This window comes from Saccopteryx bilineata, chromosome 2 (genome assembly GCF_036850765.1).
Source record: "Saccopteryx bilineata isolate mSacBil1 chromosome 2, mSacBil1_pri_phased_curated, whole genome shotgun sequence".
Taxonomy (NCBI): domain Eukaryota; kingdom Metazoa; phylum Chordata; class Mammalia; order Chiroptera; family Emballonuridae; genus Saccopteryx; species Saccopteryx bilineata.
Genome location: NC_089491.1, coordinates 82,821,348 through 82,893,436, shown reverse-complemented (window position 1 = coordinate 82,893,436; position 72,089 = coordinate 82,821,348). Strand labels below are relative to the sequence as shown.

The following is a 72,089-nucleotide window of genomic DNA, read 5'->3' as shown; positions in this document are numbered from 1 at the left end:
TCCAGGCTGCAGAGGAGTGCTCTGTGAGCAGGAGGTTGAAGGTCTGCTGGAGCATCTCATGGAGGACAGAGAGAGCCTGGGCCTTGTGGGCCTGGCTGCCTTCCACTGTCACCCGGGGGAATCTGAAGTCTTTTCTGTCCTTCAGACAGAAGAAAGGAGAGATTCTCCTCATTCGGCCCAGAAGCACGAGGTTCTCCCTGCTGAGCAGGATGTGGTTCTGAGGCAGGTCACAGCCCAGAGATCCACCAGGGCCACAGCTGAACACCACCAGGGCTGAGAGTAGAGAGAGCAGGAGAGCCATGGGCAAACGGGGGCACTGCTGGCCCTGCTGAGCTGGGAGTCTGGTAACAACCTTAGACCCTACTAGGTTCTCCGATGACCTCCTTTCTAGGCATGGCCATTAAATAGGGAACACAATAATTTTCATTTTCTACCATTTCTTTGCACTCTTACTTTCTTTTTTTGTTTTCCTTTATGAGTTTCCATGTGGTCTAAGTTGATGTCATCAATTTAAACTATTCATTTTTCTATTTAGTTTTCCCAGGGAGAGGGGCTCCCTCAGCCCATGTGGGTTTGTGTAATTTGTTAGGTAAGTTCTTTAGAACCAATGACTGAGTTTTGTTAATTGGTTACTGATTTTTTCTCAGAAGAGTATGAGATTTTCAGCAAATGAGTCTCTGGACTTTTGTGTTCCTTCTAGAACCCATTCATGCAGATCCATGTGGTTGTGCACTGGGACCACCACTAGGTCAGGATGTACATAAACATCACCATTCTCTCCAACATTTTGTTACTGCTGGTTAGTGCTCCTCAAGCTGAACCAATACCCCCAGCATGAATCCTGGTTCTTTTCTGGTGCATGTAAGTGTGGAGGCTCTAATATCAAAATGATTTTATTTCTCCAGCACCACTTCATTCACAAGGAACATATCAGCTCTAGTATGTATTCTCAACCCAAACTCTCCTGGACTCACTCACTGAGAGCAAGCTGACCACATCCTGAGGTCTTTAGAATTCCCCTACTCTGGAGGGGCTTGTGTCTGTATTGGCAAAATACTCTCTCAGGATCCTTGCCCTATCCTCTGGAGTGTCTGTGTGAAGACCACTGGTTCTCAGTGGTGAACTCCTCCTCTCCTGACAAATGACTCAGGTATCAGTAGCATCCCCAACCCTCAATGCTAATAGTGAAAGTTTATTTTGTCTAATTAGGTGAAGGGATTAGTTATCCAGCTGCAGTCATTTTACCTTTATTATGTTAATAATTTTTATTTTGCCACTACAGCTTTTATGGTTTCATAGTTTACTTAAGTTATTGAACATTTCTTATGCTCAAATTTTATGAATTGGGCACAAGATATTCAATGCTGATGTCTCTCAGTAGAAACTTATAGTACAAAAATGAGTGGACTTCTGTCGTTCATTCAGTCTGTGTATTTTTATTGGGTTTCATTGTTTACTCATCTTTGGTCTCATGTCAGAGTGCAGGGCAGTGAGATTCAGGCTGTTATTTCAGAGAGAAACAGCCTTCTTTCCTTTACTTATCTATAATATTTTATTTTAAGTTTAAATAGCAACAATAACTTTTTTTTTTTACATAGTGATTTACTGGGTGAAGTCTGTCTTGCTCTTCTGTCATTACTTTCTACTTCCTCCTGAGATTCATACAAATGAAGGAGAGTGAAAGAAAGTCAAGGGGCTTCACCATTTTTCTCTATAATTTTCAAGACTCTAGTTTTTTTTTTAATCTCATTTCAATTTTCCCAGAAAGCAAAATTGACGGTTGTTTGTGGGCAAAAGTAAAACAAATATAAATCTGAATGTCATAAAAGTGAAAGAAGGGAAGTGACTTCTCTGCTGACAAAATGACAAAGTGTAAATTGGCAAAATTCAATGTCGCCAAGTTGAGTCCTAGTGCTATGGAAGAGGGTGAGGAGGAAAACCAGTATTGAATTAGACACAATCAGGAATGGCTGCATCTGCCAGAAGTTCAAAGAAGAGGACATTCAGGGTCAATGACCTGCCTTTGGCTTTGCAAGACCAACCTCTTCATTTTCTTTTCATTTAATGCACATGTGATCAGCTCTGAGGAGAGAGGGGAAAAACAACAGCAACCAACTCTCAAGAGAATGGCAAGCTCAACACCCATTGTTAGAACAGGAACCCTCTCTGGCAGAATGGTGGATTAAGCTTTGTCTGAGTGCTCTATCTAGTTAATAAGTCCATTTGGGCAAAGAAACATTGCCTAGTGAAATCTTCAATTAAGAGAAATAAATTAGGTATTAAAATTTCTCCTCTTAATCTAGATATTAAAAATAATGATAATATTTTAAGTGATAACATTGAAATATGTCGCATACTAAATAAGCAGCAACCACTGTTTTAAGATCTTTGCAATAATGAACTCAGCCCTCTCAATAACTTTATCTGGATTACACTCGTTTACATCACTATTTGGAGAGCAGTATGAATCCAGAGATGTGCATTATTCTGAAGGTACCAAAGATCCAAACTCAAAACCTTAAGGAGCTTCAAGATAATGACTTGTCTGGAAGAAACAGTTAGGTGAAGGATAGAAATGGACATGGAATTTATGATCCAAGGAGAGGCCATAGAATGAAATCACAGAGCAGGGAAGGTGAGGTGATAAAGGATTTCAAGTTCCACTTCAAATGCCAAAGGATTGCTGTCTATTGTTCAATATAGCAACAGGGGTGTGGCATGAGTCTATTGAACTGATATTAAATTCTAAGGAAAAGTAGCCAACATTCCTTTTAAATAGTTTTAAGGGAGTAGATTATTCTAACAATGGAAACAAGTTTGGAGCTGGCACTGGAGTCAGCCTCATGTTTCCAATACTCAGCAGGCTGCTGAGGTATCCATGTCCCTGTGCTGGGGACATAGCTATTGGCCGTGCATATGTAGGAGAAGTCTGTGCTTTCAGCATCCACTTCAATCTCCTTACTTGTGAATCAAAATGATCTGAAGAACAGTAGACTCAGTGCTGGTCATTCCTGTGGTTCTCATCCTGAGAACCTGCCTGGTCCAGTCCCACTTGAAATGTCTCTGTTCTCTTAAAGTCTCAAGCTGCTGCTGACTTTTAACTCCTTCATGTTTCTAGATGTTCTGTGAGTTTTTTGAGCTAATTTGAGTCCTGCACTGGTGCAGCCTCCTCATATAATCAGACATGGAGCTGCCTAAAAGGAGGCACAGATGAGCTGGATTCCTTTCCCCTGTGGGTATAGATGTATGGGATATACTCCCTGTCTTTACTTCGTTTCTGTGAAAGACTGGGTTTCATGGGACCTTCACAGCTGCAGCCTTGGAATCAGCTGGCAGGGAGGGTGGCTGCGTTACATTCATATCTGGCACTTGACACTGGAAAGCTCTGCTGCTTCCAGCTGGTGCTGCACTGTGATACCACACAGCCCATCCGTGGGCACACTGGGTCATTTCTCACTCCTTGAGTGTCGAGTCCAGCCCCACTGCGGACCTGTGCAGGGCCCACGGGCTGCTCAGCACTCACTCCCCCTCCCCCTACCCTCCAGCCCAGCTGCTGGTCCTTTTACAATTTCATATATTTCATAAGTCTGAGATATTAAACAGCATATGACTATAGAGAGTTTCAAGGAAAGATGATAGTCAAAATCAAATCCTATATTTTTGCACCAAGGAAATATAATGAAAAACAACAAAAAAAGTAACTTTACCGTGAGAAAAGAAAGCAAAACACCAAAGTGTAGAAGAAATCATAATAGTGGAAAGCTGTTAGGCAATCACAGAGAAAGAACCAGGTGAATAAAACAAAAATGTCCTTGTACTCCTGCTCTTACATGGTTTCCCACAACAGTGGAGAAAGAAAGAAATGCAAGGGACAAAAATCTTTTAACATGCCAGTTAGAGCCCTTTAAGGCATCAGTTGGAAAGAACAATGTAAGGTTCAGTCAGTAACCTGGGGCAGAGATTTGAGAGATCCCTGCTAACTAAGCAGTTCACACAACGTACACTTCCTGGTGAACTTCTTCAACCTTAATACCTTTCAATTCTACACAATGGATACTCCTTGGGCTGTCAGTTGGCAACAATTGTATTCTCTGAAATTCCTTTAAGTTGTTCTCTCTCTCCTTACTCAGTCAAGGTGGAGGGAAGCAAATGTCATTCAAAGTGACAATGAGGATTTTCTCCCAATTATAAAGTCAAGCAATGTGATTCAATAATGGGAATGAATTTGACAAACTGCCAACTTACTTTGGAAAAAGAGTTAATGCCCCTTCAAACAGGAGATACTTCCGATTTCCCTTGCTTCTCCACACCCAGAAACGCAGGCTCTAAGCCTGCAAGTGGCCCCAGAGTAGTAAAGGGAATATTAATTCTGGAGGCTCTGGCAATCTGAGCAGCCCGGGGGACAGAAAAACACAATCTGATGGTTTCTCTTCTTGTACAGTTGCCCATTGCCCAGAGTGCAAGCCCTACCTGAAACTGGGTGTATTTGCCTCCTCTGAGACACAAAAGCTGAGGAACTGGACTTGGTCAAGTATTGGCTTCAGTTCTTTCCAGGACAAGACCCCTTAGTACTCTGAAGAAGTAAGAGGAATGTAGCGGATATTTTTTTAAAGAACAGAAAGAAGCCTGCTGTCTGCAGACTTGGAAGATGTCTTTTTCTGTTTTGGTCAATAGGTGGCTCTCTTCTTCCATAAATGTTTTAATAGTCTTCAGAGTAAAATGTATAGAACTTCCCAATTCCTTATAGCTACAGCTATTGTTACCTCATTGTAACAGGGACATTCCTAGTTGCAAAAATATTCATCAGAAGAAAAAAATATACATTACAAGTTTCTCAAAAACCTAGAACTTTCACTCAACTTTGCTTTTAATTGGTGGTTATTACTTTTAAAGGGAATTGGTGGCTGGAAACCACACACACACAAAATAACGGGAGGTAGCTATATACATAGAGGCCCAGGTGAAGGAGAAGTGAAGGAGGAGAGCACCTTGGGAATTTCTACATTGTGGGGTGAGGAAACCACTGTGAAATGGGAATAGAAGAATGTGACTCAGAAAAGCCAGAAGGGAAGGCTGAAGTGTGCCCAGTATTATTAATAAGTACAATATATATATTTCTCTTCAGTTTAAGAGACTACCTTCTCTTCAGATATTTATGCAAGCTGTTATTTCTTAACTGAATATGCAAATCAGACTCATCTTTAATGTGAATCATGACTATACTTTGGTCTTATTCACAACACTAGAATTTCATTTCTTAGTTTGTCATATTTTGGTATTGAGAGGTGGGAGATGCTACTATTCTGATATATATGTATAAAAAAATAAGAGAATAGGTACCAAATTTAAGTTTTAATGATGGAATATTTCTTAACTGTTTTAAAATGTTTTAGTTTATTCAATACAATAACTCTAATAAAATATCCACCTTATTTTACATTTAAAAAATCTGAGGCTCAGAGAAGTTAAGTGAATTTCCAAGTCACACATAATTGCTGGCAGAATCAAGATTCAACTCAGAATCCTGTAGTGCATATAATAAGCAATTGAAAAGTCTCATATTTCAAAATTCTATTAAGTTTTAACATATAGTTTGATCCAAAAATTAAAATCCCTTGTCTTCCTTTTATTTGTGTATGCTATTGTTTTTGTTTTGCTGATTTTCACCTATTCTTTACCTTAGACATTTGGAAGGTGAATTCCTTTAACCAATTTCACTCTTCAGTCTTATAAAGAAATTGTCCCAGAATATTATACTTACTGCAATTTGGTTTTCTGTGCTCCCTGAAGCCTGTGACTTCTATGAAATCGATGCTGTCTACATTGTAGAAGAAATATAAATTTAATCAGGAAGAATGCAAATAATGTTAAAAGAACAGAAAAAAATTCAGCTTATCTATCTTGTCTAGAAAAGGAAATCAGGTTATAGTAGTGATACTAAAAACAGTGTGACTAAGAGAAAAATTAAGTAAACAAATTATTGAAGTACATAATCTCTGAAATTGTGTTATCTTTTTTTAAAAGATTTCATTTATTGATTTCAGAGAGAGGATAGAGGGAGATAAAAGTGGGGGAGAAGCAGGAAGCATCGACTCATAGTAGTTCCTTCTTGCATGTTCCTTGACCAGGCAAGCCTAGGGTTTTGAACAGGCGATCTCAGCATTCCAGATTGATGCTCCATCTACTGTGCCACCACAGATCAGATCAGGCTGATATGATACTATCTGTATTAGTTAGATTTAAGATAAAAGATATATCTGGTATTAATATGATACCAAGAAGTTTTATTATTTATTTATTTAACTTTTGGTGAGAGGAGGGGAGATAGTAAGGCAGACTTGCACGTGCACCCTGACTGGAATCCCCTGGGCAACCCCATCAGGGGCCGATGCTCAAGTACCAAGCTATTTTTAGCACCTGAGGCTGATGCTCTGGGACAAACCCAGCTATCCTCAGCACCCAGGGCCACACTTGAACCAACTGAGCTACTGGCTGCAGGACAGGAAGAGATGGAGAAGGGGCAGAGGGGCCCTGGCCAGTTGTCTCAGTGGTACAGCATTGCCCAGCATGTTAAAGTTCCAGGTTTGATTCCAGTCAAGGCACACAAGAGAAGCAACCATCTGCTTCTCCATGCCTCTCTTTCTTTCTTCTCTCTCTCTCCTTCTTTGTCTTTCCCTCCCACAGCCATGGGTTGGTTTGAACAAGTTCACTCTGGGCACTTAGAATGGCTCTGTGGCCTCTCCTCAGGCACTAAAAAAAATAGCTTGTTGCCAAGCAACAGAACAGTGGCCCCAGATGGGCAGAGCATCCCCTGGTAAGGCTTGCAGGGTGGATCTCAGTTGGGGCACATGTGGGAGTCTGTCTCACTGCATCCCAGCCTCTCATTTAAAAAAAAAAAAAAAAAAAAAAAACTAATTAATTAACTAAAAAAGAGAAGGGGAGTAAAGCAGATGGTTGCTTCTCTAGTGTGTCTTGACTGGGACTTGAACCCAGGATGTCCATACACCAGGCCAATACTCTGTTCACTGAGCCACCAGCCAGGTCCACAAAGAAGTTCTCAATAAACAGTTCTGGATGATTACTTAGCAATCTAAGAAGTAATCAATGTATAGTCTGATCTCAGACCACAGGCCATAATACAATCTTGATAAAATTGGGAATTGACAGTAAGATTATATTTTTAAAAAACAAGAGGAGGCCCAGGTAACACTGTAAGCTCGTAAAAGCTAATCTACAAAATAAATATTGGTTATTTTAAAAATATACAAATTTCTAACTTCTTCATATAAAACAGGACATAGCTACCCAGACTTATCTGGCAAGGTGACTTACAGGAACCTGATTTCAATTTTTCCTTACCAGAAACCAACAAAATAAGAAAAATTAAGTAAATATATAAAATACATAAGCAGCCCTCAAAGACTAAAAAGAGAAGAATATCTGAAAAGTGTTAGGACAACAATTAGGAAGAAGTGTTATAATTTTACATGTCAACTGAGCTAGGCCACAGTACCCAGATATTTGAACAAACATTATTCTAGATGCTTCTGGGAATGTATGTTTAACATGAGCTTATAGACATTTAACATTTAAATTAGTAGACTTTGAGAAATATGGATGGCCTCACCCTGTCAGCTGAAGAGCTTAATAGAAAAAAATGACCTCCCTGAATATAAGGAATTCTGCCAACATGCTGACTGTGGACTTAAAATGCAACCCTTCCTAGTGTTTCCAAGCTGTTCGTTCTGTTTCTGGAAATCCCTGGCTAGTACAGTCTGGGAAAACATGTGTTTACAAGCAGTGTCCAACCCCTAAATTTTTTATTCTCCCATGTGCCAAATCATAGGACAAGACAGTAAAGGACAAAAAACTGTTGAAATTCAACTAAGGGCCTGAGCGACCCCAAGTTAGAGAACAGCAAATCCAAATGTTGCGTGTGCTACATAAGGAAGGGATGCAAGACCCCTCCACAGTTGCAGGCCGTTCCTGCTTCCTTAGCAACTCACACATACTTCTGGTGAAACACTGCAATGAAAATATAACGCTGATTATAGAAATTCCTTTCCAATTAGACTAAAATTGGTACATCTGAATAAATAAAATGTCACTAGGTCACAGGTAATAATCATACTCTTCATTCACCTTCTTCAGCTACATTAAATTTCTCTCTTCTGCTACCTAGACCAAGTTTTTGTTACTGAGTGAAAGAAATGTTAAATTGTTATTCAACAATAGTCCCTGAGTATATTGTTCTATTTAATAATAGTTGATGTCTTATATTAGGAAAAAATCTTTGAAACTAAAATGTATAATTAAATTGTTTAATTAATGTTTAAAGAGATTTTCCTGATTAACACTGAGTTCCATTCCTGGATTGGTAGCTCTATCTGCCCCTTCCATAGTGTGTGGAAGAGGTAATTCACAGGGGGTCTGGGTCTGGTCTACACAGTAGGTGTACAAAGAACACATCTTTCTCCTTCCCTTTAACTGCTTAATACTGGCGACCCTTTCTCTTTGTAACAGACAAATGGTAAGGAAACAGGCTCCTGACAACACTAGAATCTATTGCTGCCAAGAAGTAGCCTTTTGTAATATGAAGGGACATCCCCAGGAAGTGGTAGTATTTCTATCTAGAGCAGAAGTCTGCCCTCCTCTTGGTTGCTGCCCTTGTCGAGCTTGGCCACCAGGGGGCTCTCTTCCCTGAGAAGAGTTCCTTTTGCCCACCCACAAACTGGATCTTGCTTTCTGTTTCCTTTTAGCTACAGGTACTATTACATCATATTCAACGGACTCTAGGGAAACCCTCTCTTGCAGATGTTTCTGCAAAACCTACCAATGTTGTTTCTTTTGCTTTCTACTTATGATGTTCTGCTCTTTAGGGAAACCTTGAAGCTGGAACCACAACTGAACAGAAAGCAGTTGTGTGAGTGGGTGGAGAGGTAAAGAGAGTGAATGACAGGGTTCTGTGGGGATTTCTACAGGAGAGGAAGGAAGCTAGTGTGATAGAGGAATGTATTCTGGAATGCTGAGAGGAAAGGAGCTAATGTGCCAGGTGCCTGAATCATTAAATATCTTTCTCTTCTGCCCTTTATTGAGGTATATATTCCCTATCTCCACATTAAATCAAGCCACCATTCCAGCACCAAAATAATATAATACTTCTTTGAAATAAGGAACAATAATTTTTCAGCCTTCTCTAAAATTCATAATGGAATTCTGTTTTGTTTTGTTTTTTAGCTGCCTTCTTTGGATGTCAGTTACTGAACTGACACAGGCCATAAGGCTTTTATAGAAAGAGGCAAATAATATTCTCACATAAAGCTGTCTGAAGAAAAACAGGAAAATACCTACCTATTTTAAACTTGTATTCTATGGAAGATATGAGGTTAAGTGCCCAAAAATTATAAATGTTTTGAATTAATTTGATTTATAAAAAATTTAGACTTAGAAAAATTAAGTAGATTGCTCAATACCACACATATCTTCAGTCAAAATGGAATTTCAACAAAAAATTCTTCATTGTGAGTTATGGGTGATTATTTTTTGTGAGTTTTGTATTGTGTATTTCTGGTATAATTGCTAATTCTCTTTATCCTCCTGAATTACAGACAATTTTCTCTTGCTCTGTAAATTTCCATTGTTTCTTTTATGTTCTCAGCTGATTTTGACCATTATTTTACCTTAAATATGGACAAAGCAGTTACGTAACACAGTTTCCTGCATTCAGTTTTTTTATACTTTTATTTAGACAATTAATTTTACCGGGGTGACATTGGTCAACTAGAGCACATAGATTTAGAGAAAACATCTCCAGATCATTTTGACATTCTATTATGTTGTATACTCATCACCCAAAGCCAAATTGTTCTCCATCACCTTTCATTTGGTTTTCATTATGCCCCTCCCATCCCACCATTTTTCCCTCTCCTCCCTTCCCCTCCCACTAGTAAACTAGCACTCTTATTTATGTCCATGAGTCTCAATTTTGTGTCCCACCTATGTATGGAGTCATACAGTTCTTAGTTTTTTCTGATTTATTTATTTCACTCATTATAATGTTAAGGTCCATCCATGTTGTTGTAAATAATCCTATTCATCATTTCTTATGGCTGAGTAGTATTCCATAGTACATATGTACCAGACGTTCTTTTTTAAAAAATTTTATTTAGACAATTAATTTTAATGGGTGACATTGATCAATTAGAGTACATAAATTCAGAGAAAACATCTCCGGATCATTTTGACATTTGATTATGTTGTACCCATCACCCAAAGTCAAATTGTCTTCCATCAGAACCACATCTTCTTTATCCAATCTTCTATTGAAGGGCTTTTTGGTTGTTTCCATGTCTTGGCCACCGTGAACTATGCTGTGATGAACATGCATGTGTCTTTACATACCAATGATTTTGAGTTTTGGGGGTATATACCCAGTAGAGGGATTGCTGGGTCATATGGTAGTTCTATTCTTAATTTTTGAGGAATCACCATACCTTCTTCCATAATGGTTGTATTACTTTACATTCCCACTAACAGTGAATAAGGATTCCTTTTTCTACAGAGCCTCTCCAACACTTATTACCTGTCTTGTTGATAATAGCTAATCTAATAGACAAGAGGTGGTATCTCATTGTAGGTTTGATTTGCATTTTTCTAATAGCTAGTGAAGATGAGCATCTCTTCATATATCTGTTGGCCATCTGTATTTCTTCTTGGGAGAAGTGTCTATTCATGTGCTCTTCCTATTTTTTTATTGGATTGTTTGCTTGTTTGTTGTTAAGTTTTGTGGGTTCTTTGTATATTTTGGATACTAGGCCCTTATCTGAGTTGTTTGAAAACATCATCTCCCATTTAGTTGGCTGTCTGTTTGTTTTTGTGTCAGTTTCTTTTGCTGTGCAAAAGCTTCTTAGTTTGATGTAATCCCATTCATTTATCTTTGCCTTTACTTCCCTTGCATTTGGAGTCAAATTCATAAAATGCTCCTGTGTCCATGAGTTTAGTACCTATGTTTTCTTCTATGTATTTTATTTTTTCAGATTTTATATTTAGGTCTTTGATCCATTTTGAATTAATTTTTGTAGAAGGAGACAAACCATAGTCGAGTTTCATTCTTTTGCACATGGCTTTACAGTTTTCTCAGCATCATTTATTGAAGAGGCTTTCTTTTCTCCATTGTGTGTTTTTGGCTCCTTTATCAAAAATGATTTGACCATATATATGTGGTTTTATTTCTGGGCTCTCTATTCTGTTCCATTGGCCTGATTTTTCTGCCAATACCATGCTGTTTTGATTGTCATGGCCCTGTAGTATAATTTGAATTCAGGTATTGTAATGCCCCCAGCTTCATTTATTTTCCTTAGGATTACTTTGGCTATTCGGGATTTTATATAGTTCCATAAAAACCTGATGGGTTTTTGTTCCATTTCTTTAAAAAATGACATTGGAATTTTGATTGGAATTGCATTAAATTTGTAAATTGCTTTGAATAATATGGTCATTTTAACTATATTTATTCTTTTTATCCAAGAACAAGGAATATTTTTTCATTTCACTCTCTTTTTTGATTTCCTTTAACAATGCTTTGTAGTTTCCATTATATAGGACCTTTATATTCTTTGTTTTATTTATTCCTAGGTATTTTATATTTTTTGTTGCAACCGTAAAAGGTATTTTTTTAAGTTCATTTTCTGAAGTTTCATTGTTGGCATATAAGAAAGCAATAGATTTCTGTATGTTAATTTTGTATCCTGTGACCTTACTGTATTGGTTTATTGTTTATAATAGTCTTTCTGTGGAGTCTTTGGGGTTTTCTATATATACAATCATATTGTCGGCAAAAAGTGAAACCCTTACTTCTTCTTTCCCAATATGAATGCCTTTTATTTCTCTTGTCTGATTGCTCTGGCTGGAACTTCAAGAACTATTTGAATAGGAATGGAGAGACTGGGCATCCTTGTCTTATTCCTGATTTTAGAAGAAAATTTTTCAGTTTTTTGCCATTTAATATGATGTTAGCTGATGGTTTGTCATAAATGGCCTTTATTATGTTGAGATATTTTTCTACTATACCCATTTTGTTGAGTGTTTTAAACATAAAATGATGTATTTTATCAAATACCTTTTCTGCATCTATTGATAGGATCATATGGTTTTTGTTCTTTGTTTTGTTGATATGCTGTATTACATTAATTGTTTTATGCATGTTGAACCATTCTTGTGATTCTGGGATGAATCCCACTTGATCATGGTGAATTATTTTTTTAATGTGTTGTATTCGGTTTTCTAGTATTTTGTTTAGGATTTTAGCATCTATATTCATTAGAGATATTGGTCTGTAGTTTTCTTTTTTGTATTGCCCTTGCCAGGTATGAGGGTTATGTTTGCCTCATAAAATGTGTGTGAAAGTATTGCTTCTTCTTCAATTTTTTGGAAGACTTTGAGTATAAATAGGAAACAAATTTTCTTTGAATGTTTGTTAGAATTTACTGGTATAGCCATCTGGCCCTGAACTTTTATTTTTGGGACATTTTTAATAGTTGTTTCTATTTTCTCCCTGCTATGGGTCTGTTTAGGCTTTCTACTTCTTTGTGACTCAGTCTAGGAAGATTGTATTGTTCTAGGAATTTATTCATTTCTTCTAGATTTTTAAATTTGGTGGCATATATTTTTCCATAGTATTGTATATTTTAAAATAATTCTTTGAATATCTATGATATCTGTGGTGATTTCTCTTCTTTCATTTTGGATTTTGTTTATATGATTCCTTTCTCTTTTTTCCTTGGTGAGTCTTGACAAGGATTTGTCAATTTTGTTAATCTTTTCAAAGAACCAGCTCCTTGTTTTATTAATTCTTTTTATAGTTTTTCTGTTTTCTATTTCATTTATTTCTGCTCTCATTTTTATTACTTCCTTTCTTCTGCTGGTTTTTGGTTGCCTTTGTTCTTCTTTTTCTAGTTCCTTAAGATGTGATGTTAAGTTGTTTACTTGGACTCTCTCTTGTTTTTTCACATAAACTTGTAATGAGGCCTGACCTGCGGTGGCGCAGTGGATAAAGCGTCGACCTGGAAATGCTGAGGTCGCCGGTTCAAAACCCTGGGCTTGCCTGGTCAAGGCACATATAGGAGTTGATGCTTCCTGCTCCTCCCCCTTCTCTCTCTCTGTCTCTCCTCTCTCTCTGTCTCTCCCTCTCCTCTCTAAAATGAATAAATTAAAAAAAATTAAACCTGTAATTATATGAACTTTCCTCTTATTACTGCTTTTGCTGCATTACAAAGATTCTGATACGTTGTGTTGTCATTTTTGTTTGTCTTTATGTGTCTTTTGATCTCTGCTTTTATTTCTTCTTTAACCCAGTCCTTTTTTAGAAGTATTTTGTTTAATTTCCACATTTTTGTGGGTTTGCTTACTTCTTTTTTGAAGTTGAATTTTAGTTTCAAATCTTTATGGTCAGAGAATATGCTTGGTATAATTTTAATCTTCCTGAATTTGTTGATGTTATTTTTGTGTCCCAACATATGGTCAGTTCTTGAGAATGTACCATGTACACTGGAGAAAAATGTATACTCTGATGTTTTGGGATAAAATGTCCTGTAGATGTCTATCATATTTAATTGTTCTAGTGTTTCATTTAAGGCCAATATTTCTTTATTAATTTTCTGTTTGGATGAATGATCTAGAGCCATCAGTGGTGTATTGAGGTCTCCAAGTATGATTGTATTTTTGTTGACTTTTATTTTTAGATCAGTTAGTAGATTTCTTATATACTTTGGTGCTCCTTGGTTTGGTGCATATATATTAAGAAGTGTTATGTCTTCTTGATTTAATGTCCCCTTTATCATTATGAAATGACCATCTTTGTCTCTGATTACCTTTGTTGTCTTGTAGTCAGCATTGTTAGATATGAGTATGGCTACACCTGCTTTTCTTTGGTTATTACTTGCTTGGAAAATTGTTTTCCAGCCTTTCACTTTGAGTCTGTTTTTATCCTTGTAGCTTAGATGTGTTTCTTGAAGGCAGCATACCATTGGATTTTCTTTTTTGATCCACTCTGCTACTCTGTGTCTTTTTATTGGTGAGTTCAAGCCATTTACATTTAATGTAATTATTGACACTTGAAGGTTTCCTATTGCCATTTTATATAATACTTTCTAATAGCTGTGTTTCTTGTTTGATTCTTCTCTTTTGTTTTTCTGTCATTTGTTTTTGTTTGATTGTATTCCATACTTCTTTCTTCTGTTTCTACTTTTTTTAAGCCATGTGTTTCTATAGTAGTTTTTTCAGGGGGGGTTACCATTAGGTAATAAAAAGGATATATATCATATTCTTTGTAGTATATTATCTCATGCATGCTTCTGCACTCCATCCTCCTTTGTTACTGCTGATTTCTGTCTTCTCCCCTTTTTTGTTTTTGTTGTCACAGATTATTCTTGTTTTTATTGTGATCTTATTGGAGCTTTTACTTGTGATTTTGTTTTGTTTTGTTCTTTGTAGCTGGTTCAGTAATCCCCTTTAGTATTTCCTGAAGTGGGGGTTTTCTGCTCATAAATTCCCTAATCTTCTTTATATCTGAGAATGTTTTTATCTCCTCTTCATATTTGAAGGAAAGCTTTGATGGATATAGTATTCATGGCTAGAAGTTTTTCTTTTTCAGTACTTTAAATATTGGGGTCCACTCTCTTCTGGCTTTCAGAGTTTCTGCTGAGAAATCTGATAATATCCTAACAAGCCTTTCTTTATATGTTGTAGTCTTCTTTTCCCTGACTGCCTTGAGGATTTTTTCTTTGTCATTGATTACTGATAATTTCATTATGATGTGCCTTGGAGTAGGTCTGTTTGGGTTAAGGTAACTCAATGTTCTGTTTGCTTCTTGGATTTGAGACTCTAATTCTTTCCACAGGCTTGGAAAATTCTCTTTGATTATTTGTTTAATATGTTCTCCATTCCTCTTTCTCTCTCTTCTCCTTCTGATTTACCCATTATTCTTATATTGCTCTTTCTGATGGAGTCAGACAATTCATATAGGGCTTTCTCATTTTTTTTTAAATTTGTGAGTCTCTCTCTTCTTCTTTCTGTAGTATCTCTAGTTGCCTGTTTTCTATGTCACTAATTCTATCTTCTATCTGGCCTGTTCTATTAGCTAAGCTTGTCACTTCATTTTTCAGTTCATGTATTGAGTTTTTCATCTCTGTTTGGTTCCTTTTTATAGTTTCAATTTCCTTGATGAAGTATTCTTTTTGTTCATTAAATTGTTTTTTTAGCTCATTAAATAGCCTTTTAGAGCTTTTCTGTATTTTATTGAGTATTTTTAGGACTTCAATTTTGAATTCTCTGTCATTTAACTCCAAGGTTTCCAAGTAATTGAAATTTTTTTCTAGAGATTTTCATCATCTCTCTGAGCTACGTCTCTGTCTTTTGTATCCATGATATTTGATTTATTTTTTTCTTAATGGCATTTGAGAGTAGTATTTTTAATAACATTAATAAAAGATAATTAAAAAAATAAAATAAAAGTTGAAATAATACAGTGATAAAATGAAAATTCTATAATGATAAGTGGAACAAAAACTACAGAGAACAAGGATCAGGAACTGAGGAGAGATGACAAAAGAGAGAAAAAATGAAGTAAAAAAGAGGCAAAATGCCACAAAGAAAAATATGAGTCCCAAATATCATAAAAATTATATAATAATTTGATGATAAATGATGATTGGATAAGAGCAAAAATAAAGAAGAAAAGATAAAGGAGAAGAAACAAGAAAGGAGAATAAAGAGAAAGAAAAGACAAAAAAACAAAATAAAGAAAAAAGAGAAAGAAAAAGAAAAAAGAAAAAAACCCAGAAGTAATGGTTTCTGAATTGAAACCCTCAAAAAAACCAAGAATGAAAAATGTAACAATTATGGATAACATAGTTCAAAAGGAAAGTAATAAAAAAAGAAAAAGGAAGAAAGTAAAAATGACAAAAAGTGTTTAAAAAATTTTTTTTTCTGGTTTTGAGAGGTAGCTTCTTCCTTTTTTTGGCAGGTGGCACTGTATTATGAGTTTTGCCCCGTGAGGCTCTTGGGCAGAGGTGTGTTGCTGTGGCAATGACGTAGGCTGGGCCTTGGTCCCATTGGCAGGTGGAGCTTGTTAAGACTGTGCAATTATATGACTCTGGCAATGGCAGTCTCAGTTTTCCAGATGCCTCTCCATATGTCCTTCTCATAGTAGCTAGCAGCCTGAATATTTAACTGTGGGGTCTGCCTCAGCTACTGTTCTTGCAGCAAGAGAATCTATGTACAGCCAGGTTCCCCCTACAGTGCCGCTCAAAGCACAGTTCTGGGCAAGTCAGTGGCAACCAGATCCACCAGTGAGAGCAGGCAGGGCAGGGCACAAACCAAGGACCAAATGCCTTTCTGTTATACACAGGCAAATTTCTATGAGCCAGTGGTCATATCTAGCATGCCCAGCATGCCACGGTTTTAATCTTTACAGGCTTTTCCCACTTGTGCTGCTTGGTAGCCTGCAACAGGCCATGTGTGTGTCCAGCTCCCATGACTCCAGCAATGCACACAGAGGTTCGTAGCGCTGTTCAGGCACCCAGCACAGGCAGTCTCAGGCCAAGGATGTTGGCTTGTGCGTGGGCCTGGCGCTGAAGATCCTGGAGCCGGAAATGCCCAAAGATGCTGGTGCCCACATAGGTGCCTAGCATTGATAATCTCGGGCTAAGCACACGGCCCCGTGATGCTAGGGGAGCTGCTAGTGCAATGGCAGTGATTGTGGAGCTGGAAATGCACAAAGATGCTGACACCAGCCCATGCAAGCACCTTGTGCTGATAATTTTAGGTGGATCCCCCTACCCAAATGTGTGCCCAGCATCTGTGATCTCAGGCAGAGCCAGTGTGTTCTTTCTTTTGTTTGGGCACCTACCCACCTCAGCTCCTTCCCCACTATCTTATTCTCTCTTCTTTGCCTGGCTCCAAACAAAAATGCCCCTACTTCAGATCAGTGAGAATAGCAAAATGCCCCGTCCTTCGTCTTGTATATTCAGCTACTTTTTTGACCAATCATACCTTTATCTGGTTTGTGTAAATTTTGGGTGCTCCTAAGATATTTTTTTTTTGTGTTTAGGTGTTGAATTTGTTGAAATTTCAATGGGAGAGATAGGGATTATTCCTCATGCCACCATTTCTCTGACATCACTCCACTTTTATTTTTGAAGGAAGCTAGCAGTCTTTATGTCCATGGTAATTTGGTTACCTTTGGATATATACTCGTATTCATAAAATCAAAGAAAACAACTGAAACATCATATTAAGATATCTAATCATGTCTAGGTCTATCAGAAAGTTAAATGTGTTATATAAAGCTGATGTAAGAAACCAGTGTTCAATGATGTCAGTTAAGTAATTAATAAAACCAGTAATTCTAAGAATCATTATATTGTGGGTAGTCATTAGGTGTGATGAAGGAGTGAATTAGTTATCTATTACTGCCTAACAAATTTATAAATCTGAGTAACTACTTATATACAAAGTACTATTACTATGACATGGTAAATTATCTCTGTAGATAATTAAATAAAGTAAGTCACAGTTTAAAATAAATATGGTCTAAAAAGGATTATTATGATTTACTAGAACATCAGTTACATGAAATCTATCAGAAAAAAATATATACTATATAAAAGGAAAAACTGTTCACAAAAAAACTAACCCACATTCTTTTCCAGATCGCACACTATCTTATTCTCTACTTAAGAAATCACTAACTTCTCTTACTTATGCTTCTATCAATTTTAATATGATTCTGCTTATAAGCTCCACTGAAACATGCAGGTCTCCAACGCCATTTATTTTCCTGATGCATTGGGGAATTTCAATTCACTTCTAGTATGAATTCACTGATGTTCTTTAAAAGCACATTTATTTTTTTAAATAAAAACTCTTCTCACTTTCCTCTCTTGTTCTTCCAATGTATGGCCAGTCTACCTCTGTTTCTTTGGTAGCTCTTTTCTCCTTTCCCATGAAAGATTGTAGGGCCTGAAAATCAAGGGTAAACCTTTTTCTCACTGTACACTGTCTTCCCACATGATCACATTTGTTTCTGGCTTTCGCTTGTCACGCATGGACCTGCATCCATGGTATTCCTTGTAAATTACAAACTCACACATCCCAGTGACAATAGACATGGGCCTTTAGATGTCCATTCAATCATCTGTAGAGGATTTCAACTGCATCAAATTGTATTTCCTGGCATCTTCCTGTGAGAGAATTTATATGTCTGGCTCTCTTCTCAATATAGCATTTAATATAACTGATATTAATTTTGGTTATTATTTTTAAGTTTCTTTCTCCATAGAAAGAAAAGATACTAGAGAACAGGAACTGTACTCATTATGTTCACCTCTATTTCATGAGAGCAACACACAACATGGCTTAGAGAAAGTTAATGGTTACTTAAAATTTGATAAATGAATTGTGCCATACATTGTTTAATCAAGTTGCACAATCAGCCTGGTGTACTTTTTTAGAATTAGATGTTTATTATGACAAAAATTTAATCATACAAGATATCATAAACTGACTAATTACAAAGAACATATTTTATTATAACAACACAATATAAAGGTACATGAACAAAAACAATTTAAATCATATAAATAAATAAATATATGAATATTTAAATAAATAGGTAAATAAATAAATAAGCATGGGGTCTATTGGTGTTCTGTGACATAATAATCCTGAAACATATAACATATTGATTTCATCTGTATCATGATTACAGCAGAAACAAGAGGGAGCTTAGACATGACAGAATGATGAAGTGTGAGTTTATTAGTCAGTGAGACTCATTTCCACGTGGAACCAGGTGTCATTCCTTACTCCATAATCTTGCTTCCAAGTTTGCTGATAAAGACAAGGATCTCATGATGTCTGCTCTGACAATCTCCCAGGCACAAGGGCTATGATTCTTCTCTTGCAGGTAGAGAGTGATTCTCTGGAAGTAGTTCCTCACAGCCAGGAAGGAGTCCTCACTCATCAGTGGAGTCTTTTTTGTCTCCACCTCTCGTGTCAGAGAGGTTTTCGAGCGACTCAGCTGCTGATAGAGTGTGGTGCACAGCTGGTCCAGAAGGGCCTTATCCCAAGCAGCAAACGACTCTTCTGTTCTGAAGAGGTGGAAGGTCTGCAGCATCATCTCCTGGACAGCAGAGATGGCTTCAGCCTTCTGGACCTGGCTATCACCAAACACCTCCTTGGGGAAGCCAAAGTCGGTTCTGTCCTTCAGGCAGGAGAAAAGGGAGATTCTCCTCATTTGTCTCAGGAGCATCAAGGTCCTCTTGATAACCAGGCTGTGAGTCTGAGGCAGGTCACTGCCCAGACAGCAGATGGGGTTGCAGCTGAGCACCACCAGGGCCACCAGGAAGGACAAAGATAGGGCCATTGGGGATCTTGCAGGTGCTGCTGGCCTGGCTGAGCTGGGTGACTCTCTGAACCTTGGTCTCTAGGCTGTCTAAGACCTTCCCTTGTGCATGTGTCTTATATAGAGAACACAGGAGTTTTCCATTTCTGAACGGTTCTCCTCCTTTCTACTTCTGCTTTTGCTTTCCTTTATGCACTTTCCACTTGCGTTTTGAGCAGTGTTTTTCAGACCATTATTTTTCCTATTGCCCCTTGCCCACACAGTCATTCAGATATTTTCTGAATTGAATCTCCCAAGCAAACTAATAACACAGATCTATAGGATGTATACATATATATGTACTTTATTTTTATCTATGCTTTACACATAGAAGAAGAAAGTGTAAAGTTGACTCATTTTCTGCACTGAAAGATTTAGACTTACTAAATAAAAATTTCAAGCTACAATTACATGAAAAAGCTATTGTCATTTAACTAAATAATATTAAAATGTCAGTTTAATTGATGTTTGATTTCATTAAATTCAAGTTTCTTTAATTTAACTTTATAACTAAGTTTTCAATGCAATTTTAATGTAATATATTTATTCATATAAATATTAATGTATCCAATTATATATTAAAATAAAATTTTACATAACACTTCAGAACAATCCCAATGTATAAATATAAATTAAAATCATTCCAAACTGCTAAGCAGCATCAAAAAATTAAATTATTTTCATAACATTTACTTTAGATCAGGGGTCCCCAAACTTTTTACACAGGGGGCCAGTTCACTGTCCCTCAGACCATTGATGGCTGGACTATAAAAAAAACTGTGAACAAATCCCTATGCACACTGCACATATCTTATTTTAAAGTAAAAAAATAAAATGGGAACAAATACAATACTTAAAATGAAGAACAAATAAAATAAAATAAAATGAAGAACAAGTAAATTTAAATCAACTAACTGACCAGTATTTCAATGGGAACTATGCTCCTCTCACTGACCACCAATGAAAGAGATGCCCCTTCCGGAAGTGCGGCGGGGGCCGGATAAATGGCCTCAGGGGGCCGCATGCGGCCCGCGGGCCGTAGTTTGGGGACCCCTGCTTTAGATACTTAACTTTTAATTTTGCTTAATACCAGAAAATAATTTTAACTTCACCAGCTGCTAGATTTTCATCTAGAGATTGTCCAAATTTTCTCTGTTTAGCGTTTGGCATAATTACTGATGTTGAATAACTTTAGTAGCACAAAATATCACAACTAGTTCCGTTTAATTCTCAAAGCCCACATCACACTGAGGCTCAAACCTAAGCAACATGCACCAGACAGTCAGTGGCAGCTCTTAAGTAAGCAAAGGACTCCTCTCACACTGGGACTCTGAGATCAAGCAAACAATGGAGGGAAGTCCTCCAATGAGCAATCAAGTCACCAGAGGATTGTAGCACTGATCGTGCATACATTTCCTGTATCTTCCCTGAACTCAGTGTCAATATTTCCAATGTGATACGCAGGAGAACCCAGAGAAAAATGAATGCTAAGGAATAAAATTTAATTAAACAGGGTTGAGTTTTGGATCACCACAAATGCTTATATTATCTAAGATTTGTTCACATTTATAAAAACTAAATTTTGCACAACCTTGGGAGCAATCTTATTCACAATGAGAATATTAGAAAACATCAATTTAAATCTTTCTTTGTATTTTTGCATGAAATTTCAAATTTCTCAAAGGTCTATCTATCAGAGTTTTCAATCTAGCCTATTTTTCTCAAACAAAAGGACACCGTTGTGGTAAATAAAGGAAATGGGGATTAATACTGACTATTACTATGTAAAGAGTTAACTTTCAATTTGATCCTAAACTCTTTTTAGTTTGTTTAAGAAGTTAGGTTGCATCAACCCTCCAGATTTTTTTAAAGTTTTCAAAATATTACACTGTTTTGATATTAAATATGATTATAAAGCTTAAAATTTAAAAATATTTTTAATACTAAAGCATCATTTCAGTTTTGGTACTTAGTTCACCATAGATGTTTTGTCATTAATTTTTATTTTTTAATATTGCAAGAAAGTATTACTTATCTTGATTCTTAGATTTGATGCCTTTAAAAATCTGTGCCACTAACTGAAGAAATAGCTTTTGAACTAGTGTTATAATCTTTAGCGGCTGAAAATGTAGGTGTGTCTCATTTCTTATCTCACTCATGACCTTTTTAAAATTTTTATTTAAATTTTATTTTTTATAGTTTTATCACCAGAGGCACATTCTGTGGATAAAGAAGGGATTACTTAGTTCATTTATACCATTTGCAGAACAGCAATGGTATACTTTGTCAGGCAACTTTCCTCCACCCTGGTTCTCTGGAAAGTAAGCTGTAAGATTCTCTCATTAGTGGTTCAGGCACAGATCTAAGGGTGGAAATGGGGCTCTGTTCCTTCTCAGTCCTACAAACAATTCCCCTCGTCTAGAGTTTCCATTTGCTGGGGGACCTCAATGAGTATTTAAGCAGTTGCCATCAAAGCTTGTGTTGGGCCTGACCAGGCAGTGGCGCAGTGGATAGAGCATCAAACTGGCATGCGGAGGACCCAGGTTCGAGACCCCGAGGTCGCCAGCTTGAGCGCGGGCTCATCTGGTTTGAGCAAAGCTCACCAGCTTGGACCCAAGGTCGCTGGCTCAAGCAAGGGGTTACTCGGTCTGCTGAAGGCCCACGGTCAAGGCACATATGAGAAAGCAATCAATGAACAACTAAGGTGTTGCAACAAAAAACTGATGATTGATGCTTCTCATCTCTCTCCATTCCTGTCTGTCCCTGTAAAAAAAAAAAAAAAAATAGCTTGTGTTGAACTGACTAGGCTTGGCTGAATATGGACTTTATAGATTATTGTATGTTACATTAATACTAAAGGCAACTATCATCCACCATGTTCAGATTCTCAGCCTGTAATTTGCAAATTTTAATTTATTTAATTTTTACAATTTCCTGTGTGTTCACTATTAAAGCTGTGTCAGTTTTTCAGAAGAGGAAATGAGCATCTGATGTCATTTAAATTCTCCCTGTCTGGGTTCTGAGTGGATAGAGCATCATCCCCAGTATGATGGCTCAGCTATGATCACAGGCCAGGGCATGTACTAGAAGCAACCAGTGAGTGTACAACTAAGTGGAACAATGAATTGATATTTCTCTCTCTAATCAATGTAAAAATTTTAAATAAATAAATAAATTTGGGAACCACAGATATTTGTCAGAAAGTAAACTTTCTTCTGCCTTTCAGTTCGTCCCCTTCATCAGTCCTATGTATTTGCTCTTAGCTGTACTGAAGATTGATTTTTTATTAATGCGAATCATGCCTCAGTGTCTGTTCTCCCTGCTCCCTGGAGTGTGGTCACCATCTATGACTTACTTCCCCTGAATCTACATTTCCAAACATGTTGTATGTCACATCTATGTAGCCATTACATTTTGGGGACAGGATGAAGAAAACTATATGAATTAACCCTTGATCAGTTTTATGCAGCTATTATCTGCAGACTGTGTCAGAAAACATGAGCTATGCTGCTATGACTCCAATAAAGAAATGTGATGGCACTGGCAGGGTAGCTTGTTAGGTTAGGGTGCCATTCTGATAGGCTGTCATTTCGGGTTCTATATCGTGTCAGGGTCGAGATTTGTTATTTTCCATTGTAATAATGGTGCAAGAGAACTGTTGAAGTTATGACCATAAATAGAAGAGAAATTGGAAATAAGTGGAAACAAAATTGGAGTAAGTACAGAAAATGATAATCCTGGCTTATTTAAGAATCTGATTCGCAAGAAGTTGCTCAGTACAGCTGCGTAAAGGACCCCTAAGCCAGACAGTTGCATCACCAAGCTCACTGGGGGCCTGCTGACCTCTTCACTAGTGACACTGAGAATAATGTCTCCAGCTCTGCCTGTACCCTTAGCTGTGACCTGGTCCTACAACCATGGTGTGCCAAAGCAGGAGACCTTCACAGCTTTGCACCAGGAGGGAATTATTTCCCCAATTTTTCTGCATCAAGGACAAGGATGTTTTCAGGTTCCCCCAGAGGTAGCTGATGGCAACCAATGCCAAAAATCTCAGGCCACCTCCGTCTCCATGTGATGTCAGAGGATCTTCTACCTCCTCAGCACAAACAGCTGAAACTCCTCACTGGTCCTGGTCAGTAGCTTGGAGACCTGGAGAGCAACTGGGTGCTGGAGATGGGGGAAGAGAAGGCCCTCCTGGGCAATGAGGACTCTAGCCCAGCTGTGAAGAGGTATTTCCAAAGAACTGGCCTCTATCTGAGAAAGAGAGTCTCCAGCTGCTGTGCCTGTCACATTATCAACCTGGAAGTCAAGAAATGAAAATCAGTAAGTGCTGTCTCTGTATCATCAAGCTCACAGCAAAGCAGGAAGCTGGAAAGGAGACTTAGGGCCAATCAGAATTCATTCTTTATCTACTGATGAATCTAATCTATTTATAAGCCTCAAGCTTATACGTATATAAAGACTTCTTTGTTTCTACTCCAGCTGTATAAAGCATTGAGTTATTTTGGGCCAATTTTAAGATTTTATTTATTTATTTGAGTGAAAAAGAGTGAAAAGTAGGTTGGAGGGACTAGAGTGGGGGGTGGGTAGTGGGAGGGGGGCAGGAAGCTTCTCCTGTGTGCCTTGACCTGGTAAGCCCAAGGTTTCAAACTGGAGACCTCAGCATTCCAGACTGACACTCTGTCTACTGCGCCACCACGGGTCAGGCAGCAGATTGTTTTTCAATGAAATGAGGAAACTACTTTGAATCAGGAGAAAATAACTTAATTCATGGTCATTAGAATTTATCTGTTTATGATGTTTGTTGTATTTACATAATTTATTCTTCATATTACATTATGGTCAGCTTTGTGTTCTGTTTTTCTTTGCTTTGGGGCTATAAATCCATATTTTAAGAGTTTGTTTTTAGCCTTGGCCAGATAGCTTGGTTGGTTAGAGCTTCATCCTGAAGTTTAGAGGTTGCTGGTTTGATCCATGATAAGGGCACATACAGGAACAACTCTATGTTCCTCTCTCTCTCTCTCTCTTTCTCCCTTTCTCCTGCTAAAATGAATAAATAAAATGTTTTTTTAAAAAGTATTAGTTTTTACTCGACTCTCAAAGAGATACAAAGTGCCCTTAAACATTTATTCTGCGTTAAAATTCAAAGAAAATAAATGGTTTTTATTCATTTCACTGATTAATAAAATAGTTTGAAGTGTCTTTGCTCTCAGTAATTGACTTGTATATGTGAATATATTGGTAAATAAAACAATGATACTAATTTCTATAATGGGGCTCTCTGGCAGAGAACACAGGGTTAATGGGTGCATAATCAAGTAGACCCTTCCTGAGCTGTAAAGACATGCATGAGAGACTGACACATTATAGCTATTCAGTTTCACTCCTGCATTCTTGGAGAAATTTTGATTCAATTTCTGCAGTAGCATGGATAAGAAACTAAAATGGGAATATAGGTTCATGGAATTAAAATTTCAACAAGTAATGAATGTATCTTCCATTTGTTGGTACTCTACTGGGTCCAGATACAAGGTGAAAAGCATACCCTTTGCCTCCTGTCACAGAGCTTCCAGCTGGTGAGTATATGGTAACTGAATATTCAGTTAAAGTCATTGATGCATATGACAAAGTTATTAATGCATATGACATCAGCAGGACATCCTTGGAGCATGTAAGGCTTGTATGGGTCAGGGAAAGCTTCTGGAGCAATCAGCTGCTAAGCTGCCACCCCAAGGATCTGGAGAAGCTGGCCTGGTAAACGCCTGATGATCCATTTTGGACATGTAAAGTGCAGGTGTTCTAGGGTAGCAGGAAGAAATGCAGGTCTCATGTTTGGATATATGATTCTGAGTAATTACATATATGTGCAAGTCATAATCATAGAGATGACATCTGAGAATGTATATGCAGAGATGCTGAGGTGTGGTGCCTATCTGAGCATTTTGAAGAACACCAAGATTCCCTAAGATGAAAGGTGTGATCAGCAAAGGAAAGGAGTGGGGAGCAGAAAAGCAGGAGATGGTGATGGCCCAGCAGCCAGATGAAGGGCAGACTTTAAATGGAGGAAGTGGGCAGTGTCAAATGCTTCTGAAATGTCAGTCACGAATGACTGAGGGTGACCTGTGACCTGAGTAAGGTGTGGTTTACTGTGAACTTTGCCTGAGTCATACAGGAGAACAGGGAGGCTGGAGGCACATTATAGTGAGTGGAGAAGTGATCTGCCTGTGAAGAAGTAGGGACAGATCTCGCAGAGAACATTCAAGAAGTTTGGCTATGAACAGAACGACAGGAGCAAGATAATACAGGTGGTTGTAGGACTAAGAAATGATCATATTTAGGATGAAGAAGATGACAATAAAGTACATTTAATGTTGAGCACAACCAGCCAGTGAACAGAAGATGGTATACAGGAGAGAGAGAAGAGGTGAGTGATAAAGTGTAAGCAACTTACTAATGCCTCCTCTGCTTTCGTACCAAGAGACCCCTTCTCAGGAACGAAGCCTTCTAGAATGCACCACGGTGAGGCATGGGGCGGGTAAGAGGTCCAGTGCTTCATAAAGGGATGTAAGGTCTAAATGTGAGACTGAGGGGGGGATGGAGATGGGCTGCACCTCCATCGCTTTCTCAGGCAGATCGGTTTTCTGTAAGTGTATTTATCACTATTCAGGATGTTAAAACTATTCCAAGAAAAATTTAAATAATGTTTGAACAGGTTTTTTAAAAAATAGGAGGGATATCTTCAGAAGACTTAAAAAAAATGCAACTGTTTGGCATGGATAAACAGAATTTTCCTCATGTCAATAAGAACCTTTGCATATATGGTGGGTGCGTAGAATTTAATATTAGGATCATTAATTAATAAAATTAGACATCAAATTGAGAGAGATTTTTTCTTTGCTAACTACTGCATTCCATAATAAGCCTTTATATGCCTAAACGTTTATGATAATTTTAAGCATTTATAGAAATACATTGTACTCAGAAACAGATCTTCAGTTCAACATACTGCAAAATATAGTGTTTAGCATTCGGTGTGTCTGAATTAACCAGTAAGTCCTCTATTTCCCTACTAGACCCTGATAGATATTAAAAACTCATTTTTACATTAAAGACTATGAAAGTCTATTAAGAAACCAGATAAAATGGCCTACTGCCTTTAGAATATTTTTTCCTGAGAAGATTAAATTTAAAAGAACCCTAGTTTTCTGCCTGGCCTAGTCAAGCGTGATAAGAAAATAAATAAAAAATAATGTTGGCCCTGGAATCAGGTAGGCTCCTTCTCTTTATTTACAAGTTGACAGGAAAACAAGTTGAAAAAAAGCATTTTGACTGTTATGAGAATGAAATTCACTGTATTGGTACATGAATTCTAGCAAATGGCTTATTTTCTTACTTTTTGACTGGTTACTAACTAAAGAAATGTTTGATGCAAATATTTAGACCAGACTATAATAGGAAACTATTGCTTACATGGCCTGAAAATTTTTTCAAAAACCAAAGAATAAAAATGACTTTAAAAATTTATTTGGGCCCTGGCTGGTTGGCTCAGTGGTAGAGCATCGGCCTGGCGTGCAGAAGTCCCGGGTTCGATTTCCGGCCAGGGCACACAGGAGAAGCGCCCATCTGCTTCTCCACCCCTCCCCCTCTCCTTCCTCTCTGTCTCTCTCTTCCCCTCCCGCAGCCGAGGCTCCATTGGAGCAAAGATGGCCCGGGAGCTGGGGATGGCTCCTTGGCCTCTGCCCCAGGTGCTAGAGTGGCTCTGGTTGCAACAGAGCGAAGCCCCGGAGGGGTAGAGCATCGCCCCCTGGTGGGCAGAGTGTCGCCCCCTGGTGGGTGTGCCGGGTGGATCCCGGTAGGGCGCATGCGAGAGTCTGTCTGACTGTTTCTCCCTGTTTCCAGTTTCAGAAAAATACAAAAAAAAAAAATTTTATTTGGGATTATAATCTGGGGGGAACCAAACACCAGTGTTCTCTTTCTTATGGTCTCATGCTACTTCTTGCTGTTTCCTTTCTCCGTTAATACTCTATGCCTGTCAGATGGGGCCATCATTCCCCTTTTCTTTCTGCATCTGTTTTTCACCTGTGAGCACAGATATCAGGTTTTCTTTTTTAAAAAAGGGATTGAGAAATAATTATCCATGACAATTTCATCTCTGTCATGTATTGTTTGAACTAGAGATATTTAGGCATAGTGTCAACCCATTTATCCTTAGGTGCTAAATGAATGATGCCACCTGTCTTAGTTGAGACTGCTATAGAAAAGGAGCATAGACCTGGAGGTTTCTAAACAACAAATGTACTCATCACAATTCTGGAGGCTGGAAGTTGAAGATGAGAGTGCAGCATGATTGAGTTCTGTTGAGAGCCTGCTCCTGGGCTGTAGACCGCCCTCTTTTCCTTCTATCCTCACATGGTGGAGAATGGAGGGAGGAAGCTAGTTATGACTCTCATAAAGGCATTAATCCCATCATGGCAGCTCCACCTTTATAATCTCATCTAATCCTGACTCCCCCACCACCAAAGACCCCACCTTCTAATGCAGGGGTTGGGAACCTTTTTGGCTGAAAGAGCCATGAACGCCACATATTTTAAAATGTAATTCCATGAGAGCCATACAACTACCCGTGTACGTTATGCATTATCCAATAAAAATTTGGTGTTGTCCCGGAGGACAGCTGTGATTGGCTCCAGCTACCCGCAACCATGAACATGAGCGGTAGGAAATGAATGAATTGTAATACATGAGAATGTTTTATATTTTTAACATTATTATTTTTTTTTATTAAAGATTTGTCTGCGAGCCAGATGCAGCCATCAAAAGAGCCACATCTGGCTCGCAAGCCATAGGTTCCCGACCCCTGTTCTAATGCACCTTATTGAGGGATACAGTTTCAGCATGTATTTTGGTAAACACATTCGGTTCCAACACCATGTAAGAAGATCTAAAGGAATTGTGTTTTGTGACATGGTTTCATTAGAACATTTTTCATTGTCCACATTTATTCTTATCATACATGAATTCTGAATTGGTTACTAATTAAATGTTACAAGTGCTTCTCTGATCATGATCACCGAGCACCTACCACACCAATTGCACAGAATTTATTTAGTTTTTACCAAAAATGATGATGATAATAGCAAACATTATCTTTAAAGTTTTAAAAATTACTTTGTCCTTTCTACCAGTTATTTAACCCTTCCAAACAGTTGAAACTGAATTGTTAATATTCTCATTTCCAAAAAGCCACCCACTAAGAGTTTGTATAAATAGAACAATCTAATAAGTAAATGGCAAATCCAGGTTTCAACACCTACTATGTTAGATTCCAAACTCTACCTCCTCGTCCACAACACTAGAGGATTGTGCAAACGGCACTGAACCATCTCCTTTTTTTTCTGGGAAGCTCTTCTCACTGATTACAAATTTTATCTTTTCACTTATGTGTCTTTCACCTCTAAATGTGTGTAGTTCATTGACCAAATAGCAAACTATGTTGATTATAAAGAAAATGAAGTGATGAACTGGCCATGATTTTTGAGATCCTAAAATGTAATCAACAAAATTTTAATAGTAATTTTAAATTAACCATATTAAATGTATGCCACGTGGTTCCCACATATTGCTCAATTAATTCTCGCCATAAATGTATGGGAAGCATGGGAGACAAGACCCATAAAAGTTATACGCTCCTGCACCAGAGAATGATTTGAATTACAAACATCACAGTGACTTCTCCAGAAAACACTGAGCTAGTGGCTTTGGGGGATTAAAAAGGGCAAATACGTATGCTTCCATTTACATGAATATGGGAAAAGATTGGGAACATATAAGACGGCATATACAAACAGGTAAAACGTGAAGGTTGGAACAGAACATCCCGACTGCTATAAGCAGAGACTAGGAAGTTCCAAAATTGAGCATTTCACCAATATCAGTGAAACTGAGCAAGCAGGCACCACTCATCCGCTAGCAATGCTCCCTTCGCTGTGCCCCAGCGGCTGGAAGGGGGTGTCACGCGCAGCAGTGGCCAACCCGCGAAGCCGACCCAGCGAGACCCGCATGGAAGTCCAGAGCCTTGGACTTGAGAGGCACGTCTACCAGGAGATCCGAAATTTCACCTTCAGCCGTACCTACCCCTGCGGTGACCTTTCCTTCCTCAGAGAGCATTTCAGGCAGAATGGTTTACAAAAGTGCCCATCTATTCAGGGGTTGACGGCTCCAAAGCAGAGCGTGCTGTGCTATGTATTCAGATACACAGGGTTGTTTGAGGAGGAAAGTCTCGAATTCAGGGAAAGGGGAAAGGAATCTGCAGTCTAGGCAAGATCCCACGAAATATTAGGACACTCCTGTGAAATGACTTGGGGGCACAACTGAGACCTAAAGAAGTCAGGACTAAAGGGAAAGTGTGTGTGTGTGTGTGTGTGTGTGTGTGTAATATAGTTGCATTCAATTTTAATGGTTAATTTCTCCTACAATGTTAAAGTGGTCAAAAATTTATTTTAAAGTTTTAGGAGTATTAAAACTCACATGAAATTTGAATTTTTTTAAATGCCAAAACTAGGCTCCATTATAATCTCCTGGCTTTACTGGAAACAAACTCATCAGTCATATTTTCAAGTTTACTTCTCTGCTTGTCTCATTTTCAATGGAAAGAATTGCAACATTTGGTAATATCTTATGATCTAGTGAATATTTTAAATAGTTAATTTCATTTTCAAAAATTTTCTTATTCCTTAGTTTTAAGCCAGAGTTTTCTATTAAGTATTCAGCTCTGCATATAGTCACGATTTTTCACTGGAGAGTTATGTTAATGTTTTCAAACTGTCATCTCATATGGATAAGTTGCCTAAAATTTGTAATCTATTTGTGTCAAGATATTTTCCATTTCAATGTAATACAGGTTTGCACTTACTGTCATATTATTTACTACTTAATAAATATCTTAGGTGCCAAGAGCACGGTTTGCATTCTACTTTAATGCCCTGTGACTATCCTTAAGTGTTTTTAATGTATAGTTTAGTATGGACATAAAAATACTTCACTTGCCAGTTGAATTTAAAAATTTTTATGTATATATCTTCTATAAAATATTATAAAAGAAGATCTTAGTTCAATGTACAGAGATAGAAATTTTGCATAATGAAATTATGAGCTGAGCGAAGCACAGATGTGCCATGATAAGCTTTTGTGAGGCAGGACATAATGACTTTTATACCTTTGTATTCACCTATCACAGTTACAACTTTCATTATTATGTTTAATAAGTCTTTGATGCCTTATGTAACATACTCAGTTAATTATGATAATAACTTTATAAGTTGTTATGTTCTGATTATGTGGAGAATATAATGAGGTGGTATCTTGCATGGAATGTAGTATTCTCATTATCCCTATTTTAAAGCTGAGAAACCAGTGCTATAAGAAGATAAAAATAATTGCAACAAGTGGAGGGAAAGACTAAGGAGATGCCTGCTGAAGAAGTGTACAGCTCACCTGAGAAGACAGGAGGGACCCAGGAGAGAAAATGCGGCCAGAAGGTAGTCATCAAACAGTTTTACTGGCACAACAATGTTAAGCTTGTTACATTTCTCACTTCTATTAACAACCCTGAGGACCTACAATATTTCTAACATTGTGCAGGACACTGGGTGGAAATAAGAAATGTAGATGTTCTCCTGCTGTGGGGAGTCAATCTCAAGATTTTAAAAGACGTGGGTGACTGGGGGGAAAGGGGGAAATAAGTACAAGACATAGTAAATAATTAAAATAATAAAAGTTTAAATATAGTGGATGAAATGTTAAAAAGCTTGGTAGGATTGTTGTCAATATTAATAAATTAATTCTGGTTCATTACGACAGCAATTTGGCTATACCGGAATAACAACATATTCTGCACAGGACTTTGACATACTGATAATTTAAAGTCTCTCTTTAGAATAGCACATTTTTTGAGGACAGGAAGCACACCTTCTTTTCAGTAATTAACCCAATGCTCAAATCGCAGCCAAACTTCAATCCATGGTATTGAACAAATGCGGTGCTGGGTAGAGATGATAAGCTTTGACATAGTTCAAATAAATCAAGGCTGGGCTCATAGCTGACATGGATATATGTTTGATCTGCAGAATATTTAAGTGGCATCTATATAAGAGCCTTGACAGACAAGGAGACAGAGGAATATAGACTGGCTTTAAAGTAGATATATTGATAGATAACCTAAAAATATGTCTAGAGGAAAATGTTTTCACAATAATTGTGGGCTTCCCTGCTCTGTCCTAGGGTCACTTTTAGCCTGTTAGTTCTACAATTAACTGGCAAATGCTTCAGGGGAGAATCTTAAAGAAGTGGTACATTGAGAAGAATAAAATTCAGATTCATATTTTAAGAGGATTAAAAAAGAAAAACAGATCTAAAAAACAATGTGTAGCCTGACCAGGCGGTGGTGCAGTGGACTGGGATGTGGAGAACACAGTTTCGAGACCCCGAGGTTGCCAGCTTGAGCGCGGGCTCATCTGGTTTGAGCAAAGCTCAACAGCTTGGACCCAAGGTCGCTGGCTTGAGCAAGGGGTTACTTGGTCTGCTGTAGCCTCCCAGTCAAGGCACATATGAGAAAGCAATCAATGAACAACAAAAAACTGATGATTGATGCTTCTCATCTCTCTCCGTTCCTGTCTGTCTGTCCCTATCTATCCCTCTCTCTGACTCTCTCCCTGTCTCTAAAAAAACAACACAAAAAAGACCCCAATGTGTAACAAGTCAAATATCAATAAAATAAATCAGAAGATATGTAAATAAAAATCCATAATAAAGTAGAATTTATCTAATCATTGAAGGATGTTTGCACCTTAGCAATTGATATAAGTAGAAATATAAAAGTCTTGTGCTCAGAATGCAGAACTTTCTCACATTCCAGATGAAAACCCTCAATGGTGTCAAACCTCAATTTACACTCAGATAAACGTGCTTTGAGAGAGAAAGAGGAGTTGAGAATGATTTCATGTATTTTAACCTGAGAACCTAGAAGTAAGGAGTTGCCATTATCTTATGGGAAACAAAAGGAAAGTGTTGTTTGATGTTATTTGTTGATTGTGTTTTCTCAGGAGGTTTCAAATTTGAATAACCTAAATTTGAGATGCTTTCATATTTCAGAGTTTATCTTTGGGATAAATCAGCATTAGGGTTGGTTTTAAAGCCCTGAAAACTAGATTAAGTCATCACCTTGTTCATGGGTTTAAACTGAAAAGAATTTGAGACACTGAACCTAAGAAAACCATTTAGATGTCACAAGTGAAACTCACACTGGGCAGCCAGAAAGGTGGGAAGAAAAGTGTGAAGTGGGATCTGAGATCTAATTGAAAACGTTCCAGCCTGTGTGCGTGTGTGTGTGTGTGTGTGTGAGAGAGAGAGAGAGAGAGAGAGAGTCTATCTACTACCTGCTTAAAACAAAGAGTTTGTATAAAAACAAATAATGATTTCTTTAAATAGTAAGAAAAAGACAATGCAAAATCAGTAGGTGCATTACCTGTAGATAAGAAGTTCAAAGAAGAAATATGAATTTCTAATGAATACGGGAAAAGTTCTTAACTCTTCAAGTATGGTTTTGAAGCTAAAGTCTCAGCTTCAAATATGTTCTTCTCAACTGTGCTTTGTGATGCTGGGGCTCCAGTTACTTCCACTATATTTCTCCTTTGCCAGCAGTTTGTTTCAAGTTCTTCCTTACCAGCTACAGAAGATGAGCTGGAGGCTGGAGTAACTTCTCTGTTTGCCTGACTGCACTGTGACTGACAACTACTATCAAGTAGGGAAAAGAAAAACTAATGCTTGCTACTAAGTGCTATTTGTCATCTATCAGATTGGCAAAAACTAAACAGAATGATAAGATCTTGTGTTGGTCAATATGTGGGAACAAATATAAATTTATACACTCTTGAATGTAGATCACTATAGCAATTTTTTCCATACACAATGGACAGTTCACATTTGTAATGTGTATGTATTTTGATCAATAAATTTTACCCTATGGCTCTGTCTTTAAAGACTTCCACTTGGATGTAAGGCACTTACGTGACACCTGTATTGACACATTGTTGAAACTTAAAAACAAGCTGTCCAACAGTCTATGTGGGCAAGAGTTAGGTAAAGAGAAAGGGAAGCAGAGCTAGAAATAGAGCTAGTGTAAGGGACCCTTTCTGTGGGGTGCCACACAGATCTCTTGGTAGCCCGTTGTGTATGCACATCTTGTCTGATTGCTTCAGTGTTTCTGGAGAAAAGTACATTCTGGGAGCCAAGTATGACTTGCTATGTGACACCTAGCTGGTCATTCAGTACTTTAAGCCAGCACTTCCCTGTGGTCGATGAACAGTCTTTGGCCATAAAACATAAGAAAGGACATTGTCCTGAGGATTATCTCCTTTGAGTTCTCATTAATTTTTGTCATGCGAAGCAGACAATCTTATCATTTGTGTGGTAGTGCAAGTATTATTCTTTCTGTGAGAGACAAAAGTTGGTTCTCTAGGCCCTGGATATGGAAACCAAAGCAGGTGAAGAAGCTGGAGTGGAGCCAGGATGAGCTACGTCAACTCTAACCTCTTCTCTCTTCCTTGTGGAAATGGTACAAGTTGCTCCAGCAGCTGTTTTCTTAATTTCACATCAGCTCTTTTTTTTTGGTGACACTATTTCATGGTTCTTTTTGTTCAGCAATCACTCAGCCTTTTAATGGTGTTGACCCAGTTACACATGGTTGTCATAAATATAAAGAATGATTTCAAACACTTGGCTATATTGATGTCAGTGGGTTAGGTGGTAATCTAAGGTGATCCCCGAGAAAGTCTTGTCACAAATTGCAGAACCTGATTGTGCTACATGGGTGTGTGTGTGTCCCTGAAGGAGATGTCCCATGGTTCTACCAAGCTCACAAAGATCACAGAGGGTGCCTCCATCCTCAGAGGCCAACTCTTTGCACTGACAACAAAACCTGGCACAAGTCATAAATAATGAAGGCAAGGAGAACAGATACCCAAAAATGGGTTTTCCAGCCTGAAAACATCCTTGCAGACATTGCCTTTGTGCTCAAAGTCATGCCCTCTCTCTACACTGCTAATGACATGGCACCAATGGAGAACACATGGTGCCTGTGGGAGGGACCTGGGTCAGACTGAGTGCACGCGTTCTTACCTGGGGATGGTAATTGTCTTGATTACTGATGATGGAAATAGTCTTATTCCTTCTCACTAGCTGGATTGTTTTTCCCATCTTCACTGGTTTCCCACCATTTCCACATACTCATCCCCAAGTGTTTAATCACTATCTGTCACATTTTTCTATAGGTGTTGTATGACTGCGCAGTGAACCACCTTCACTGCAGGCTGTATGATCCCTTTGCCCTGCAATGACATCATCAAGCCAGGCACCATGTGGATTGCCTCCTCAGTGGGAAGAATTCATTGTTGAATTCAAATTTTGTTTCAAGTCAGCTGAGTGCCACAGACAGGGAAGATCCGTAAGTAGCACTTACCTTGTTCCTTGGACTTGACACATCCCTCTAATGACCCACCTCAATCATATCTTCCCTAACACTCTTCCTGCTAAAGCTCACCAGATTTGTGCTCATGATGGTGGTCATTTTTCCAAAATTCAAAAAGTCATTTTTCTGGACAGTGATCTAATCCCTGAATACTTTAAAAGCTGAGCTGTTTAGAGGAATATGAGCCAGGTCGTGGGTCAATTCTTATAGCCATTATTTAGAACGCAACTCTCTTCAAGTAGCTGGAGAGTGAGCTGAGTGCTACCTGATGTAGATGTAGATTTCTTTCCCAAGCCTGAAAAAGCATGTTTCCACTCCCAAGTTTGCTGACACCTGACACCTGCTCTGCCGTCCCTTTGCCCTCCTTGGTCCTCACCTCCTCAACCATGAACAGGAGTTCAGTGTCCTTGATGCTTCAGAGCCTGTCACACAAGAAAAGGAGAGAAGAAAATTAGTCAATTGTTGGCTGTCATTTTGCTGAGCTAAGAATTGTTGAGCCGACCTGATATATCCAGGCTTCGTCAGGAATGGAAGAGGGCCTTAGAGTCAGGTGCAAAATATTCTTCACCAAAATGTTCAGGTCTTGGGATTTGCTCCTTTTCCTTCTGAGCTCAGGGTGCAAGAGGGACAAATTCCAGCACTATTTTGGAGATAAGTGAAGGTTCCAGTCTTACTTTTTCTATAGTTGAGGTAGGACATTTTGGCACTGGTGCCTGTGTGACTCACCCCAGTGATTCTGAACCCTGGTTGTTTATAGTTCAGTATCATGATGGAGCAGGAGAAAGGACTTAGTTCCAGGGCATATAATATCATGGCTTTTCTCATATTTTTTTAAGGCTCAGAACATTTGCCAAGTCGTTATGCTTTTGTATCCGTAGTTGAAGGGCTGTATTCAGGATGGCGCCTGAGGGAATCGGAGATGGTCGCAGGTGAGCAGTGCCACTGTCACACTCCTTCCCTCAGCTCTGAAAGCTCAAATCTGCTCCAGTTGGGGCTAGGGCCCTCCTCTGCTCTTCTCTAAGCCTTGGTTCCCGGAATTTTCTAACCTTCCCCCAAAGGCCCAGACACAAGAGAAAACATTCTCTTCTAGGGAAAATATATATGTTTGTGCAGAATAAACTTCATTGTTTTTCAGAAAAAGTCCTTTTTTTTCAGAGGATGCATGATGTGAGAAACAGTTTTCTCTAGTTTTAAGGAAATACTTGCTGGAGAGAAGTTTTCTTAGGGATAGAGGGTGATGGAGTTTGCTGAGAAAATGTCTTGGAGACACAGAGCCTGAGGCAGGAGTAGAGATGGCTTGATGGATCTGCCATTTGTGACCCTGACTGCCGTGGCCTGCCTGGGGACACTGGGCTTCCAGGAAGCATGAACTTGGAATATTTATTTCCCTCCTTCTTTAAATACCTGAAAGCACTGAAAGAAAGGCCTCATTCTCTTGTTGATGATACTCTTTGGGGGAGCCTATGGCACTACCTGGGGCTTCTTGTATCCAGAAGCCTTTACTAATCTCCTGTCCTAAGCAAAGATCTCTTCTCCTTGAGGTGGGTGGTATCCATTCCTGCATTCTCTATTTCATCTCTCTCTGCTGTGAGTCCCCTACCCCCCCCACTTCACTGTTGATGAATTTTCATGGTATCTGAGAAAACACAATCCACAGGTGAGGGTGGAGTAAAAGCGCTTTCCAGTCAGAAACTGAATCTTTTGTGGTCACCTCTTCTCTTCTCCCTGACCTACTGGAGAGTTTCCTCCAAGGAGCACTGCAGGCCTGGCTCTAGCGGAAGCCCTTCCTCACAAGTAAATGAGAAGAAAAGATCAGGATTGGCTCTTCTTTGTGTTAAAATGTTTTATATTCAGGAACCTTGAAGAGAAGTTCCTACCTCTTAGGCCCCCAAACTTTCTAAAATGGGTATCTGTAATTTGTCAAAAACCTGAATGAAGAAAAGATAACCTCTGGTAATATTCCTGACACCGTAAGGGAGCCCCTTTCTGGTCTGTGTGTGGATCTGGGCTTCCTAGCACCAAGCAAGGCAGAATAGGCTTTGTTCCTACAGTGTTGATCTTCCCCAACTTTATGTCCAACTGCGTGTCCTGGTAAACTCCCAGGACCCTCCTAGTCTGATTTCTTCCTTGAGCCTCTCAATAATTCATTGTAGGAGTGACTCACTAAGGCACGTTTGTCTTTCTCAGAGCCACCGCTTGGAAAGCTCCTCATCGGGGAGCTTGAGCAGGTGTCTGGAAAGGGCAAGAGTTTCAGAAGCACATCCAGGAGAAGAATGAGTACAGCCTGGCCAGCAGGTCTGGGGAAGTCTCCTTTCTCCCTGACTTTATGTTACTCTTTTTGTCCCTTACCTCCAGCCCTTCTTCATATCTCTTCCCTATGCTTCTCCCTCATGTCAACTTCATGTTGCACTGGGGCCTTGGGATTCCGCCGGGCAAGCTGGCGAGACAGATGCCCGAATAATGGAAGAAATGAGTCGCTTTCTCTGAAGGGGAAGTTGGTCTGCTCAGTGCCTTTCAGGTGAGCTCTCTGAACTGGGAACATGGGAGCCTGGGTGTGCAAGTGACAGCTGGAGCAAAGAGAGTATGTGGAGGGTTCCACTGGGAATAAGCTCTGTCAAGGCTAATACTCAGGGATCAGGACTGAAAGTGAGAGGATGCATAGTAGTGAGATCCACATATGCATACAGCTATTCAATTTTAAGTTGTTTTCCCACACTTGGTCCCAGGTCATCATCACAACTCCACACGCTTTGCGGGTCAATTTCTCTCTCAAAGAGTCTGAAAGTTATGAAATTTAACTTGTCCAAAATTTGCCACCAAAAAAATTGTTTTTCCCTACATCTTACACGGTCACCTAAAGGGTAAGGCCCCTGGCCAGGCTCCATCCTTGTTTCTTTCACACAGAGGAGGAGCACAGCGCGGATTGGGTGGTAGGCATCCCAGGTTCCGATTTCTTTCTTTTCATGCTGTGAGTCTGTCCTCTGAGAGCGCTGCTGAGAAGGGCCTGCTCTAGGAGGTGACACTGTCAGCAGAAGCAAACCTGGGACGTGTGGTAAAGAGAAATAAGATGAAATCTGGGAGTGCACGGGGTTGGATAGCAGACCCTTACATTTTGGAGCTCTTTTTCTCCTCGCCGCCTTGGCAGGGCTGCGGAAAGACCAACACAGAGTTCAAGAGCTGTTTTCCCTTTGCATTCTAAACAAGCAACAGACATTAACAATTTGTGTGACTTTCTATATGGATTTAATGGACATCTATTTCTTGTATTTCCACATTATTCATTATTAAAGTTGATGAAAACATTTTCTACTAAACTTTTTTTGTTAAATTCAAATTTTAAAAAGTGCTCTGTCCTTTATTGATATTTGAGACAGTGTCCTTTACAGAAGAGGGGCACTGACTCTCAGATCTTCAATGACACACATGCCCCATCCCACAGGATTCTGTTCCTTGAGGAGAAACCAAGCCCTATGTGATCAGAGTGTTTCTGAGGCTCAGCGAAGCTCTCTGTGTGTCATGTCCTACACAAGGGAGAGGCCTGGCCCAGAGACCTCTGAGGTGGGAAAGTGACTCATGAACAGTGTGGAGGGTGTCTGCTCCATGAGTGACCTCAACTCTCTTAAAAGCCTATCCCTGGCCCTGAATCAGATTGGGAGGGGGGGATTTTATCCTGGAATCTTCTACCATACCTAAGTATACACTCTGTGAGTTTTGGATAGAAGCCCTAGTTTCTACCCCATGCTCTGACATTCCAGTTCTCCTAGATGGATAGTGATCTTACATGCCCTAAGAGTGCTCATTCCTGATGTCTCCCCATTCTAACCATTGGTTTAGAATAGTGGGAAACAGGAAAGGGAAACCTAGATTGAATCTATTTTCTGGGCTGGACCTTGGGTCTGCTGGAACACTCACAAAGGTTTTCTGAGTGCAGAGAGGGGACAAAAACTGAAAATTGAAACCAAGACCAGTCCCCTCATCCAGCCTAGCAGATGCTACCTTTCTCATGGCCACAGATTGCATTTGCTGGTCCTAACGTCCTAACTTCTTTGAAACCATAGCCTTTGAGCTTCTCAGATTTGTAAGTGGCATATGTAGTGTGTGTGTGTGTGTGTGTGTGTGTGTGTGTGTGTATGCACCTAAGATATATATATGTGGCATGTTTGCTGTGTAGTTACCTACCATGTGTTCAAAGATTGTAGGTGGAAAGAAACAAAGACCATCAAAGAGGGGAGGTACATTTATATTGCTTTAATGTAGTTTCTCTTTACTTCAGTTTTCCCCACAAGTATTAAATAGATTTTTCTTTTTTCTTAGAAAAATCGGCCTAGACATCATCACATCTCAGTTCTGGAGGTCTTAGTTTTATAAACATTTTGTTATAACTTCCAGGAGAACTTTTAGAAGTCTAATACACAGAAAGTGCAAGTCTCTTCAGCAAACAGCACAAGGAATATTCTTTTGTTGAATGCACTGTGAAATTCATATAATGCAACAACAACAGAAAGTTTTGCCCAGACCTAGAAGCCTCCCCAGTGTTGCCTTCTAGTGACCACCTCACTCAGCTACCCCGCCTCCTCTCTGAGGACAGCACTCTGCCTTGATTAATTTTGCCAGGTACACTTTGATGCTTTTTTGTGTATACTTACTTACTCATGTAATCCTGACAAAAAGCCTATGAAAACATACTATTATTGTCCCCATGTTAAAGAGGAAGAATGTCGGGACATAAATGTTTATATTATTTGTCAAGGTCGCACTGCTATCAAATAGGGTTAGAATCCAGCCTTAACTCTGGCTGCAGAGTCACATCCTTTAACCAGTAAACAGTGCTGTGAAAACTATGACAAACTGGAAACATAGTCCAATCCAACACAGTTAGATGTGCTGAAGAATGACCACTAACCTCCACATAGTCTTTTCAGAAGGTTTCCCACATACCCTTAAAGTTCTTATTTTCTAAATTGTGTCTCAAAAGGCAGTGAGGAGGCCTGAGGCTCAGAGAAGAGAATTGCCCAAAGGCAACAGCTGGTAAGGAAGAGAGTCAGATTTGAGCACAAAATAAACTAGGAGCCATTATTTTTCATTGCTCTTCAAAAAAACAGAATAACTCTGAGGTCAAGGGTTCAATACACATATGACAAGCAACCAGTGAACAACTAAAGTGAAGCAACTATGAGCTGATACTTCTTACTCCCCCCACCTCTCTCTGTAAAACCAATAAATAAAATCTAAAAAAAAAAGAAAGTTAACATTATCAAATTAAATGTTAATCTCATTCCAAAACACCCTCACAGACAGACACACTTAAAACGTTGGCCAAAGTAGTTTCCTCTCTCCTTCAGGCCTAGCTCAGTGCTCTGCATGTGTGTGACACTACTCTGGGATTAGTTCAAGCTGCCCATGTTTCTGGACTTAATATGTAGATGCTACTCCTAGTATAGAATTCTTTGGGGAGGAGGAGCCTGGGGTCTGAACTGTCTTTATGCTACAGATTTATGACCTAGGTTCTAAGGAAAAAAAAAGAGTTAAGGAGAAGAATGAGGCACAGTGTGAACATGGCAGAGGCTGTCTATGAATCCAAGGTTCCAATAGGGGTGACTTGTAGGCACTTCTGTCCTGACATTGCACCATCATCATGGGGGAGGGATCCTGGAATTCACCGCCCTCAGGTGTACACCCTTTCATGTTATACAGATGTGATATGCTGCTTCTTAACTGTCAAAAATTGAAAATAAACCCTGGGCTACTTCCTCCTTGTAGAAGGGAGGGATTATGTGACCAAAAGAAAACTTACTTTAAAACGTTTAATTGCTTACCTGATGTTTCAGAGAATGTTCACACGTGGCTTTATGTCACACTGAAAGAATATAACCCAACTCAGAGTACCTGGTGTTATAAAGATACAAGTTTAGCAATCCACTAGGTTCATATATTTTATTTCAAATTTATTTGATGGTTAATTTTATGTGTCAATTTGATTGGATCATGAGGTGCTCAACTACTTGGTTAAACGTTCCAAGTGTGTCTGTCTGCGAGGGTGTTTTAAAATTTAATTTTATAATATTAACTTTTATTTTAGATTTTATTTATTGATTTTACAGAGAGAGTTTGGTGGGTAGAGAAAGAAGTATCACCTCATAGTTTCTTCATTTAATTTGTTCATTCTTGCTTATTGTATGTGCCTTGACCAGCAAACCCAGGGTTTTGAACCTGCAACCACTGTGCCACCACAGGCCAGGCTTGATAATGTTAACTCTTAACTGGGTAAACCAGATCGCCCTCTGTGATATGCATGGACCTTGTCTAACTAGTTGGAGGCTTGCAGAGAAGAAAAAGGCTGAATGTCAAGTAACAAAATGACACAGTAAAAGCAAAATTCAATGCAACTAAACTAAACTTATAGCCAACAGGGAGGATGAAGGGCACGGTGCAAGTAGAGAAAGAACATATGCTGATTGCTCAGTCAGGGAATTAAAGGAGGATAATTTTTTTTTCAGAGACAGAGGCAGATAGAGGGATAGATAAGGACAGACAGACGGGAACAAAGAGAGATGAGAAGCATCAATCATCAGTTTTTCAATGACACTTTAATTGTTCATTGATTGCTTTCTCATATGTGCCTTGATTGCAGGCCTTCAGCAGACCGAGTAACCCCTTGCTGGAGCCAGCGACCTTGGGTATAAGCTGGTGAGCTTTGCTCAAACCAGATGAGCCTGTGCTCAAGCTGGTGACCTCGGGGTCTCGAACCTGGGTCTTCTCATATCAATCATCAGTCCGACGCTTTATCCACTTCGCCACCGCCTGGTCAGGCTAAAGGAGGATAATTCTTATCCCATGACCAACCTTCAGCTTTGCAAAACAAGCCAAATGATTATTATTTCCTTTTTGCCCTAGATGTAGTCAGTTTTGGAATAATGAGGGGGAATCATACTAACCAACTCACAAGAGATTCACATTAGATAAGAACACCAAATTACTCATGCTATCTGGCAGAGTGATGGATGTTGGTCCTTTTCCATGTGCATTTCACATGGTTAGTGCATCCATGCAGAAACTTGGGTCAGCTCAATATCATTAATACTCAGGATGATTCAGCTGGAAAATTATGACCATATTGTAAATAAGAACAACATTTTGGAGCACCTACTATGGTCTAGGTACTATGGAAGCATATTAATTCATGATTCATCCCCCTGAACACTCCTCTGTGCGTTTGTAAAACAGACGTTCCCCCAGGCCCTTCGTGTGTCAGTCTTGTTCTACTCACTTTAGTACACGTGAGTGAACAAGATGGGCAGATGTAGTTCCTTTCATTATCCCCATTTTATGAGGAAGCAAACAGAGCCATAGGAATATTAACATTTCCAAGATTAAAGCAATACTCTCTGGCTCCACAGTTTGAGCTCTTAACATTCTAGGAATCTCACTGTTCGCAAGAAGCAGAGAGGCTGCTGAAAATATGAACATTCTTTCTCCAGGACAGTCTTGGTGGTGATAATTTCATATATCAACCTGGCTAGGTCATCAGCCACCAGCCTGACACTTGCCTTAAAATGTAGCTGACAGTAGAGAAGCCTCACTGTAACAGCACCCATGGTTACAGTCTAAACCAGCAGACCTCCTACTTGGCCAAACAACACATCAGTAACTGAAATGTAACACATTTGACATCCATTAATCTGAAAAGCAAAAGCCCTGTATACCAAAAACTTCCCTTTTTCTTACATTTCAAGTTCTTCAAATGTTGCTGGCTCTTACAACTTCACAGGTTTTGATGCTCACTTTTGCTTATTGAGCAAATGGGGTCATTTGACTGAAGCAGGTTCCTCCTAGTGAAATCAGAACTTCCAAGCACCAAACACCTTTGCAATGAATTCCTGAAATCTTTTAGCAGTCTCTATGGTGCAAACGTGTGGCCTTTGCCTCTTGGGTCTCCAATACTTCACATATATAATCTTAAATGTGTTAGTAACTCCCTGGAAGGATCTAAAGTATGGTTAAAGATTTTCAAGACAAAGTGAGGGGCAGGGCTTGCTAGGGGAATTTTTCATACAATATAAAAAATGAATGAATGTAAAAATTGTACACATGTATATATCTGTAGATGTGTATATACATACATGTGTACATATTCATACATATATAGATTGTGATATATATACATTATATGTGTGTGTGTGTATATATATATATATATGAGTAGTCCATAATATAATGTGCATCTTCTGTGCCATCCCATACAGAAGGGACAAAAATTTATTAAAATATTACACACAATTTACAGAAAAGCAAACTAAAGCAGCCTTGGCTAGGTCATCTGAGGCAAAGATTCAAGAAATCCTTCAAATTGATATCTCTCCCTGCTATCTTAAAATTCACACAAAACACACAGTAACCTGATTTCAGCTGACTCCCTTTACATCAGCACCCATTTTACAATTGTAAAAATGGCATTTACTCATGGCTCAAAAATATACATCAGGACACTTATGGAAACAGACCTGCCTAAGATGATTTTGAAGAACACGGAGCTACCACTCAACTTTCACTCTCTCCCTTTGGCTTTCTACTCAGCAGGAATCTAGAAGCTGAAACACAACAGAAGCAGAGCTCCTGAAGGTGGGCAGTAAGGTGGAGGGAGCAAAAAGACTGGATAAGGCAGTGACTGCATTCAGTAAGGCAGGACTGGGGAGAGGAGAGGTTGGGAGGAAGAGTCCAGGTGCCAGGATCATTCAGTAAATGCCATATATTGTTCCCACTTCACTAGATGACTCTTTCAGATATTTCTACCCCTGCTCCTTGCTCACTGGATATAAATCAGTTACAACTCATACATACATACTGAACGTATTTTCTATTTTCCAGGACTCTTCAAAAGTCCATAGATTTCCAGCTTTTGAGAGACAATTTTTTTGACAAGTAATAGAACAATTCCAAAAAATGTAATTGATAGGTAGTATTTGAGATATATTTATGTAGGAAAAATAAAGGTTTATGTTTTCAGAATAAAACAATTCAAGAAGTTTTCAGGGCCCAGGCCGGTTGGCTCAGCGGTGGAGCGTCGGCCTGGCGTGCGGGGGACCCGGGTTCGATTCCCAGCTGGGGCACATTGGAGAAGCACCCATTTGCTTCTCCACACTCCCCCCTCCTTCCTCTCTGTCTCTCTCTTCCCCTCCTGCAGCCAAGGCTCCATTGGAGCAGAGATGGCCCAGGCGCTGGGGATGGCTCCTTGGCCTCTGCCCCAGGCGCTAGAGTGGCTCTGGTCGCGGCAAAGCGATGCCCTGGAGGGGCAGAGCATCGCCCCCTGGTGGGCAGAGCACCGCCCCTGGTGGGCATGCCGGGTGGATCCCAGTCGGGCGCATGCGGGAGTCTGTCTGACTGTCTCTCCCCATTTCCAGCTTCAGAAAAATACAAAAAAAAAAAAAAAAGAAAAAAAGAAGTTTTCAGAAGAAATTAATAAAAACAAAATATAATTTTAATAACACAAAAGAGTAAACAAACAAGTTTTATAACTTTTAATACAAGTTAAGGGGCTATATGAATTATATAAATACATAATATGATAAGATGAAAGAATAAATTATTATAAATAACAAAACAATAAACAAACAAACAAACGAATATCAGGACAGTCATCTCTTAAGGATTGATGTTCCAGCAGGTGAATTTTGTAACATTCTGTTGCTTAATACTCTGAGGATAAGATTTCAGAATTAAATTCAATATTCTATGACTAAAGCAGGTAAGAGTCATTGAAATGACCTGAGACATAAGTGCAAATGTAGTCTGGCACATTCATCAGTGAGAATTGTTTCAAGGTGACCCCAAGTCTCCATCCTTATTTCTTATCCTTTCTTGCAAGGTTGTTGTTGAGGAGAAGGATCTCATGATTTCCACTCTGACAACTTCCCAGGCACAGTCACTGTATTTCTTCTCCTCCAGATAGAGACGGATGCCATGGAAGTACCTCTTCACGGCCAGGGTAGGGCCCTGCATTCCCAGGGAAGATCCTTCCTCTCCCATCTCTCGCACCAAACAGGTGTCCAGGTCATCCAGCTGCCGGTGGAGCCTCGTGCGCAGTTGGTCCAGGAGGGTCATGTTCCAGGCGGCAGAGGAGTGCTCTGTGAGCAGGAGGTTGAAGGTCTGCTGGAGCATCTCATGGAGGACAGAGAGAGCCTGGGCCTTGTGGGCCTGGCTGCCTTCCACTGTCACCCGGGGGAATCTGAAGTCTTTTCTGTCCTTCAGACAGAAGAAAGGAGAGATTCTCCTCATTCGGCCCAGAAGCACGAGGTTCTCCCTGCTGAGCAGGATGTGGTTCTGAGGCAGGTCACAGCCCAGAGATCCACCAGGGCCATAGCTGAACACCACCAGGGCTGAGAGTAGAGAGAGCAGGAGAGCCATGGGCAAACGGGGGCACTGCTGGCCCTGCTGAGCTGGGAGTCTGGTAACAACCTTGGACCCTACTAGGTTCTCCGATGACCTCCTTTCTAGGCATGGCCATTAAATAGGGAACACAAATTTTCATTTTCTAAAGATTTCTTTATACTTTTACTTCCTTTTTTGTTTTCATTTATGAGTTTCCATGTGGTCTAAGGAGATGTCACAATCTTCACTATTAATTTTTCCATTTAATTTTCCTCACAAAATTCAGATGTGTCAGTCCAAATGGATACATCTCCATCAAATGAGGAAGGTTTTTATACTAAAGTCAGAAGTGTATGTAGATATGGAAATACTCACACATATGCACATTCTCATGTACAACTTTATTACCTAAATATTGCTCTAATCTGTGTTACAAACAAAATTTGGCAGTGAATCTGGGCAACATTTTTGCCCCACTACATTACATAAAGGAAAGAGGCTCCCTCAGCCCTGTGGGTTCGTGTAGTTTGTTAGGAACTTAGCAGACCATGTATGGTAAATAAACTCTTTAGAGGCAAAGACTAAATTTTGGTTACCGATTTTATCACAGCAGAGGCTGAACTTTTTTGTGAATGAGTTTCTGAGACTTTTCTCTTCCTTCTAGAACCCATTCAAGTGGGTCCACGTGGTTATGCTTCACTGGAGCCTCTAGGTTGGGATGTATACAGACATCGCCCTTTCTTTCCAAAATTTTGTTTCTGGTGGCTAGTGCTCCTCAGGCTGAGCCAATACCCCCAGCATGAATCCTGGTTCTTTTCTGGTGCACGTAGGATTTTATTTCTCCAACACCACCTCATGCACAAGGGACATATCAATTCTAGTAACCCTTTTCCTCTGGATTGACAGAGTCCTCAACCCAAACCCTCCTGGACTCACTCGCTGGGACAGACTGACCAGATCCTGAGGTCTATAGAATTCCCCTACTCTGGAGGGGCTTGTGTCTCTGTTGGTAAAATACTCTCTCAGGATCCTTGCCCTTTCTCCTGGAGTGATTATGTGAAGTCTCATGGTTCTCAGTGGTGACCTCTTCTCTTAACCAATGACTCAGGTATCAGTAGTGTCCCCAATATTCAATGCAGACAGTAAGAGTTTACTTTCTCTGAGTAGTGAGAGGAATTAGTTATCAAGCTTTAACCATTTTACCTATAACAGGCTAATAACTTTTATTTTGCCAGTACAGCTTTCATTGTTCATATGGAAAGACATAAATTTTAGAATACTTGTTATGCTTAAAATATCTGAGATGAGCACAGGAGATTCATGATTATGTCTTTCAGTAGAAACTTACAGTACAGAAACTAGTGGACTTCAGTCGTTCATTCAGTCTGCATATTTCTATTGGATTTCTTTGTTCATTCATCTCTGTTTCATATTCAAAATGCAGGCAAGAGAGGCTCAGGCTGCTAGGTCTGGGAGAAATAGCTTTCTTTTATTTACTTATACCTTATACTTCATTTCAAATTTAAATAACTACAGAGTCATTACATAGCTGTTTACTGGGCATAATCCATATTGCTCTTCTGGTGTTACTTTCTACTTCATCCTGAACTTAATACAAACAAAGTGGATTAAAAGAAAATCAAGGGGCTTCACCATTATTCTCTATAACTTTCAAACCCTCATATGTTTTATTTCTTATTTCGACTTTCCCAGAAAGCAAAACACACAGTTGTGTGTGGGCAAAAATAAAACAAATATAATTCTGAATAAAAGTGAAAGAAGGGAAGTGACTTCTCTGCTGACGAAATGACAAAGTGTAAATTGGCAAAATTCAGTGTAGACAAGCTGAGTCCTTGTGCTATGGAAGAGGGTGAGGAAGAAAGCCAGTATTAAATTAGACACAATCAGGAATGGCTGCATCTGCCAGAAGTTCAAAGAAGAAGACGTTCAGGGTCAATGACCTGCCTTTGGCTTTGCAAGACCAGCCTCTTCATTTTCTTTCCATTTAATGCACATGTGATCAGCTCTGAGGAGAGAGGGGAAATACAACAGCAACCAACTCTCAAGAGAATGGCAAGCTCAACACCCATTGTTAGAACAGGAACCCTCTCTGGCAGGATGGTGGATATTAAGCTTTGTCTGAGTGCTCTATCTAGTTAATAAGTCCATTTGGGCAAAGAAACATTGCCTAGTGAAATCTTCAATTAAGAGAAATGAATTAGATGATATTAAAATTTCTTCTCTTAATCTAGATATAAAAAATGATGATGATATTTTAAGTAATAATATTGAAATATATTGCATACTAAATAAGCAGCAACCACTGTTCTAAGATCTTTGCAATAATGAACTCAGCCCTCTCAATAACTTTATCTGGATTACACTCATTTACACCACTATTTGGAGAGCAGTATGAATCCAGAGATGTGCATTATTCTGAAGGTACCAAAGATCCAAACTCAAAACCTTAAGGAGCTTCAAGATAATGACTTGTCTGGAAGAAACAGTTAGGTGAAGGATAGAAATGGACATGGAATTTATGATCCAAGGAGAGGCCATAGAATGAAATCAAAGAGCAGGGAGGGTGAGGTGATAAAGGATTCCTAGTTCTACTTCAAATGCCAAAGGATTGCTGTCTATTATTTTATATGGCAATAGGAGTGTAATATGAGTCAACTGAACTAACTTTCACTTCTAAGGAAAAGTAGCCAACATTCCTTTTAAATAGTTTTAAGGGAGTAGATTATTCTGACAATGGAAACAAGTTTGGAGCTGGCACTGGAGTCACCCTCATGCTTCCAGTACTCAGCAAGTTGCTGAGGTGTCACTGTCACCTCTGCTGGGGACACTGCTTTTAGCCACGTATCTATGGGAGAACTCTGTGCTCTCTGCATCCATTTCAATCTCCTCACTTGTGAATCAGAATGGTCTGGAGAACAGTAAACTCAGTGCTGGCCATTTTCATTGTTCCTCATTCTGAGTATCTGCCAGGTATAATCCATCCTGAATGCCTCCATCTTTCCCAGTGCTCAAGCTGCTGCTGACTTCCAACTCCTTTAGGTTTCCGGATGTTCTATGGTTTTTTATTTTAGCAAGTGTGAGTCCTGCGCTGGTATAGCTTCCTTTTAGTGAAATCAGACATGAAACTGCCTAAAGGGAGGAGCAAACAAGCTCTTGGATTTATTACCCTCGTGAGTATAGATGTGTTGAACGAGATCCCTGTTATTACTGCGTTTTTATGCAAGACTGGGCTTCAGGGGGTCTTGACGACTGCAGTCCAAGAATCAGCTGGCAGGAAGGAAGGAGACTTGGCCATGTTCACAATTGGCACTTGACACTGGAAAACTCTACTGCTTCCAGCTGGTGCTACACCATGATCCCACACAGCTCATTCATGGGCACCGAGTGTTTTTTCTCAGTCTCAGGTGTCAAGTCTTGGGTGTCACTGCGGATCTGTGCAGGGCCTGAGGGCTGCTCTGCCCTCACTCCCCCTCCCCCTGTCCTCTAGCCCTGATGTGTGGTTCTCCAACATTTTGAACATTTAATAACTCTAAGATATGAAATTGCATTTGGCTACATAAATTTTCAGGGAAAGATGACAATTGGAATGAGATCATAAATTTTGCACCTTGGAAGTAAAATGAAAAACAACAGAAACAGTAAAGTTACAGTGAAAAAAAAAAGTAACCAAAAGGTGGAAGGAATCATAATATTGGAAAGCTGTTAGGCAATCAAAAGAAGGAACCAGATGAATAAAACAAAAATGTCCTGTACTCTTACTCTTACATAGCTTTCCACAAGTGGTGGAAGAAGAAAGAATTGTAAGAGACAGAAATCAATTAGCATGCCAGTTAGCACCCTTTAAGGCATCATTTGGAATGGACAATCCAAAGAGTGAGTCTGTGACTTGAGGCAGAGATTAGCGAGACCCCTGCTAACTCAGCAATTCACTCACCATACACTTCCTGGGGAACTTCTTCAACTTTAATACTTCTCAATTCTACACAAATGGATACTCCTCGGGCTGTCAGTTGGCAACAATTGTATTCTCTGAAATTCCTTTGAGCTGTCCTCTCTCTTACTACACAGTCAAGATGGAGGAAAGCAAACGGAGCCATTCAAAGTGACAATGAGTATTTTCTCCCATTTATAAAGTCAAGCAACGTGATCCGATAATGGGAATGAATTTGACATACTGCCAACTTACTTTGGAGACAGAACTAATGCCTCCTCAAACAGGAGACACTTCCTGATTTCCCTTGCTTCTCCACACCCAGAAACGCAGGCTCTAAACCTGCAAATGGCCTTAGAACAGTAAAGGGAATATTGATTCTGGAGGCTCTGGCCAGCTGAGCAGCCTGGGGTGGGGGGAGGGAGGGCAGACAAACACAATCTAATTGTTTCTCTCCTTATACAGCTGCCCACTGCCCAGAGTGCAAGCCCTGCCTGAAACTGGGTTTATTTGCCTTGTCTAGACACAAAAGCAGAGAAAGAGGACTTGGTCAAGTATTGGCTTCAGTTCTTTCCAGGACAGGACTGCTTTAGTACTCTGAAGAAGTAGGTGGGATGAAACAAACATTTTTTCATAGAACAAAAAGAAGCCTGCTGTCTGCAGACCTGGGGGATTTCTTTGTGTGTCTTGGCCAATAAGTGGCTCTCTTCCACTGTAAATGTTTTAGTAGTCCTCAGAGTAAAACGTATAGGACTTCCCAAATCTTTATAGCTATAACTATTGTTATGTTATTGTTACAGGGACAATCTTCAGTTCCTAAAGTATTCCTCAGGAGGAAAGACATAGTAGTTTCTTCTATAGGAGTGTCTGAAAAACCTAGAACTTTCACTCAATGTTGCTTTTAATTGGTGATTTTGTACTTTTCTTACAGGGAAATTGGTGGCTGTAAACCACGAGGAACAGGAAACAGCTGTATAATGGGGGTGCAGGTGAAGGAGGGGTGAAGGAGGAGAGCACCCTGGAACTAACTCTACATTGTGGGGGGGAGGAAACCGTTGTGATATGGGAATAGAAGAAGTGGATCAGAAAAAGCAAGTAGGAAAGGGCAAAGAGTGCTGGGAATTATTAGTACATACTATATATGTTTTACTTCAGTTTAGGAGACTAATTTCTCTTCTAGATATTTATGCAAGCTGCCATTTCCTACATACAAATCAGACTCATCTTCGATGTGAATTGTGGCTATACTTTAGTCTTGTCCACAACACTTCCAAAATTTTTAAGACTGTCATGTTTGTGTACTGAAATGTGGGAGAGTTCACTATTCTGATATATAGCTATAAAAAAAAAGAAGAAAATAGTTACCATATTTAAGTTTTAATGGTGGAATACAGCATAAGTGTTTTACTTTGTATAATAGTCACAGTACTTTTAGGAATATTCCCATTTTATTTTACATTTGAGGAAACTGGGGCCCAGAGAAATTGAGTGCCTTTCCCAGAATCACATACAATTGCTGGCAGAAGCAAAATTCAATACAGAATATTATAGTGCATGCAATAGCTAATTGAAATGTTTCAAATATTAGAATTCCATTAAAATATGCTCTGATGCCAAATTTATATTCCCTTGTCTTCTATTTACTGGTATATACTATTATTTTGTTTTGTTTTGCTTTTTTCAACTAGTCATTACTTTATATAATATGAAAGAGAAATTCCTTGATTTAGTTTAACTTAACTTTCTCCCTTATGAGAAAAAAATCTCCCAAATTGTCCTACTCATTCCAGTTTCACTTTCTGTGTATCCCCAAGTGCCTGTGATTTTTATGAAATTGATGCTGTCTGCGTTGTAGATGAAACAACAATTTAATCAAGAATGCAAATAATGTTAACAGAAGAATTCTTAGAATAATTATCTAGTCTAGGATATGAAGTGAGATTATAATAGTGATAATAAAAGCAGTGTGATAAAGGGAGAAACTAGGTAAAAAAAACTCTTGTAGTACCTAATGTCTGAAATGGTATTATCTGTGACCATTAGATTTAAGATAAAGAATATATCTGATATTAATATGGTAGAAAGATGTTTATAATACATAGTACTTAGGATATAGGATGATTAGTTAGAAATTGAAGAAAAAAATCAATGTATAATCTCATCTGATATTATAATAAAAGCTTGATGGAATAAATATAATACTTGGCAGTCTGATTAGATTTATAAAAGAGACTGGAGACACAGGTAACAGTGTAAGGTTATCAGGGCTAATGTATAAAGGAAATGTTGGTTATTTTAAATACATATAAATTTCTAACTTCTTCATATAAAATGAGACATGGCTACACAGACTTTTCTGACAAGATGACTCACTAGAGGCCTATGTCAAGATTTCCTCACCAGAAACCAAAAAACAAGGAAAATTAAGCTAAATGTATAAAATACATAAGCAGCCCTCAAAGACTAGAAAAAGAAGAATATTTGAACAGCATTCAGACATCAACTAGTGAGGAGCAGAGTGATAATTTTACATGATAATTTCAACTCACCCTGTCAGTTGCAGAGCTTAATAGAAAATGATAGACCTCCCTGAATATAAAGAAATTCAGCCTTTGAAATGGAAATGCAACCCTTCCTAGGGTTTCCAGACTGCTCATTCTGATTCTGGAAAACCCTGACTAGAACAGTCTGGGAAACAAGTGTTTCCTAAGTGTCCATCTTCTAAAGCCTCTTATTCTCCCACGCACCAGGTGGTGAGACAAAACAACAAAGGACAAAAATGTATGTTGGAATTCAACTAAGAGCCAAGGTAGAGGGCAGCAAATCCAAATGTTGCGTGTGCTACGTAAGGAAGGGATGCAAGACCCCTCCACAGTTGCAGGCCCCCCTGCTTCCTTAGAAGTACGCACATACTTCTGATGAAACACATCAATTAAAATACGGTGTGGATTATAGAATTTTTTTTCAAATTAGACTAAAGTTGATATGTTTGAATAAATAAAATGTCACTAGCTCTCAGGTGACAGTGGTACTACTCATTCACATTCCTCGCTTATATTATTTGAGGAAACTGGGCATCTGTTACCTAGGCATAGATTTCCTACTGAGAGAAAGAGATGTTAAGGTCATTACTCAACGTGGCAATGAGAATATTGTTCTATTTAATAATGTTGAAGTCTGATATTAGGAATAACTCTGTGACACTAACATTGCATTATTGAGAGTTGTATAATTAATGGTAGGTGAGGTTGTCCTGATTACCACTGAGTTCCACTCCTGGATTGGCAGCTGTACCTGCAGTGTGAGTCTCACAGTATGTGGAAGAGGTGATTCATTGGGAGGCCCTGTTCTATACAGTGCTTTGTAGGCAGAGAACACCTCTTTCTCCTTCCGTTTAACCACCTAATGCTGGCGACTCTTTCTCCTTGTAATAGACAAATGGTAAGGAAACAGGCTCCTGACAACATTAGAATTTATTGTTGCCAAGAAGTAGCCTTTTGTAACATTAAGGGACATCCCCCGGAAGTGCTAGGATTTCTATCTAGAGCAAAACTTGCACTCCTCTTGGTCGCTGCCCTTGTTGAGTTTGGCCACCAGGGGGCTCTTCTCTGAGAGGAATTCCCTTTGCCCACCCACAAACTGGATCTTGCTTTCTGTTTCCTTTTAGCTACAGGTACTATTACATCATTTTCAACGGACTCTACGGAAAGCCTCTCTTGCAGATGTTTCTGCAAAACCTACCAATGTTGTTTCTTTTACTTTCTACTTATGATGTTCTGCTCTTTAGGGAAACCTTGCAGCTGAAACCACAGCTGAACAGAAAGCAGTTGTGTGAGTGGGTGGAGAGGTAAAGAGAGTGAATTACAGGGTGCTGTGGGGATTTCTACTGGAGAGGAAGGAAGCTAGTGTGATAGGGGAATGTATTCTGGAATGCTGAGAGGGAGGAAGCAAATGTGCCAGGTGCCTGAATCATTAAATATCATGTTTTTCTGCCTTTTATTTAGATATTCATTCCCCTCTCTCATATAAGCCACCATTTCATCACTGAAAAAGTAAGACACTTCTTTGAAATAAGGATCAACAATATTTCAACATTCCTTAGAATTCATGATGGAATTCTGGTTTTTTTTTTTCTTTATTTGTTTATTTGTTTTTAAGCTGCCTCTTCAGGAGGTCAGTTACTAGAAGTAGGCACTGGTCCTAAGAATTTTGTATAATGAGACAAATAATATTTCATATATAGTTGTCTGAAGTAAAACAGAAAATGGTGCCATGTTTGAAGTTCTTATTTTATGGAAAATATGATGGTAAGTGTCTTGAAATGCATAAGTTCACTTAATAGTCACACACTATAAATGTACTGAATTTGTCTGATGTATGAGAAAACTGAGGCTTATCATGGTAAAGTGCATTACTCAATCTCAGACATATATTCAAGCAGAATGGAATTTCAAAGGAAAATTCTTTCTTGTGAGTTTTGGATGATTCTTTGTTGTGAGTTTTGTATTCTGGATGTCTGCTATAATTATTCAATGTGTTTATACTTCTGATTTATATACAACTCTCTCTTCTTCTGTGGATTTCCATTGTTATACTTTCAGATTTTGACCTTTTATTTTTCTACCTTAAGTATTGAGAAAGAAGTTGTGTGATTCAGTTTCACATTTTCATTTTTTAAATAATTGTCAGTTTTTATGCCCAAACTATTTTAGTTAACTGATGATTCACATGCATTTGTAATATTTATAAAATTAAGAGAAATTGCCATAATATCATGTTAAGAAATCCAGATCATATCTAGTCTACCAGAACATGAAACGTGTTATGAAGCTTCTGTAGAAAACCAGCGTCACAATGATGTCAGTTAAATAACTAATTAATAAAGTCAACAATTCCAGAAATCATATTATTAGCTGTCATTAGATTTTTTAAAAGATTTTTTCTATTGATTTGAGAGACAGTGAGAGGGGAACGAAGAAAAAAAATTTTCTATTGATTTGAGAGACAGTGAGAGGGGAACGAAGAAAGGTTGGGAGGTAGAAGGAAAAAAAGAGAGACAGAGAAGAATCAACTTGTTCTTTAACCTAGTTGGGCCATTTAATTGTGCACTCATTGATTGCTTATCATCTGTGTCCTAACCAGGGGTGGAACCTGGGACCTCTGGCATACCAGCTGAGGCTTTATCTGTGCTGAGCCACTTGTCAGGGCCGTCATTAGAAATTTGGATGACACAATTATTTATCTATTCCTGTCTAACAAATTTAGAATTCTGAGCAGCTTACTTACATAAAAAATAGTATTACTAAGACATAATAAATTATCATTGTAGGTAATTAAATAAGTTATGATTTAAATTAAACACAATCTGAGACACAAAGTGATTTACTAGAATATCAATTATATAAACTCATTCAGAAAAAAATATATACTTCAAAAAAGGAAAATTATTCACAGAAAAACTAATCCACATTCTTTGCCAGATCCTACTCTATCTCATTCTACACTCAAGAATCACTTACTTCTCTTATTTATGCTTCTGCCTGCTTTAACATGGTTCTACTTAATAATTTCACCGACTCTTGAAGGTCTTCAATGCCTTTTATTTTCCTGACTTAGTGTCCAATGTCAATCCACACTTTCCATGAATCCACTGGTATTCTTAGAAGTACATTCATTTTCTTAAATACACTATTCTCAACTTTCTCTTTTGTCCTTCCAACGTATGGCCAATCTATCTTTGTTCCTTTTGTAGCTCTTCTATCCTCTCCCATGAAAAGTTTAAGGGCCTGAAAGAGGAGAGAGAGAAGGGGAGAAAGAGTGGAAAGCAGTAACTCATAGTACTTGCTTCTTGAATGTGCCTTGACCAAGCAAGCCTAGCATTTCAAACTGGCCACCTCAGTCATCCAGGTCAACACTTTAACGACTGGACCAGCACAGGTCAGGCAAGGTTAAACTTTTTTCTCATTCTGCATTGTCTCCCCACGTGACCACCTATATTTCTGGTTCACCTGCCACACATGGACCTCTGTCTATAGCATTCCATGTAAATTACAAACCCATATATCCACTGACAATGGACATGAGCACTTAGATGACTACCAGTCACTTGTATAGGATATTGACTGCTTTACGTTGTGTTTCCTGGCATTCTTCACTCTAGCTGCAGGTAAGAGAATTCATTGGTCTTTCCTTCTTCTCAAGATAGCACTTAACATAACTGATATTAATTCTAATTATTGTTCTAAAAAAATAGCAGAGAGCAGGAACTGTATTTGTTATGTTCACCTTTATGTTCTGAAGGCAACACACAACCTGGATTAGAGAGAGTTAATAATTACTTACAAGTTGAATATAATATGATGAGTAAATGAATAGTGCCATCCATTGTTTAATCAAGTTGCCAAATTGGTTTATTGATTCTTTTCAAAATAAGAAGTTTATTATGGCCTGACCAGGCGGTGGTGCAGTGGATAGAGCATCGGACTAGGATGCAGAGGACCCAGGTTCGAAACCCTGAGGTCACTGGTTTGATCACGGGCTCATCTGGCTTAAGCAAGGGGTCACTTGGTCTGCTGTAGCCCCTCGGTCAAGCTACATATGAGAAAGCAATCAATGAACAACTAAGGTGCCACAACAAAGAATTAATGCATCTCATCTCTTTCCCTTCCTGTCTGTCTGTCCCTATCTCTCCCTCTCTCTGTCTCCATTAAAAATTTTTTTAAAAAAGTTTATTATGGCAAGAAACCTAATATACACAAAGAAATAATAAATTGACTAAATATAAAAACATATTTTATTGTAACAACACAATATAAAGGTATCTGTACCAGATATATGAACAAAAATAATTTAAAGATTATAAATAATTATGTTAATATTTAAATAAATAGGTAAATAAATAAATCAGCATGGGGTCTGTTGGTGCCTCTGTGATGTAATATACCTGAAAACACATAACAGATTGATTTCATCCGTCATGATTACAGCAGAAACAAGAGGGAGCTTAGACATGACAGAACGCAGAAAGTGCGAGTTCATAAGTGAGACTCATTTCCATGTGGAACCAGGTGTCATTCCTTACTCCTTAATCTTGCCTCCAAGTTTGCTGATAAAGACAAGGATCTCATGATGTCTGCTCTGACAATCTCCCACGCACAAGGGCTGTGATTCTTCTCTTGCAGGTAGAGAGTGATTCTCTGGAAGTAGTACCTCACAGCCAGGAAGGAGTCCTCATTCATCAGTGGAGTCTTTTCCGTCCCCACCTCTCGTGTCAGAGAAGCTTTTGAGTGACTCAGCTGCTGATAAAGTGTGGTGCACAGCTGGTCCAGGAGGGTCTTATCCCAAGCAGCAAACGATTCTTCTGTTTTAAAGAGGTGGAAGGTCTGCAGCATCATCTCCTGGACAACAGAGATGGCTTCAGCCTTCTGGACCTGGCTCCCACCAAACACCTCCTTGGGGAAGCCAAAGTCGGTTCTGTCCTTCAGGCAGGAGAAAAGGGAGATTCTCCTCATTTGTCTCAGGAGCATCAAGGTCCTCCTGATAACCAGGCTGTGGGTCTGAGGCAGGTCACTGCCCAGACAGCAGATGGGGTTGCAGCTGAGCACCACCAGAGCCACCAGGAAGGACAAGGATAGGGCCATTGGGGACCTTGCAGGTGCTGCTGGCCTGGCTGAGCTGGGTGACACTCTGAACCTTGGTCTCCAGGCTGTCTAAGACCTTCCCTTGTGCATGTGTCTTATATAGAGAACACAGGAGTTTTCCATTTCTGAATGGTTCTCCTCCTTTCTACTTCTGCTTTTGCTTTCCTTTATGCACTTTCCACATGCGTTTCGAGCACTGTTTTTCAGATCCTATTTTTTTCACTATTGCCCCTTGCCCACACAGTCATTCAGATATTTTCTGAATTGAATCTTGCAAGCAATGTAATAACACAGATATATAGCATGTATATATATGCACTTTATTTATTTCTGTGCTTTATACATATAGGAAGAAAGTGTAGAGTTGACTCATTTTCTGAACTGAAGGATTAAGAATGACTAAAAATTTCAAGCTACAAGTTACATAAAAAACTATTGTCATTTAATTAAATATTATTAAAATGTCAGTTTAATTGATATTTGATTTTATTTTAATTCAACTTTGTTTAATTTAACTTTATAACTATGTTTGCAATTAAGCTTTCAATGTAATATATTTATTTATATAAATAGCAATGTATTGGTGTGTTAGGTGGCTAGAGCATTGGTCCCACCTATAGATGTTCTTGGTTTGATCCTGCATCAGGGCACATATGAAAAGCAACTACCTTTTCTCTTTCCTCCCTCCCTCTCTCCCTTCTCCCTTTCTTCCCTTCTTGCAGCCAGTGGCTTGACTGTTTTGAGTGTTGGCCCCAGGTGCTGAAGATAGTTGGCTGAACTGAGCATCCCAGACAGGGATTGCCAGGTGGATCCCGGTCGGGGCACATGCGGGACTCTGTTGCTCTAGCCCCCGTCCTCCCACTTTAAAAAAAATAGTAATGTATCTAATTATATATTTTAAAAATTTACATAACACTTTAAAATAATCCCAATGTATAGATATAAATTAAAATCTTTCCAAACTGCTAAGCAACATCAAAAAATAAATTTACTCAGATGTCAAATTTTTTATAAAAACCGCCCACTGGCCCTGGCCAGTTGGCTCAGCGGTGGAACGTCTGCTTGGCGTGCGGGGCACCCAGGTTCGATTCCCGGCCAGGCACATGGGAGAGGCGCCCATTTGCTTCTCCACCCAACCCCCTCCTTCCTCTCTGTCTCTCTCTTCCCCTCCCGCAGCCAGGGTTCCGTTGGAGCAAAGATGGCCCGGGCGCTGAGGAAGGCTCCTTGGCCTCTGCCCCAGGCGCTAGAGTGGCTCTGGTCGCAGCGGGGCAACGCCCCGGAGGGGCAGAGCGTCGCCCCTGGTGGGCAGAGTGTTGCCCCTGGTGGGCATGCCGGGTGGATCCCGGTGGGGCGCATGCCGGAGTCTGTCTGACTGTCTCTCCCCATTTCCAGCTTCAGAAAAAAAAAAAAAAAAAAAAACCCGCCCACTTTTGCAGTGCTGGTCAACCTGGTCCCTCCCGCCCACTAGTGGGCATTTCAGCTTTCATGGTGGGCTGGTAGCAGAGCAACCAAACGGCACCGCGATTGGCCCACCATGAAAGCTGGAACGCCCACTAGTGGGCGGCAGGGACCAGGTTGACCAGCATTGCCAGTTTTTACAAAAAGTTTGATGACGCCTGCACTTTTACTTTTGCTTCATACCAGAAAATAATTTTAACTTCACCAGCTGCTAGATTTTCATCTAGAGATTGTCAACATTTTCTATGATTAGCATTTGGCATGATTATCGATGTGCTGAATAACTGTAGTAGCACAAATATTACAACTAGTTCCATTTAATTCTCAAAGCCCACATCACACTGAGGCTCAAACCCAAGCAACATGCACCAGACAGGCAGCTCTAAGTAAGCAAAGGGCTCCTCTCACACTGGGACTCTGAGATTAAGTAAACAATGGAAGGAAAGTCCTCCACTGAGCCATCAAGTCACTAGAGGATTGTAGCACTGATCGTGCATACATTTCCTGTATCTTCCCTGAACTCAGTGTCAGTGTTTCCAATGTGATACACAAGAGAACCCAGAGAAAAATGAATTCTAAGGAATAAGATTCAGTTAAATAGGGTTGGGTTTTGGAGCACCACAAACCCTTGTATTATATTATCTAATATTTATTCATACTCATAAGAACTAATTTTTGCACACCCTTGGGGGCAATATTATTCACAATGAGGATACATGATTTAGCAAACATCGAATTAAATCTTTCTTTGGCCTGACCAGGCAGTAGCAGAGTGGATAGAGCGTCAGATTGGTACACTGAGGACCCAGGTTCAAAACCCCGAAGTCACCGGCTTGAGCACGGGCTCACCAGCTTGAGCGTGGGGTTGCTGGCTTGAGTGTGGGGTCATAGAGATGAACCCATGGTCGCTGGCTTGAGTTCAGAAGTTTCTGGCTTGAAGCCCAAGGTCACTGGTTTGAGCCCAAGGTTGCTGGCTTGAGCAAGGGCTCAGTCACTCTGCTGTAGCCATTGGTCAAGGCACATATGAGAAAGTAATCAATGAACAACTAAGAATTGATGCTTCTCATCTCTCTCCCTTCTTGTCTGTCTGTTCTTATCTGTCCCTCTCTCTGTCTCTCTATTTCTGTCACACACACACACACACACACACACAAAATCTTTCTTTGTATTTTTGCATGAAATTTCAAATTTCTCAAAGGTCTTTCAGAGTTTCTGATCAAGTCTATTCTTCTCAAACAAAAGGACACCATCATGATAAATAAAGGAACTGGACTAATATTGACTATTTTTATGTAAAGAGTTAACTTTCAGATTTGATCCTAAACTCTTTTCAGTTTGTTTAAAAAGTTATGTTGCATCAGCCCCCAGATTCCCACTTTTCACTGGTAGGTAGGAGAAAGCTCTTGGGAAATCATCCCTTTAGTAACTGGACTCTGTTTTACTTACTGAGTTCTGCTTGGCACCAAGTGCAGTACGATCCCTCATAAAGTAATTGTTACAGAAGCGGGTTATCAGATTTTCATTAGAGCATTATGTCAGGTCACAAGTAAGAGTTTAAACCCTGAATCCTTGGTCTGCTGCTTTTGCCTCCTAACCTGCTCATCCTTTTTTATTTTCTAAATATGTTGTATTCTCTCTTATAGATGCCAGATGTGTAGTGTTTAATAACCTGCTATGGTTTCTGTGTTTATGTTCCCACAAAATCCATATGTTGAAGTCCTAGCTCCCAAAATAATGCTATAATGTAGTGAGGTCTTTGGGAAATAATTAGTGCATGAGGGTAGAGCCCTCATGAATGGAATTCATGCCCTCATAATAGAGGCCTAACATAGATCCCTCACTCTTTTACTGTGAGAGAATACTGGGAGAACTCAGTAGCGTTCAACCAATAAGCAGACTCTTATGTTGACACCCTGATTTGAATTTCAGCCTTCAGAATGGTGAGCAAGAAATTTCTGTTCTATACAATTGATTCAGTCTTTGCTATTTTGTTAAAACACCCTGAATGACCTAAGATATGACCTGATCTATTTGCTCCATGGTATACCTCCCAAGAACCTATAAAATACCTAAGGAGAAAAAATTCCTTTACTCAACCTTTGTTCTTAGCATCTAGTCCAATCCCTAGGATTTCATGGGCTCCCTAAGATCACATTCATTTTTTTTTCAGCCAAAAATCTTTAGTGCAAATAGAATAAAGATGAAGAGTGGTCTTATTCATTCAAGTTGTCTCCTTTTCCACTGATCACCACCGTAGGGTCTATTTCTCTCAACTTCTTTGCACTTAATATATCCCATGAGAAGAAATTATGACCAAGTAATAGGGGCAGAAGTGATATTGCCCTGTACAGTCACAGCCTTGATCATCCCAGTGGATCAACCATAATTATATTTTTTTACAACTGAATAGAATAGACTCAAGTAGTCAGATAAATTTGGTGTCACATATTGAATATGGTAATGCCTCAAGAAAGAAAGTACCCATGACCTTCAATCACTTTTTACACAATAGCCAAAGAGTAGAGTCATCTGGTCAGGAATGCTTGCATTATGCTCCTGTACAACGGAAAAATAAACTTCTTTACTGATCAAAGTATGGATAGTTTTTTGTTTACCACTTAGAACATCTAGCATTAACTAAACTGACAAATAAATGTCTTTAACAAAATACTGTTCTGAAGAACCTTACCATAAAAATTGAACTTCACACTTTGGAAACAGTAAATATACTCATCACTGCCTCCCACACACACACACCAAAAAAACTTAAACACATTTAAAAATTATTTAACAAAATTGTTTACTTAATAGGTCATGTTATTCTCTTTAACATAAATTTGTATCCTGACCTGTGGTGGTGCAGTGGATAAAGCATCGACCTGGAAATGCTGAGGTCGCCGGTTTGAAACCCTGGGCTTGCCTGGTCAAGGCACATATGGGAGTTGATGCTTCCAGCTCCTCCCGCCTGTCTCTCTCTCTCTCTCTCTCTCTGTCTCTCTCTGTCTCTCTCTTCCTCTCTCTCTCCTCTCTAAAATGAATAAATAAAATAAAAAATAAAAAAATAACATAAGTTTGTAAATTCATAATCTACAATATATTTTTTAAATAAGCCCATGATTTAGGTTTCTAGTATTTTTCAGCAGGTGCAGAAATGTGATTTAAGAATATATTTGGTGCTCTGAAAGCAATACAAATGATAGGAAGAGTCACAAGCATAATCACTTCTGCATTTTATGACCTTTCCTTTAGGATTCTTACATATTGGCAAGGCAAACTTTAAATTTTGACTCTTGACAACCTCCCATGCACAGGAGGAGAGGTGGATTTAATGGGGGTTCACCGGTTGCACCTTGGGCCCCAACTTCTGAAGGGCCCCACAAAACCCCAACTTTACACATTTTTCTAATGACACCAAGTTTGGTTTTATATGTGCAATTTTAACATTAATGGTACGTAATATTTTTTTATTTATTCAAAAATATGGTTAACATGTATTTTTATTTTCCCTGTCTCTCTCTTTTTTAAGGGGCCCAATATTTTCTTCTGCACCCAGGGCCTCTGCACAGGAGCTGTATATTTTGTCTTTCAAGTAGCAACAGACCTTTTGGAAGTCCTTCCAGACTAGAATTCCCAAATACGGACAAGCCAGATTTTTCTTCTTCTGTCTACTTCAGGCGTTCCAGGCTCTGATCAAGACTAGAGAGTACTTGATAGAGGAGGGTGCGGTTTCAGGTAGCATGGCTGTATTCTGTGATCAAGAGGTTGAAGATCGGCTATAGCATCAGATGGTGGTAATAGTGTGTCGTGTCTTCTGCTATTGGGTGATTGTCTGTCTTTCCCAAAGGAAATTGAAGTTGTTTCTGTCATTCAGGCATGACTGAAGGGGAGATTCTACTTAGCTGTTCCAAAAGATTCAAGATTCTCAGGGTGTCTGGGCTATGGATCCGAAGTATGTCCCCATCAAGGGAGCAAGCAGGGATGGAGCAGAGCATCACTCCTGCCACTAGTCACACTTAAATCTGGGTCATTGAGAATGCTAGTGATTCCGGGAGGGCAGCCAGGGCGGGCGCGAGCAAAGTCAGCCAAGTTAACTTCCTTCTTGGTTCCTGGAAGGCACGAATCTCCAGCGGCCGCTAGAGGGCGCGCAGGCGACTTTTCAAGATTCTCAGGGTGTCTCGGTTATGGATCCGAAGTATGTCTCCATCAAGGGGCATAGCATCACTTCCTGCTACTAGTCACACTTAAATCTGGGTCACTGAGAATGCTAGTGGTTCCGGGAGGGCAGCCAGGGCCGGCAGCCAGGGCAAAGTCAGCCAAGTTTCCTTCAAGGTTCCTGGGAGGCACGAATCTCCAGCGGCCGCTAGAGGGCGCGCAGGCGACCTTTTCTGGAGCTGGGGTAGGGAAAACGCAGGCCTGGGAGCATTCATTGTTTTGAGTCTCTCAGGGGAAAAACAAGGTGGCGGCCGCCTGGAGCAGTTGTTTCAATAGTGAGTGAAAGTCCTTCCTTTCAGCGGCCCTGACTGCGGAAGATAGAGCTCTGCCTGGGCTCCGCCGGGGGCATTTTTCTTAGGTACGGAGCAGAGAACCTCGCCTGTTCCGCACTTTCCCCGAGTGTGCGCTCTGCTTTCGCACAGAAACTCTAGCGAGGCTTTTTTTTTTTTTTTTTCTAAGAACCCGTTCACTGAGGGACGGGAGCCCGGGAGTCAGGGCATGTTTGGTCATTTTACAGGTTCCGGATCGTTCCTTCGCGAGATGCCGACAGATTCAGGTATGGGAGCGGGGGCGCGGCGGCCGCGCCGGGGGTCTGTGCGGGCTGTGATCGTGCGGTGACTTTCGGCGTGACTGCGTCCCGGGCGCTGCGGTAACGTGCAGAACAACTAACTGAGCAGTGGGAATCTTAAAACAGCATTTCTGTAAAGTTTCCAAAATATTACAGTGTTTTGATAGTAAATATGAGTATCAAGCGTAACATTTAAAAATACTTTTAACGTTTAAACATCATTTCATTAAACTTTTAAAAACCCAAATGTTTTATTAAATAACAGAAAGTTGAAAATGTTTTAATTTTTAATATTCAGAGTCTTAAAACAGCATGTATTAAACTTTAACTTATTTAAACTGTATTTTATTGATGCCAAAACAAGTATTGAATATAATTTTACATTTTTGGTTTTATGGAAGCGAACTCATTTGTATTTTCAAGATGATTTGTTTTCAATTGGGAGGACAGTTGGTACCGGGGTTAGGAATGAGATAGGTTCTGTAGGTTTGAAAATGTTTAAGTATTTCTATGCACAGAAAGGTAAAATATAAATACTGTGTTAAGACAAACATCTGTTCAAGTTGCATTTACTAGGTAAATGTAGCTGTTCCAACTTATATACAAATTCAGCTTGAGGACCTACAGACCCCATCTCATTCCTAACCCTGGGACCGCCTGCACTGCTAGGTTGGACAGTTTCTCGTGACTCCCTGATGCTACTGAATAATTTTTCTTTAATTTCACGTTACTGGAAAACTTTCATGTTACTCCACCTGTTAAAAATAAAAATTAGTGTTGTGTACAACAGTTGAAAACATTTTGAAGTTTAAATCTTAACATTTTCTTTGGTTAGAATTTTGTAGACTGAATGGAATTTGCCAAAATTGTATTTGCACCACGCCCCCTTCCTTTGTAAGACTCTGAGGGCCTGTCAAGTGCAAGGGCATTTCGTGTCTTTTAGGTTTTACTATTTTGTTCATCATAGATGTTTTGGCATTAGTTTTCATTTTTTAGTATTGCCTGAAACTATTATTTATCTCGATTCCTACATTTGATGCTTTTCTAAATTCTGTGCTACTAACCCAGGATATGGCTTTTGAACTAGGGTTGCCATCTTCAGTGGCTGAAATGGCAGTATGTCTCTTTTCTTATCATCACCACTCCCCTTGCCTTTTTCTTTTTTCTTTTTACTATTTTATCACCAGAGTTACAATTTGAGGCAAAGAAAGGGTTATTTAGTTTATTTATACCATTCACAGAACAGCAATGTTTTGTCAGGCAACTTTCCTCCACAGTGGTTCCCTGCAGAGTAAGTTCTAAGATTCTCTCATTAGTATCTCAGACAGATCTAAGGGTGGAAATGGGGCTCTGTTCCTTCTCAGTCCTACAGACAATTCCCCTCGTCTAGAGTTGCCATTTGCTGGGGGACCTCCACAGGCACACCCTGAGTATTTAAGCAGTTACCATCAAAGCTTGTGTTGGCCTGACTAGGCTTGGCTGAATATGGACTGTACAGATTATTGTATATTACGTTAATACTAAAGACAACTGTCATTCTCTATGTTCAGATTCTCAGCCTGTAATTTGCAAAATTTGATTTATTTAATCTTTACAGTGTTCTGTGTGTCTGCTTTTAAAGCTATGTCAGTTTTTCAGAAGAGGAAATGAGCATCTGATGTCATTTAAATTCTCCCTGTCTGGGTTCTCAGTGGATAGAGCATCATCCCCAGTATGATGGCTCAGCTATGATCCCAGGCCAGGGCATGTACTAGAAGCAACCAGTGAGTGGACAACTAAGTGGAGCAATAAATTGATGTTTCTCTCTCTAATCAATGTAAAAATTTTAAATAAATAAATAAATTTAGGAACCACAGACATTTGTCAGACAGTGAACTTTCTCCTGCCTTTCAGTTTGTCCCCTTCATCCTATGAATTTGCTCTTAGCTGTACTGAGGATGCTGGTGCTTCATTAATGCGAATCATGCCTCAGTGTCTGTTCTCCCTGCTCCCTGGAGGGTGGTCACCATCTATGTCTTACTTCCCCTGAATCCACATTTCCAAACATGTTGTATGTCACATCTGTGCAGTCATCACATTTTGGGGGACAGAATGAAGAAAACTATATAAATTAACACTTGATCAGTTTTATGCAGCTATTATCTGCAGACTGTGTCAGAAAATGTGAGCTATGCTGCTATGACTCCAATAAAGAGACGTGGACGGTACTGACAGGGCAGCTGGGTAGGTTAGGGTGTCACTCTGATAGGCTGTAATTTCGGGTTCTATACCGTGTCAGGGCACATACTAGAATCAACCAATGAATGCATAAACAAATGGAAGAACAAATCAATGTCTTCCTGTCCTTTCCTCGCTGTGTCTAGAAATAAAGAAGTAAATAAATAAAAATTTTAAAGTGAAACATGGAAGAATTACAATCTAGTATATTAGCCCGTTAAAAGGAAAATGCAGGAAGATGAGGCAGCTTCTATTTCAGTGCATTTTAAGAAATGTTAGAATGGGCTCCACGATTAAAACTCTAAGTCCTCTTATTAGAATTCAAAAGAAAGATAGATTGTGACTCAGGTTTTCACTTCAAGCTTGGGTCTCATTTAGGTGAATACATCCTATTGGATTGAGCCTTCTGCCATTTTCCATTGTAATGAAGGTGCAAAAGAACTGTTGAAGTTATGACCATAAATGAAGAGAAATTGGAAAAAAGTAGAAACAAAATTGGAATAAGTACAGAAAATGATCATCCTGGCCTATTAAGAATCTGATTTGCAAGAAGGTGCTCGGGACAGCTGGGTAAAGGCCCCCTGGGCCAGACAGCTGCATCACCTAGCTCACTAGGGGCTCAGCAACCTCTTTGCAGATGACACCGAAATTGATGTCTCCAGCTCTGCCTGTATGCTTAGCTGTGACTTGGTCCTACAACCATGGTGTGCCAAAGCAGGAGACCTTCACAGTTCTGAACTGGAGGGGGGAATTTTTCCAGTTTTCCTGCCTCAAGGACAAGGATGTTTTCAGGTTCCCCCAGAGGTAGCTGATGGCAACCAATGCCAAAAATCTCAGGCCACCTCCGTCTCCATGTGATGTCAGAGGATCTTCTACCTCCTCAGCACAAACAGCTGAAACTCCTCACTGGTTCTGGTCAGCAGTTGGGAGACTTGGGAGAGCAACTGGGTGCTGGAGATGGGGGAGGAGAAGGCCCTCCTGGGCAATGAGGACTCTAGCCCGGCTGTGAAGAGGTATTTCCAAAGAACTGGCCTCTACTGAGAAAGAGAGTCTCCAGCTGCTGTGCCTGTCACATTATCAGCCTGGAAGTCAAGAAGTCCTTTCAGTAAGTGCTGTCTCTGTATCATCTACAGAATTCATTCGTATCTACTTATAAGTCTAATCTACTTGTAAACCTCAAGCTTAAATGTATTCACTCAATTCAAAAACTTTTTTATGTACAAAGCATTGAGTCATCTTGGCAAATTTTTTTTCTAGATTTTATTTATTCATTTTAGAAAGAGGAGAGAGAGAAAGTGAAAAGCAGGGTGGGAGTGGGGGAGAAGCAGGAAGCTTCTCCTGGGTGCCTTGACATGGCAAGCCCAGGGTTTCAAACTGGAGACCTCAGCATTCCAGACTGACACTCTGTCCACTGCGCCACCACGGGTCAGGCAGTAGATTGTTTTTCACTGAAATGAGGCAACTAATTTGAATCAGGAAAATATCCCTTTTTAATTTGTAGTAATTAGAATTTATCCATTTATAATGATTACTGTGTTACAAAATTTATTTTCATATTATGTTATGGCAGCTTTGTGTTCTGTTTTCCTTTTCTTTGGGGTGTGAAATCTATATTTTAATGTTAGTTTTTACTCAATTCTCAAAGAGATACAAAGTGCCCTTAAACATTTATTCTGCAAGAAAATTCAAAGGAAATAAATGTATTTGTTTCATTTTCCTAATTAATAAAATATTTTGAAGTCTCTCTGCTCTGAGTAATTGACTTGTATTTGTGAATATATGGGTAAATAAACAAAGATACTGTATAGCCAGTAACCATAGCCGCCATCAAAGCCTCCTGGCCAACGCAACGCAGGTTCTCATTTGATTTGGAGAGATGCTAAGGAATCAACAGAGCCGAAAACTGGTGTTCCATTTTCCTTTATTCTAGACTTGCACTGGGCAAGTGAGTAAATACACACACTGGGCTTCAAAACCCACTCAGTCAGGGCTCACATAGCTACTGACTCATCTGAGTTTTCCTAGAATCAAAGGCTTCCACCTCATCAGTCTTTTTTTTTTTAATTTATTTTTTACAGAGACAGAGAGTGAGTCAGAGAGAGGGATAGACAGGGACAGACAGACAGGAACGGAGAGAGATGAGAAGCATCAATCATCAGTTTTTCATTGTGCGTTGCAACACCTTAGTTGTTCATTGATTGCTTTCTCATATGTGCCTTGACCACGGGCCTTTAGCAGACCGAGCAACCCCTTGCTGGAGCCAGCGACCTTGGGTTCAAGCTGGTGAGCTTTGCTCAAACCAAATGAGCCCGCACTCAAGCTGGCGACCTCAGGGTCTCGAACCTGGGTCCTTCCGCATCCCAATCTGATGCTCTATCCACTGCGCCACCTCCTGGTCAGGCCTCACCAGTCTTATTCACCTCTGTTTCCCATCTCCTTCTCCTCCACAAACTAGCTTCTCCTTCACCATTCTGCCATTTTGGCTGCCTCCTCTCCTCCAGGTGGCCTTTCGCTGCCCTGCTACAGCGTGGGCTGTTCCTCTCTACAAGAACAAGGCCAATTTCCCCTGGAACAACATGATCTCTCCTCAGTTGGCCTCCTAGCTCCACCTTTTAAAATCTTTTGGCAGAAACCTTCCCCCAACACACATTAGCACAACCACGCCCCTTTGCAAGCAAGAAGGGCATTAATATTATCACCTAGGTGACAGCCTTGCATGTGGGCAGCACCATCTTTAACAAAGTGAGAAAATATATCTTTTCTGCTCGACAGATACTAATTTCTATAATGGAGCACTGTGGCAGAGAACACAGGGTTAAAGGTATGTAATCAAGTGGTAGACCCTTCCTAGGGCTGTGAAGAACATGCATGAGAAATTGTGGCACATTATAGCTATTCAGTTTCACTCATGCTTTCTTGGAAAAATTGTTGATTCAATTTCAGAAGTTTCATGAATCAGAAACTAAGGTGAAATATAGATCCATAGAATTAAAATTTCTACAAGTAGTGAATGTATCCTCTATTTGTTGGTACTGTAGTGGGTCCAGCTACAAGGCAAAAATAGACCCACGGCCTGCTATCACAGAGCTTCTTTCAGCTGGTGGGGATATGGCAGCAGAGCATTGAATTTAATTAACGCTGATGCATATAACATCAGCAGGGGATCCTTGGAGCATGTAAGGCTTGTATGGGTCAGGAATATTGGTGCAAGCCACTGCTAAGCTGCTACCCCAAGGATCTGGAGAAGCTGGCCTGGTAAAAGCCTGATGGTCCATTTTGGACATGTAAAGTGCAGGTAGTCTAGGGTAGCAGGAAGAAATGCAGACCTCATGTTTGGAGATATGATTCTGAGTAATTACATATATATGCCAGTCATAATCATACAGATAACATTTGAAACAGTTGGGAATTTTGAGACTATAAGTGCTGAGAGACTGAGGTGTGGTACCTATCTGAGCATTTTGATGAACAACAGAATCCCGAAGATGAAAGGGGTGGTCAACAAAGGAAAGGAGTGGGGAGCAGAAAAGCAGGAGATGGTGATGGCCCAGCAGCCAGATGAAGGGCAGACTTTAAATGGAGGATGTGGGCAGTGTCAAATGCTTCTGAAATGTCAGTCACGAGTGACTGAGGGTGACCTGTGACCTGAGTAAGGTGTGGTTTACTGTAAAATTTGCCTGAGCCATACAGGAGAACAGAGAGGCTAGAGACACATTACAGTGAGTGGAGAAGTGTAGACAGATCTGTCTGTGAAGAAGTAGGGACAGATCTCGCAGAGAACATTCAAGAAGTTGTTGGCTATGAACAGAATGACAGGAGCAAGATAATACAAGGGTTGGTAGGACTGAAGACTCATCATATTTAGGATGGAGGTAAAAATAAAGCACATTTACACCCTGGTTGGATAGCATGTTTGGTTAGAGCATCATCCTGAAGCACAAATGTTGCTGGTTTGATCCCATCAGAGCACATACATAGAGCACATTGATGCTCCTGTCTCTCTCTCCCCCTCAAGTCAACTAAAAAAAATATTACTAAAAAAAGAGAAAATAAAGCACATTTAATGTTTATCAAAATCACCCAGTAATCAGAAGATGATATACAGGAGAGAGAGGCGGTAAGTGATAAAGTGTAAGCACCTTACTAACACCTCTTCTGCTTTCCTACCAAGAGACCCCTTCTCAGGAATGAAGCCTTCTAGAATGCACCACGGTGAGGCATGGGGCGGGTAAGAGGTCCAGTGCTTCATAAAGGGATGTAAGGTCTAAATGTGAGACTGAGGGGGGGATGGAGATGGGCTGCACCTCCATCGCTTTCTCAGGCAGATCGGTTTTCTGTAAGTGTATTTATCACTATTCAGGATGTTAAAACTATTCCAAGAAAAATTTAAATAATGTTTGAACAGTTTATTAAAAACAGGAGGGGTTAGCTTCTGAATACTTAAAATATACAATTGTTTGGCAAGGAAAAACAAATTTCCTCATGTCAGTAGGAACTTTTAAAAATCTGGTGCCTAGGATTTAACATTAGGATCATGAATAAGTAAAATCAGACATCAAATTGAGATTTTTCTTTGATATGTTATACATCATACATTAAGTCTTTATGTACTTAAATATTTATGATAATTTTATACATGTATAGAAATACAGTGTATTCAGAAACATCTGGAGGCCAACATATTACAAACTGTAAAATTTAAAAAGTATTTAAACATTTGATGATTCTGAATTCACCAGTTAGTCCATACTTTTCTTATCAGTCCCTGTCTGAAGGGTATTACACACCCACTTTTACATTAAAGAGTATGAGGGTCTATCAAGAAACCAGACAAAATGACCTACTGACTTAAGAACATTTCCCCCTGAGCAGATCGTATTTAGAAGAACCCATGTTCTCTGCCTCACCTATTCAAGGGTGCTAGGAAAAGAGAGAAAAATAATTTAGGCCCTGGAATCATGTAGGAATCTTTCTTCATTAACAAGTTGACAGGAAAACTCAGGAATAAAGGAAAAACGTTTTGACTCTCCTGAGACTGAAATTCACTGACTTTGGTTCATGAAGTCCAACAAGTGTCTTATTTCACTGCCTCTTTCTCACTGTTTACTAATTAAAGGGATATTTGATGCTAATATTTAGACCAAGCCACGGTAAGGAACTATTGGTCATGTGGCCTCCAAAATGTCTTCAAAACCTAAGGAATAAAAATTACTTTAAAAATTTATTTGGGATTATAATCTGGGAGGAACCAAACACCAGAGTATTATTTCCTATTGCCTCATTCTCCTTCTTATTGTTTTTCTCTTATTAATACTCAATGCCTGTCAGATGAGGCCATCGTTCCCATTCTTTTTGTTTCTGCCTCTAAGTTTTTTACCTCTGAGCACAGATGCCAAGTCTTCCTTTTAAAGAAAGGGGCTGAAAATAATTCTACAAGACAATTTCATCTCTGTCAAGTATAGTTTAAACTTCAAATATTTAAACACAGTCTCAACTAGTATATTGTAGGCACTAAAGAAATGATGCCATGTGTCTTAGTTCAGGCTGCTATAGAAAATTACCGTAGACCTAATTACCATAGGCTAATACTACACAACAAACGTATCCGTCACAATTCTGGAGGCTGGAAGTTGAAGATGAGGGTGCCAGCATGATTGAGTTCTGTTGAGAGTCCTCTTCTGGGTTGCAGACGGCCCTCTTCTCTTTGTATCCTCATGTGGTAGAGAGAGGAGAAAGGAAGCTATTTGTGACTCTTATAAAAGCATTAATTCCATCATGGCGGCTCCACCTTTATCACTTTATTTAATCCCAACTTTCCCCTAAATTTTCACATTGGGGCTAGAATCTCAACATATGAGTTTTAGGCCCCACAGACATTTAGTCCATAACACCATGATAAGAAGATCCCAAGGTATTAGGGGTTATGGCATGATTTCATTAGAATTATTTCTTTGTCCACATTATTTGGGAAACCAGAACACATTTTATTTTTTAAATTGACTTTATAGATAAAGGAAGGGGCAGAGAGAATGTGAGACAGGAACATCGATCTGTTCCTGTACGTGCCCTGACCCTGGATCAAACCAGCAATCTCTCTGCTTTGGGATGAAGCTCTTAACCAACCAAGCCATCTGGCCAGGGCCAGAACACATTTCTTGATACTACCTTCACTTTCTTTATCACACATGAATTCTGAATTGATTACTAATTAAATATTACAGTGCTGCTTTGATCAGAATCACCAAGCACCTATGAGACCAACTCCACAGAATTCATTCAGTCTTTATCACAAATGATGATGATGGTGATGATGGCAGCAACTACAGATTACTTTGTGTTTTCTACCAGAATCATTTAACCCTCCCAATAAGTGTTGAAACTGCATGTTTAATAGTCTCATTTCCTATAAATAGAACAATCTAATAAATAAATGGAAAATTCAGGTTTTAACATTTACAGTGTCAGATTCCAAACTCCACCTTTTAATCCACAACATTAGATGCCTGAGCAAACTGCATGTTTTGGACCATACCTTTATATTCTGTGAAGCCTTATTTCTAACACATTGAGTTTATTTATTGACTCTTACTTCACTGGTTACAAAGTGTAACTTCTCATTCATGTCTTTTCACTTCAAAATGTGTAGATCATTGACCAAATAGCAAAGTATTTTGATTATATAATAAAAGAAATGAAATGACTGATTGGCAATG

The 72,089-nt window shown here is 39.4% G+C and overlaps 4 protein-coding genes and 1 long non-coding RNA gene across 5 annotated transcripts in view; 1 reads left to right on the top strand and 4 right to left on the bottom strand.

Annotated features, from left to right (window-relative positions):
- LOC136322881 (interferon omega-2-like) overlaps positions 1-301 on the bottom strand; it is a 588-nt gene extending 287 nt beyond the window's left edge. The window contains exon 1 of the mRNA XM_066254753.1: positions 1-301. This exon is cut by the window's left edge and continues 287 nt beyond it. Within this exon, the coding sequence (XP_066110850.1) occupies positions 1-301 (301 nt within the window).
- An 18,552-nt stretch (positions 302-18,853) lies between these two features.
- Positions 18,854-19,423, bottom strand: LOC136322880 (interferon alpha-1-like). Its single transcript, XM_066254752.1, has one exon. The coding sequence runs from the start codon at positions 19,421-19,423 to the stop codon at positions 18,854-18,856; it is 570 nt and encodes a 189-aa protein (XP_066110849.1).
- A 25,354-nt stretch (positions 19,424-44,777) lies between these two features.
- Positions 44,778-45,365, bottom strand: LOC136322879 (interferon omega-2-like). Its single transcript, XM_066254751.1, has one exon. The coding sequence runs from the start codon at positions 45,363-45,365 to the stop codon at positions 44,778-44,780; it is 588 nt and encodes a 195-aa protein (XP_066110848.1).
- Positions 45,366-56,351: 10,986 nt separating this feature from the next.
- On the bottom strand, positions 56,352-56,921 carry LOC136322878 (interferon alpha-5-like). The gene has a single exon (XM_066254750.1). It carries the CDS (start codon positions 56,919-56,921, stop codon positions 56,352-56,354), a length of 570 nt encoding a protein of 189 aa, XP_066110847.1.
- Positions 56,922-62,785: 5,864 nt separating this feature from the next.
- Positions 62,786-64,954, top strand: LOC136324451 (uncharacterized). Its single transcript, XR_010729095.1, has 3 exons — positions 62,786-62,949; positions 63,109-63,240; positions 64,757-64,954. It is a non-coding gene; the product is annotated as an uncharacterized lncRNA (long non-coding RNA).
- The last annotated feature ends 7,135 nt before the right edge of the window (positions 64,955-72,089 follow it).

Excerpts from the sequence above, each read along its gene's own strand:
- LOC136322879 (XM_066254751.1), bottom strand. The coding sequence starts at position 45,365 with ATGGCTCTCCTGCTCTCTCTACTCTCAGCCCTGGTGGTGTTCAGCTAT.
- LOC136322878 (XM_066254750.1), bottom strand. The coding sequence starts at position 56,921 with ATGGCCCTATCCTTGTCCTTCCTGGTGGCTCTGGTGGTGCTCAGCTGC.
- LOC136322880 (XM_066254752.1), bottom strand. The coding sequence starts at position 19,423 with ATGGCCCTATCTTTGTCCTTCCTGGTGGCCCTGGTGGTGCTCAGCTGC.